This window comes from Hippopotamus amphibius, chromosome 4, assembly GCF_030028045.1.
Source record: "Hippopotamus amphibius kiboko isolate mHipAmp2 chromosome 4, mHipAmp2.hap2, whole genome shotgun sequence".
In the NCBI taxonomy this organism is placed as follows: Eukaryota; Metazoa; Chordata; class Mammalia; order Artiodactyla; family Hippopotamidae; genus Hippopotamus; species Hippopotamus amphibius.
Window position 1 is genome coordinate 24,422,550 of NC_080189.1, and position 70,640 is coordinate 24,493,189.

The 70,640-nt window shown below is 45.6% G+C and overlaps 2 protein-coding genes across 3 annotated transcripts; both read left to right on the forward strand.

The window, feature by feature from the left end:
- Window positions 1-7,643: 7,643 nt before the first annotated feature.
- On the forward strand, window positions 7,644-15,546 carry PRRT4 (proline rich transmembrane protein 4). The gene is made up of 4 exons (XM_057733698.1): window positions 7,644-8,295; window positions 8,381-8,485; window positions 8,812-8,931; window positions 13,721-15,546. Exons 1-4 carry the CDS (start codon window positions 7,644-7,646, stop codon window positions 15,544-15,546), a joined length of 2,703 nt encoding a protein of 900 aa, XP_057589681.1.
- Window positions 15,547-20,707: 5,161 nt separating this feature from the next.
- On the forward strand, window positions 20,708-52,639 carry RBM28 (RNA binding motif protein 28). 2 transcript variants are annotated; one of them, XM_057732731.1, is made up of 19 exons: window positions 20,708-20,914; window positions 23,428-23,586; window positions 23,881-23,975; window positions 24,401-24,476; window positions 27,759-27,851; window positions 28,614-28,685; window positions 29,326-29,506; window positions 29,676-29,818; window positions 33,807-33,873; window positions 36,114-36,223; window positions 39,427-39,500; window positions 40,232-40,367; window positions 41,326-41,390; window positions 43,852-44,010; window positions 45,896-46,045; window positions 46,366-46,440; window positions 49,123-49,379; window positions 49,956-50,055; window positions 52,147-52,639. In XM_057732731.1, the coding sequence occupies exons 1-19, from the start codon at window positions 20,797-20,799 to the stop codon at window positions 52,279-52,281; spliced, it is 2,265 nt and encodes a 754-aa protein (XP_057588714.1). In that variant the 5' UTR covers window positions 20,708-20,796; the 3' UTR covers window positions 52,282-52,639. The 2 variants fall into 2 exon arrangements, with proteins under 2 accessions (XP_057588714.1, XP_057588715.1); XM_057732732.1 differs by having other exon boundaries at window positions 20,729-20,874.
- The last annotated feature ends 18,001 nt before the right edge of the window (window positions 52,640-70,640 follow it).

A 70,640-nucleotide genomic window follows, 5' to 3' on the forward strand; every position in this document is an offset into this window, starting at 1 on the left:
AGGCAGGCGAGGTGTGTCTGGAGCCAAGAGGAGTGAGTGATGGAGGAGGAGTAAGCGATGGGGGATGTCTACTGTTTCAGGAAAGTCAAGGAAGAAGATTCAGGTCTACTGTACTTGGCAACCTAAAGGTCATCATGACGACACGTGGCCTGACGGGAGCTGTTTCAGTAGAGCAGTGGGGTGGAAGCCGGGCTGGAGTAGGAGGTAAGGAGTGGAGATGATGATGAGACAACTGGAGAAGTTCTGCCATGAGGAGCAGAGAAATGGACCAGTTGTTTGGTTACTGCTTCGTCCCACTGCTTTCCCCTTCATATTGATTCTTGTGCCAGAATCACAATTCTAAAAAATCACTGTGTATCACTTATGTGCTAAAGTGATCTAAAAAGTACAACAAACTAGTGTATAAAGCATAAAAGAAGCAGACTCTCAGATATAGAGAGCAAAGTAGTGGTTACGGGGGGGGCGGGGCAAGATGCAGGGGGACAGGGAGGTACAAATTATCGGGTGTAATATAGGCTTAAGGATGTATTGTACAACACAAGGGAGTACAGCCAATATTTTGTAGTAACTGTAAATGGAAAGTAAGCGTTTAAAACTGTATAAAAATAAAAAATCATTGCAGGTTTGTACTATAGCTTAATATTTGTGTAAATGAATACGCACTACCCAAGGAGCAAGCTTTTACCATACATCCCATTTGCCACTCTTCTTTCTCGGAAGTTCTTAAGTATTTTTGCCTGTTACTCTTACAGATGAGCTATGGAATAATTATTTCAATTTAAAAAAAACTCATTGTTAATTTAATTGGAATAGTACTCAACATATGAATCAAGTTGGAAAGAATTAATGATCTTATAAAATATTGAGAGGTTCTATCCAGAAACATGGTTTGTTTCTCCATGGATCAAGGCCTCTTATTTTTTCAGCTTTATTAAGGTAAAGTGATAAAATTGTAAGATATGTAAAGTATGCAGTGTGACGATTTGACACGTGTATACATTTTGGAAGGATTTATCAAAGTCTCTTTTATATCTCTCAGCAAAGTTCTTTATTTTTCTTCACATAGGTGCCTTTCATTTCTTAATAAATTTCTTTCTTTCTTTAATGCATTTTGCCTATATTTTATGGGGTATTTCTCCCAGTCCTTGTGTAGAAAACCTATTGAGGGGGATATTTAGCTTTAACCTAATCACATTTTTTTCTAGTGGCTTTCCAAATGTTTCACAAAATAATGATATTTTGGCTTTTTCTTTACTCTTTTCCGATATTTTATACTTATTATTTTTCCTCTTCCTCCTTCTATACTTCATCTTCCTCCTCCTTTTTCTTCTCATCTTTTGCATTGGCTACAACTTATAAAACAAAGTTGTGTCAAACAAAGCATTGACAGCAGAATCTCCGTTTCTTATCTTAGTGGGAATTCCTCCTGTATTTGCCTGTTAAGTATGGGGTTAGCTGTTCTTTTGAAATAAAATTTTTATCAGTTAAGGAGATATCTTTCTGTTATTAATTTTTTAAAATATCCTTTGAATGCCTATTAAAATAACATATTTTTCCTAGTGGGCCTATTGATATATTATTTAATGCATTTAAATTTTAATTGAAAATGTATCATACATTCAAAAGGGTACATAAGAGTGTATGTAAAAAAAAGAAAAAGTGCGTGTATTATTTTTAAAAAATAATAAAATGAACACTCGTATCCACCACATAGGGTAAGGAACAGAACATGACTAGCATCTTAGAAGCCCCCTAAGTTCCCTTCATCCAGTCATAACCACTCCCTCCTGGTCTCCCCTCCCCCAGGGAATGAGTCTCTTGATGTTTAGGTTAATCCTTCCCTTGCTTTTGTTTATGGTTTCACCACATCTGTGTATATTCCTAAACAGGGCTGAAAAGCAAGCATGCCCCTAACTGTGAAAGGAAAGGACAATTTTGCACTAGATGAAGATTTCCAGGAGAAGAGATGCTGAATAGAGCTTTTGGGTCTTGGTGTGGCTTTGGCTTCCCTGAGAGTTCACAAGAAACTTTTCTGGGAATAACTGTGGGTCAGGTCTTGAGGGAGTCCTGGAAACACAGAGCTTAGCACAGTGAGAGCTGTAGTGTCAACCAGACCTTGGCATCCGGATGGAATATGATTGGGGCAGTAGACTGCTCTGTGCTCTCTGCTTCAGAGCTCACCCTCATCTTCTCTCAGGAGCAGCTTACAGTGGGACCCTTCCTCAGCAGGTACGGAAGGGTGAACGGTACCCTCATTATACTTGGTCAAGACAAGGCAAGTACAAATAACGATTGGGGCAGGCTTACCCAGATATTCTGACCTAAGGCTCCAAAGATGGTACACCGGTATTGAGGATCTTGGTGACTACAACTGTCAATGTGTCCATCTCCTGAGTTAGCCACACTGTTGTAATCTGAACCTGTGTCCTCTACATGTGGTGTACAGCTGACATCCTGGGATCCCCCGTCACCATCTTCCAAGGAGCTCCTTTTGTCTCTTGCCTGTGGTGGATTTCCTGTGTCCTGCATCCCACGTTTTCTGCTTTCTTGGTTTACTCTCTGGTTTTGGTGGAGCCCTTTCTTTAGTAGCTTTTCCAGAAAATTTGCATGAAAGATAAACTTTTTGAAATCTTTATGTCTGAAAATCTATATATTCTATCTTTTTACTTGATTGATAGCTTGGATGAATACAAATTCTAGCTTGAAAGTAAATTTTCTTCAGAATTTTTAAAGCATTGCTTTTAATTTCTAATATTACTATTGAGAAATCCAAAGCTTTTTTTATATCTAATCCTTTGTACATTACTTTTTTTTTTTTTTTGTCTTTTTGGAAGTTTCTTGCCTCTTTTCTTTAAATTGCTTGGGTGTGGGTTTATTTTCATTCGGCCAACCCTTATGATCCAATAACTCATATCCTTCTTTTCTGGAAAAATTTCCTCAAATTAGTTCATTGATGATTTCCTCCCTTTAATTTTTCTCATTTTTCTTTATAGAACTTCTGTTACTTTGACATAGAACCTTTGAAATTGTCCTTTAATGTTCTTATCTTTCCTCTCCTATATTTTCTATCTCTTTATATATTAGCTTTACTTCCAGGGAGATTTAATCAACTTTATCTGCCTATCTTTCTGTGGATGTTTTGTTTCTGCTGTCATGATTTTATTTCTCAAGACATAATTGTTGCTTTTGCTATTCTCTGGATGTTCCTTTGTATAGCATCTTGTTCTTGTTTCATGGATGCAGTATCTTCTCTTATCTCTCTAAGGACATTAACCGTGGTCTTTTTGACACTTTCTTCTCCCTGTGTAACCTGTTTCCTCCAAGTTACATTTTCTGATTCTTTTTTTTCTCTCTCTCTCTTCTGCATTAGAAAATTTCCTGGATATCTGGTAATCCTTGGCCATGACTAAGGTTGTGGAGGTGGGAAGGAGGCTAGTCAGAAACTCTGAGCTCAGAGGTTGGGTTTGCCACTGTAGGGTGGGCTAGCTGGGCTGTTTCTTATGTCAGTATCTTTAGGTCTTTCCTCGTGGGCTGATGAAATACTCCCAGAGTAGCATCTTTCAGTTTCCTGCCTAGGTCCTGCTCCCAGCACTTGCGGAGGCTGATGGTGGCAGAAAGTTCAGCATCTCTGATTCAGTGTTCCATGTGGCATGGTCACTCAATGCCTTTGTTTTCAGTATTTTTCAGTATGGTGTCTCCATTCACAACTGTGCTCCAACCCAGACACCTTCTATCTCACCTTCTTTGGAGGAAAATCCCCCAGACTCTGGCTGAGATAGGAGAGGGACTGTTGCCCAGGGGCTTGAAGGTGGGTGAGAGATGGAGGGATCTAACTCCTTACCCTGGTCCTTATCTTAGCAACCTCTTCCACATTTTACCTCTGGGAATCCAGAACTACCTTGGGTTCCCAATTTCTGTGCCTCTGAGAACCTTGCAATATAGCTCACGTTGGCTCTCAGTTTTTGCCACTGCCAGTTGAGATGTCTTTTTCCTTGGGGCTGATAAGTCAATAAATAACCATATGGCTGGTCTGCCATCCTGCTTCAAAAATGTTGTGGCTGTTGTCTTTTTCCGTGTTCTCTCTATCCTTGTAGGTTTCTCTCTTGATTTAAAAATCTCTTTATTGAAGTTTTAGTGTGGTTTTGGGAGGGAGTGAAATTAGATGTACACATTCAATTACCATCTTAACCCAGAACCCTAACTGCCCTTTTCAATATATTAAAAAATATATAATTCCTGGAAATAACCTTACTTGGTCATGGAAGATTGTTATTTTAATGTACTGGGGTATGTTTATTTCTGTCTTTCCACTTAGAAATCTTTAAGTGAATGTGATTAGCAGGAAATGAGCCTTTCTACCAGGAGGATTCAAGGAAAATGTCTGTAGTGGGATAACTTTTATTAAGTATATGAGAGAAACCCAGAGGCTGGGTCCCGGTATGCAGCCTCCAGGCAACCCCTAAATGACTAGGAGGTGGGTTTCCCTACTAGAAAGTGAGGGTGCATCCGGGGAATGCCCTTGGCAGTATTTTGTTTAGAGACCCAGAATAAATCCCAGACTTTATCGTTGATGTTCCCTGGAGAGGGGCTTAGTTAGCGGCCTGATTTTACCCTCCATCAGTTGGGGGAATTCTTTGATAAGAAAGTGAGTCCTGGATGCCTTTCTGAAATGCAAACCCATTGCCCATTTGGGGTCTAGAATCATGCATTCATTTGCTATTCATTTGGCTAATATGCATTGAGCATTTGCCTCGGCCAAGTGCTATGCTAGCCATTCTTGAGACCGACCTGCCCTAGGTAACTCTTTAAGCATCCCCTCCCCAACCTTGCAGAGCAGCAAGATAGGAGGATCAGGATAACATCCAAGGCTGTAACCTGGTGACACTCATTTCTCTCTGTGTGTGGCTTATGATGAGGACTAAGTGAGGAGATGCCTAAGCATCCAGCATGGTGCTTGGCACACAGTAGGATGTCTGGATTTTTGTACACTGCAGGGAACCTCCTGTGTTTTATGTTCTCCTGATCCTTTCAAATACTAACATTTTGGGAGGGATTTAGAGATTCAAGTCAGCATAAGCGAGCCAGTACTGCTTAAATCAGTCACTGGGACAGCGCAACAGAGTGACTGCCCTGTTCCTTAGTCATCTTCAGCACTGACCTGGGCGCTCTTATATTCCTGGGCTGTGCACTCTTTGACTTCATTGTTCTCCTCTTGCCCCTTACCGGAAACAAGTTGTAAGCCACCTCTCACAAGGTGAGAGACATTTCTGAAACAAGTATTTTTGAGAGATCAGCTTTAGCAAAAGAGATGTTATGCACGGATTGACACTTGGTGATTCACCTATGAAGTGTTGGGGACACTTCCAACTGTTGAAAGCCCCCAGGCGATGGAGAAAACAGCAGAGGGACTGGGTTCAGGTTGCCCAGCTGTGAAATCTTGGGCAAATTCGTGAGTTCCCTCCCTCCAAGCCTTGATTCACCTATCTGTGAAATGGGGACATCCACAGGGTTGTGGTGAGAGAACTAATGAAATAAGGGGTGTAGACGTGCTAATTACACTTTCCACTCAGGGCTTAATAAACATAGTGGTTTTCTTGCGGGGGGTGCCATCCTGCGCAGGCTACGGTGTGTGTGTGCGCGCGTGCGTGTGTGCACACGAGTGTGCACGCGGTGCTCTGGCCCGCGGTGTTTCCCGAGCAGGGCGCGCGAGTGGATGCGTGTGATCGGCCGCCCTGGGAGCGTGCGGCTGCCGGCGCCAGGCTGAGAACACGGCGCCCGCGCCCGCCGCGGCCGGGCGGCAGCGCCGGGTGAATGAGCGCGCCTGGGGACGCGGGCACGGAGGAGGCGGCGGCGGCTCGCGGCTGCGGTGCGTGCCCGCCTGTCGGCCGGGTGGGGGGCGGACCGCGGGCCGCCGGCCGGGGGAGGAGGAGAGGAGAGGGCGGGCGGCAGGGGCGGGAGCGCGGGAGGCGGGGAGGGCGGGCGGTCGGAGCGCGGCTGCCGCGGAGCCCGGCGCGGGCGGCTCTGCCGGGGAGCGAGGCTCGCGGCCAGGAGGCGGCGCCGCTGGAGGGAGCGCGGAGCCCGAGCCGGGCCGGGCCGCCCGCCTGGGGCCAGCGCTGCGGGCCGGGGCCGGGCCGCGCCAGACCAGGGGCCGCGCGTCGGCGGAACCGCGGTGGCCGGGACGAGCCGAGGGGGCGTCGGGTGCGGAGGGGACCGGCCAGGCTCGGCGGAGCGTCGCCCGGCCGGGTGCCGGGGCCGCCACGACCGCCCCTTCTCGGGGGACTTGGAAGAGGAGACCCGCCTGCGGGAGGGAGCGAGAGGAGCAGGTTTGCCGTCAGGGCAGGGGGAGAGGGAGGGGGGTGTGTGTGTGTGCGCGCGCGCGCCTGCCTGGGGGGAGGTGGGTGTGTAGGAATGTGCATGTCGGGGGGATGAGGGTGTGTGATGTGTGTCTGTAAGCAGCTTGCGAGTGTGCGTGTAGGGGTGTGTGCGCCTCTGTGTCTGTATATTCCGTGTGTGTCTGTGAGGCAGGGGTGTGTGTGTGAGCGCGTGCGCGTGTGATACAGAGCTTGGGTCTGAACCCCTGTGGGAGGGAGGGGGCTCGGCAGGACCGAGTGTGTGTGTGTGGAGGGTCGGGGGAGCGGCGCTTATGTGCAGGGGTGTGTGAAGGGTGAGTAGGTGAGTGTGTCATGGGTGCTAGGTGTGGCCCTGTGTGTGATGTGAGGGTGCTGGGTGCACATGTGTCCCTGGCTCACCCTTCCCTTCCCCTCCCAGCTGTGTGTGCCTGGGGTGGGGGTGGGGGGATTAGGAATGCACTGCCGCAGCCCCTTGTCCAGTTTGCCTGTCTGGCCGTCTTGCCCGGGAAGCCAGAGATGGCCAAGCTGCTCCTCCCCCCAGTAATTCTAGGGTTAAGGGATGGGGAGCAGGCCAAGCTCCAGGAAAGAGGGAAAAGGCTGAAGGGACTGAGCTTCTGCCAGACCACGGCACACTCCTCTCATGGCCAGAGCTGCCTTCTCCATCTCTGCCAGATCACTCACCAAGTGCGCTATCCGTCCAGGACCCGGTGCTCCTGGGGTGTGAGTGAGAGGACAAACATCTCTCCAGTGGGGCTGGAGCTGGGGTGGGAATAAGTTGAGATTCATCTGTGAGGGGTAGCTTGTTCACAGTTGTGTTACCAGAAGGGTGCTGGGCACATGGTAGGCCTCAACAGATATGTGAGGGCAGAAGGGAGGATAGAGAGAAGAGAGGGAGGGAAGGGATCTGAGTCTGGGAGCCAAGTCCACTCGCTCTGCCATCAGTCAAGGGTGAGGGCAGCTGGATGCAGTCAGACCATGCCCAGGTTGAGCAGGTCAGGGAGACAGGGGCTTAGGGAGAAGGAGCCTTGGCTGAAAGAGAAGAGAAACTGCAGGGGAGAGATTTGTACTAGGGCCTGACTGTGCAGGGAGAAGCTGGCAACTTTCCTTGGGCAGAAGCCTTTGTGTCCTGCCCCCACTGCCTGCTTCTCTGGGATCAGAAGCCTCTCTCTGGGGCATCAGATCCCAGGAAGCCAGGCCTCATAGCGCCTCTCCTCTCTCCAGGACCTTCGTGCTGAACAGTGCTGAAGAGCTGAGTCCCCTGCCCGCCCAGGGCCCCAGAGGCCAGGAGGGGCCATGGCAGGGTATGGCTGTCTGGGGCTGGGGCTGTTCTGCTGGGTCCTACTTGCTGTTCCCGTGGGCCCGCAGCCTGCCTCCTCTGTCCCAGGTGCCCATCTCACCACTCTGGCCCCACTACCTCAGAGTGAGGCCTCTGTGCTGTCTCTCAACCTGGGACTTAACTTCAAATTCCACCTTCGGGGACCTGCTGCTGCCTGGGGGAGCCCTGTCACGGAGACCCAGGCACTTCCTCCTGGGCCGAGCCGGGAGACGGAGGAAGAGGTGGCCAGTGGGCTGAGGACTGACCCCCTTTGGGAGCTGCTAGTGGGCTCTCTTGGGAACTCCCCCCCAGAGTGGGGCTCTGCTGAAGGCAGTTCTACTCCCTGGGCCTCCTCCCGGCCTCTGGAGTCCACCTCCCTCCTCTCGGGGTCCACGGACCGGCCCACTGCTCCCTATCAGCCCAGGATGGGCACTGTGACCTGGGATACTGCTCTGACGGCTACAGCACCTCCATCCAGTGCTCCCCGGCTCCACCAGAGCGAGCTGGAACTGAAGTTTGACATGGCGCTGAGAGCAGGCGCAGCCCCCACACTCGGGCATCGAACACTGCCCCTGCTGCCCAGCCTGCGGGCCAGCCTGGCAGAAATTGCTGGGCGCCTGGGACCCTTTGGTGAGTACCCACCCCATCCTAAGGAGAGCCTCTGCCGGGCAGTCTGGCAGGTAGGAGGAAGCTTCAGCCCGGGCTCCTTTTGCAGGGTTCTTTGGCACTACTGTGTCCCCACTCCGAAATTTATCAGGCCCGAGCCCCCCAGGCCCAATTACATCCCCAAGCTCTGCCTCTGGAGTTTCGGATTCTCCAGGTGAGTGTTTATTTCACTGCAACAAACACTTACGGAACACCTCTAAATGCCAACACCTCCTCTCTTCCTTGACTCAAGGGCGGCTTGCATTGCTTCTCCCAGGCCCTGGGATGGTGTCCACTGCTCCCATGGGGAAACACCCTCTTTGCCATACTAAGTCTGGTTTGGTCCTTGTAGCTTAGCTCCTGGTATACGTGTGGCTACAATTCCTGGGACAGTGGCTCCCTTAGGTCAAGCTCTGAGAAAGGAGAGGATTTTCTCCAAAGCCCCGGAGGCCAATGCCAGCTGGTAGGATGGCAGTCTAGCTCTATGTGCTCCCTTTGCAGGGTTCTTTGGCACCACTCTGTCCCTGCCGCCATCCCCCCAGGAGAGAAAGCTCCCAAGTCCAAGGCCACTGGACCCAGCTGCTTCCTTAAGCTCTGCCTTGATTGCAACAGCAACACTAGGTAAGTACCCAATTCATTTGGACGTGGCAGTTTTTACTGAGCACTTACTGTATGCTAGCCACTCATCGATATTCTGGGACCCTTTTATTTCATTGTCATCACCATCCTCTTCCCCATCACTATGGAGATAGGTATTAATGGTCTGAGAACAAGTGTTGCTGAAGACGGTCCCAACACAGAGTTAAGAAATGGTCCTCTGGGAGTTTTGCAATCATAGACAGAGCAGGATGTAGACACATATCAGGGGCAGACAGACACAGGAACTCCTTCATGATTTCCACAGCCTTAGCATGTTAACCCCACCCTCCACTCCAGTCTGCCTGGCCTGCCTCCCCACCCTCCCACTCAGACCTTGGGGCTCTCTCCTTTGCTGTCTGATCTGACATGACATGCTGTCAGATATGGGCAAAGCTGGGCCCCTCATTGGGAAGACATTGAAGAGAAGACCTTGAGCAGACAGACGCCATCCTTGTTCAAGGGAGCCTTTCAGAACACGCACATAGACAGGCTGGTGGTGTAGAGGAAAGACCAGGGGCTCTGGAATCTTGACACTCGGCTTTGAATCCCAATCCACTTACGTTATAACTGGCTGGTGACCTTGGACAGGCTATTCAACTTCTCTGAGCCTAAATTTTCTCCTATATCTAGGGTTTAATAATAGTGCCTGTTTTGTTATCATAAAGCTTCCACATAATGTAATGGGCACAAAGTATTAGCTCATTAAACAGTATCTGTTAACCTTGCTTCTTTCCCCATTGTGTCCCAAATACACTTCCAGATCTACCTCTCAGACCCCGCAACCATGGCCCCTAAATGTGATGGGACAGCACATACCACAAAAGGCAGAGGGCACACTGCTTGGGGAGAGGTTCTGGTAGGTGAGGCCAAGGGAGCCATGCAAAGGGTTAACTGTGGCTGGGAATCCTCTCAGCCACCCACACTAGGAACTGGTGCAGCAGTGCAAACCGCTGGTCCCCAAGCTTCTTCCAGCTCCAGACTTAACACAGCACCTGACTGCCGCTTACTCCTGAGCGGTCACAGCACTCCCGGGCATGTGGGTGGGGAGGCTGCCGTCTCCCTCCCCATACAGCCCAGTGTGTGGCAGTGGCGGGATCTGCTGTGGAGTTGGGGGCAGGCTCTGTGGCCTCAGGGGAAGGATGCTGGCTGGCGGTCTGTCAGCCTTGGTGACAGCACTGGCCAGGCAGGTTTAATGAGTCTGGACAGTATCAGAGGCAGCCCAGCTGGCTGGTGGCCCCACCCTCCTTCCCCCTCTGCGCTCTGGCTGCAGGAACCCAGCCTCTTCCTGGCTGTTCCTCTCCGATCAACCCCGGAGGGCTGCAGGCCTCTTGGAGAGAAGGCCAAAGGGCCTTGTTCAGGCCAACACCTTTTGCAGGGAGTAGTGGGAAGCAGTTAGGGGATAAAGGGAGTCTTTCTGTGTCTTCTCTAGGAAATTTCTAACGTAGGCACAGTTAACCTTTCGCCCTAGGGCGTCTCTTCTCTCGCCCCTTCACCTCCAGCAGAGCTTGCAATCAGCTAGTTCGCACTGAACAGTTGTGCAGGTCGTTTACATATTGAAAGGTTTCCATACCAGTTGATAAGTACCCACTGCCCTTAGCCTCCTGAGTCCCCCTCCCCCACCCCCATGCCCACCTGGCTGGCAGCTGTTCTGATTCACCTGAGAAACAATGGTTAAATATTTCAAATGTCACCTTTACAGAGTACTCATCCTCTGTGATCCTGGAGGTGGGGGTGGTGGGCAGGGATGGGGCCAGGCCACTGATCTGGCTGCAGCTTCAGGCATCCAGAGCAGAGAGTGATTCCCCAGCCTTTTGATCTGGGCAGCGGGTGGACTTCTCTATAAATTGAGCCAGGCCCTCTTCCCGACTCCTCCCAACCAGTTCCGGCCTCACCAGTTACTCACATCGACATCCCATCTTCTCTCTTGCCCCTGAGGTCAAGAGGGGCCACAGGGCCAGAGTGGGACCACCTTGTAAGGAAGGCCTGCTGTGGAGAGGGATCCTAGGAAGGCACTATCTTCTGGGCTCTTCTGGGGGAAACTGAGGGCCCCTTCTGAGGAAGCCTCAAATGGGGAGACAGAGGATAAGGTCAAGCAGACCCACCAAAGGCAGAAGCTGGACCTTCTTCGCCTGCCCCCACTCATACCTGGCCTGCCCTGCCCTCTGGGAGCAGTGCTCCTAGGTCAGAGCTCGCTCCTCTGACACGTGAGCTGGGCCTGTACTCTGTCTATTTCCTGGTTTTCATTCTTCTTCTGGCTTTCTAGGAATGTTGAAGTTTGCTCTAGTTGCCATAATGCTTTGGGACAGAGGTGAAAGGTGGGGTTTCCTCTGGCCGTCAAATGAGAAGTGGAGCTGGAAGAGGGTGAGGTGGAGCAGCCCTCTGAGAGCTGGGCTTGTTTATACAGTGAGCGAGGAGGAGGCCTGAGGGGTAACAGGCTGGCGCAGGCTGTGGGCTCCTGGTCGGGGTCTGCCTGCCTCTCTGCAGAGCCCACTAGGACCAAGGAAAGACCAAGGAGGCTCATCCACTTTGCAGAAGTGGGTTGGGCAAGGGCATCTGAGGGGACCAGAGAATGGAGGTGAGGGAAAGTGTGTGTGTATTTGATCCCACTGATGTCAGACTGACCTCGCCCTCTACCGCTTCCATTCCCAGCTGAATGATTCCTCATTTAAGTCACGGCTGTGTCTTCAGTAGGTGTTTGGGGATGGTCAGTCCATCCAAATGGTGTTCTTTAAACAGGGTTCACAGAGTGAGACAATGTGTTGATGTTCACTCATTTGACTAATTGTTGACTTTCTAAGGGACAACAGCCTTTTGTTAGTTAAATGGAGAATTCGTTTCGGGCCAGAAATGATCACCCTTACACAAACACACGCCGGTGATTGATGGGTGATAAACATTAGCCCATAATGATAAGACCAACAACAGTTATATACCAAATGCTTGTTATGCACCAGGCTCTCCAAAGAGCTTTGCACACATCGGCCATTTATCCTCGTAACAGCCCTGTGCAGTAGGTACTCTTGCCCGTCTCAGACTTGAGGCATACGATGGGACAGGAACCAGGGAGGGTGCTGCCATTTGTGGTGGGCAGCCAGCCGTATACATGTAATGTTTTGGCAGCTCCCTCTCTGCCCTCCCCAGTTGCCCACCTCTACCTCCCCCCGCCCAGGGCTGCTTTCTGGCCCCCTCACTCCTTTTCCTTTTTGTCAGGACTGCTCCCTTTTCCATGTCCCCAGCACAAACTGGCACTGCCTGGGGTGGGGGTGGGTGTGCTCCTGGGGTCTTCCTGTGTTGTCCCGTTGAGGCATGGCTGGGTATGGCCAGGCAGTTGGGGCAAGAGTCTGCTTATCAGGAGATCCTCTCCGCCTCATTCTACCTCTGTCTCCCATGCATTTTCCCATCCCCAGCTGGCTCCCTCCATCCTTCACCATCTTTCTCTCTCCCTCCTTGCCTGCAGCTGTGGTACTGCTGAGCCTGCTAGGTGGGGGAGGGAGGTTCAGCCTGAAACATCTTCCCTTGCTGCCTGGCTATAGAAAATCCTTGGGTCTAACTCCTTCTTACTCCTCTTGTGCTCCAGGAGAGTAGAATTAGAGATCTTAGTCCTCACACTCTCTTACGTGACTTACCTTTCCTCAAGCGATGTGGGGAAGATGTCAGAGCATAGGATGGGGCTGGGAGCCTAAGTTAGCAAACCCCAGAGCACCTGAGGGGCTCACTCGCTAGAATGGCATTTTATCCCATTATGATCCCCCAAAATTTTCCTTCCTTGTTGTTTAGGGATAGTCTTGAGACCCAGGGGAGTCCATCTCAATGTCACCTTCTGTAAAAGGGGGTGAGAACCAAAGGGGCTATATTAAGAGCCTCAGACCAATGGCTTTGCAGCTGAGTTAGGATGGGGACCTCGGCCATGGGTAGGCGGAGGGTTGGAGGTGTAGCAGGCAGGAAGGCCAGTGAATAGGGAAGGTTGCATTTTCTCAGGGTGCTGAGGACAGGAGGGTCGTATCACTCCCCCTGCTGTGAGTGTGAGTGTGAGTGTGTGTGTGAGGTGGCTTTTCCTGAAGAGACAGGGAGAAGGCAGAAGCAGTTGAAAAAAAGCAGTGGAAGCTTCTAGCACCAAGGTGGGAGTTGGGAGTCAGGGGTGCAGAACAAGAAATAAGCAAACTAGTATTATGAAGCAGCTCTGAAATCAAGGAGAGGGGCTCAAACTGGTGCTCACATCTGGATTCTAGTTGCAGCTCTGCCAATTTGTAAGCTTGGACAAGTCACTTTGCCTCTTGGCAGAGCCTCAATGTCTTCACCTGGCAAATAAGAGGATTCATTTATTCAGCGAATATCTGCTCAGTGCCCACTCTGTGCCAGGCACCGTTTTAGGTATTCACGTGTGAGCAAAGCAAACAAAAATCCTTGTTCTCACGAAGCCTCCTTCTTGGAGGGAGGACTGAACTAGAGGGGGCATCTACAGCTCCTTCCACCTGTAAAATTCTGTGATTTCTTAAGAAAAATCCTTTTCAGGGAAATCACAGGGTAATGAACAAAGCAGAGAGCTGGCGGTGGATGGGGTGGGGGGAGGGGATGAGAGCTGAAACTGCTGCCAGAGGTGTTTGATGTGGGAGCGGAAGGTGAGGGGCTTAGAGGTCAGTGAGTCTCACATTTAAGACAAGTCCTTTCTGGATGCTATGAGGACTCTCTGACTGGCATGCAGGCTACTGGCTGTAGGGTGGGCAAGGGGAGGGCTGCACCAATGGCTCAGACAAAGCTTCTTTGCCCACAGACTCCACCACCCCCTCCTCTGGCCTGGATAACCCCTCTCCCGCCAGCCTCGGGAACCTTTCTGTGCAGCCAGAGTGTGGGCCAGGGTCCTGCAGTGTCAGAGAACTGCCAGAACGCGACGGGCAGCCTCCTGCGGCCGCGCTGCCGCTCTTCTTCCTGACCCTGGAGGCCGACTGGGCAGAGGCCAGGGCTCGCTGGGGTCTGGCCTGGGAGGCCCACGTGTACGGGCTAGGCGCGCTCTTCGGCCTCGTGGCGCTGCTGGCGCTGCTGGCTCTGGCCCTCCTGCCCTGGCGCTGCCCGCCCGGCGCCCCCTGCCTGGCGCTGCTGGACCTGCTCCTGCTCTCGGCCGGGACCACGCGGGCCTTCCCGCTCTTCTACGACGCCTACGGGCACCGCGACCGGCTGCCGGCGTTGGCCTGGCTGCTGCTGCAGGACCTCCCGCTGCCCTGCCTGGCCGCCGGCCTGGGCCTGGCCTGCCTGCTGCTGGCGCGGCCGCGCCCGCCGCGCTGTCCCGCCGCCCTGGCCGCGCTGCTGCTCCTGGGGCTGGGGCTGGCGGCCGCCGCCGCCCTCGGGAGCGCCGCCCACCGCCCGCTGCGGGCCCTGCGGCTCGCCGCCCGCGGGCTGCACGCCTTCCTCGCCGCCCTCCTTTCCGGGCTCCTGCTGGCGCTCTCCTGCTGGGGGGGTCGGCGGCGGCGGGCCGGAGCGCCCCTGGGAGGGTCCGGCTTCGAGGGCGCCACCCCCCTCCCGCAGGCGCGCAGCCCCTTCGGCCCGCGCGAGTCCTGGCGGCGCGCAGCGCGCACGGCCCCGGTGGCGGGCACCTTCGGGCTGCTGAGCGGAGCCCTGCAGGGCTACGAGGTGCTGCACGCCCTGGGCTACGGCGGCCAACCTGGCCTGGAGGGGCCCTGGCCCTGGTGGGCCTTCCAGCTCGGCCTGCGCCTGGGCGAGGTGGGCGTCGCGCTCCCGTTGGCGCTGCTGGGCCTCTACCCCGCGCTCTGCAGCCCCCGCGTGCCGCCGCGCTGCTGGGCCAAGCTCTTCCGCTTGTCCCCCGGCCACGCCGCCCCGCTGCTGCCGGGAGGCTGGGTCACCGGGCCCCCGGACAAGAAGCCCCTGGGGAGCGCCATCGCGCGTGGCGACGCGGAGCTGCTGCAGCTGTGCGCCCTGGCAGGGCCGGGCCCCGACCTCCTACTCCAGGGAGGAGGCTGCCGGGGCTTCGACGGTGCGGCCGCCAACCCGGCCCCTTCCCTGGCCTCCTCCCCCTGCAGCGATTACACCGTGGACTTCCGCCCGCCCTCCCCCATCAACCTGCGGCGCAGCATCGAGGAGGCCCTCTGCAGCGAAGCTCTGCTAGCGCCCGGCCTCTTCCAGGGCCCGGCCTTCGGGGAAGCCCTGCCTGGGCTCGGCCTCTACCGCACCGCCTCTCTGGGCGCGCAGACCGGGGCCGGGCCCGGTGGGAGATCTGGGGAGGCCCCCTGCTCCTCCGCGCCCCCCGAGCTCCCCTCTCCCGGGGCGTGGCCCGCGGGCAGCAGCGCCTCATCCGGCTCGCTGTGCGGACTGTCGCGGGACAGCTCGTCCATGCTGCTGTGCTCCAGCCCGGACAGACCCCCGCGCTGTCCGCTGGTCTGCGTCCTCAGTCCCCCGCGGCCCTCAGGAAGCAGCCCTAGCCTGCCGGCCTCAGGATCCTACCAGGCCCTGTCCCCACCCTCCCGCGACTCCCCAGAGCCTGCTCCTGAGCTGCGGGCCGAAGAGGCCTTGCTGCAGGAGCAATTCCTGGACGCCTGCCGACAGATTGACGAGCTGAGCATGGGCAGCGACACCATAGACCTGTGAAGAGGTGGCCCCCTCGCCGCCCCGACCGTACGCCCCCTTCTGGCGCCTGTTCTGCTCGAGACCTGCACACTGTAACCCTTCCCCAATCCTGCCTGGCTCAGATACCTCTCCCCGCTTCCTTTCCCATCCAGGGACCCTGGGTGGGTGGGTCAGCAGCCAGGCTCTGTTGATGGGGAACTAGTGCCACATTCTCTGGAGCCCTGGGCGCTGATGCCCTCAGCTGCAATTCTAGGCTGGCAGGGGTCCCACTTTCCTTGGCATTCACCAGCAATAAAGCTCCAAGGTGCTCCACTCCAGACCACCACTTCCCACTCTGGTGCTGAGTGAGAGGGGCTGTCTTCAGAAGACCTCAGGACAGCCTCAGTCCCCATACCCACCTCTGCCATGCCCAGGAATCCCATCCCTGCGTGAGTGAGACTCCCTGTCCTCTACATGATCCTTCCCCGTAGAAGGGTCCATGGCCCATGTAGGAGACTCTACAGCAGTTGGGTGGGAGGTGCGTGCTTTCAGAGTTAATTTATCAATAAAATATTTTCGGAGGAGAAAGGTCTGACCTTCTTGGAAAAGCTTAGATGAGGCAACAGCAGCCATGGTTCTGCCAGAACTTGAAGAGCAGTGTTTATGTGGGGTGGGCCTATCTCAGACCCTAGTGACCCTCACTTCTAACTGCAAGGGGTCTTGTCCTCCACATGACCGTTCCCCATAGAAGGGTCCATGGCCCATCTGGGCTGAGTGAGGGTCCTGGGAGTGGCCCCTTGAAGACCCTCTGACTCCCTAGCTTTCCAGAGATGGAATGCAGCCCTGAGAGATGAGGTGGAAATGTCTGTATTCCTAGGAACCTGGCTTCCTAGGAACCTGGCTTCAGGTCCTGGTGGACAGCTGGTTAGGGATTAGTTAGTGGCAAAGTCCTTCATGGAAATGTTGATCAATACACATCTCAAGGGCTTGGTTGCTATGAGCTGGGATTCCCAGCAATCTCCCTGCCACATACCAGGAGGAATTCACAGAGGAAACTACTCTCTCCACCTACCAACAGGACCTCTTCAAGTTGAGACTCACAACTCCCTTCCCCTGGAGAACATTCACCTCCCATAGGTGCAGATCCTCTCTGCAGAAATCCTGTCTTCCCCAAACCTAGCCCCATCCTAGTCACTAAGGCAAAACTCACAGTGAAGAGACCCATGAATACATCTGGCTACCAGGCACTCTGTAATCCCTCCGTTGTCCAGAGCATTTGACTCTGAGCTCTGTAATGTGCATTTGTCATTTGGTTAAAATGCAGTAAGTTTGGAATGGCACTAAACAGAGTCGTAGATTTGAAAACGAAACTCTGGCAGTGTTTTGGCAGATGTCCTGCACATCACAGGGAGGCCTACAGGGGCACACATATGAGGCTCAAAGTGGAAAAACAGGAAGAGGAATGGTTTTTCTTCCAGCTCTGCCCATCAGCATGTGGGGATTTGAAAAGGGAAGCAAGGGAGCCAAGAGGGAAGCAGGCAGGGAGGCTGGGAGAGGGTGGGGCCCTCACCAGACCAGGTCCAATTAAAGCACCACTCTCCTTGCCCATGAAGCACTGTCTCGGCTGAAAGAAGCGTCCAGGACCTGGAACCTCAGAAGGAGGAGGGGAGCCAGTGATGCTTGGGGCAAGTGAGCGTCACAGCAGGGAAGAAAATGAGAGGAGGGTGGGGCAGGCACAGGGGTGGGACTGGAGTGGTTCTGACTGTGTTTCCTCCATCACCTGGCTCAGCTTGGCTCAGAAATTCTTGCTGCATCGTCACTCTGGGCTGAGGCCCAGAGAACTGCCATCCTCCTAATTACAGGCATTTCTCACTGGTGTTGTAGTGGCTGTAGTGGCCCCAGCGTCAGAGCTGCTTTGTGTCATGGAAGGAGTGCTTGCTGCTCCGAGAAATTGTTTCCTTTCTTCCCACTTACCCCTTCCATCTGCTTCTGCTCACACTCAACTCCTCTCTGCCGTCTTTTCCTCATCCTAGTCCTTGCCGGCTGCTCTCACTCACTCACTCTCCCCATCAAGAGGCCTTGGATTCAGGCACGTATCTCTTGGCAAAGCAGTCCAATCCCCACATACCCCCAGTCAGTCTCTCTGTATGTTTGTCTGTCTGCCTCTCTCTCTCTCTCTAACAGAAACACACACACACACACACACACACACACACCCTCCTTTTCTGTCTGGAAGCCCCGAATTGGGCTGGTGAGATGGGGGTGGGGAGTGGGGGCGGGGGAATACAGTTTGGTGCACACCAGCTCCAACACTTCTATGATTTTTCTCAGCAAGAATCGCCTAAGCCCTTTGACTTGATCAAGTGGCTGAGACTTTGGTGAGACAACCCTTCCTTTTTGTCTTGTGCCTCAGCCCTTCCTTACCCAAAGCAGTTTCCCAGAAGAGCCCAGGTAGACCAGGGTGTGATATACACACCCTCAGTTCCAATTCTTAATACTGTAGGAGACTGAGAGACAAAATCATCTTCATTCATTCAATCTCTTTAAAACATTTTATTGGATACTTACAACGTGCTAGGTGCTGGGGGTAGAGAGGTGAACTAGGTAGACAACAACACTGAACTTAAGCACTTGAAGGTCTTTTGGGGAAGGCAGACATTAAAGAGCTAATCATATAAGTAATTACAATAACACAGATAATTAATTACATTTGTAAGAAGTGCTAAGAACAATAAGTATACAGTAACATAAGAAGGTTTGGCTTGCATCAGGAATGGAGACAGAGGGATGCGGCTTGGGAGAGGCTGGCTAAGCACAGCTCAGGCTTCTCTTATTTTCTTTCCAGGCTCCTGCAAGTGATGGATGAGAGAGAGGCCAACAGTTTATTTCCCCTGGAAGCCACGTTGCTGATGTGGTGCAGGGTACCACAACTCCTGCTATTTAATAAAGAACCCCGCATGGGTCCTGGTTAGATGGATGAGCAAATATTCCTGATTGAAGAACCACATGGTCTCCCTGATATGAATGGATAGGAGGGGATGGGGCTGAGGCTGAGGCCGGGAGACTGAGATGGGAAGCCAGGTCTGAAAGTTGGAAAGAGTACAAAGGGTCAGCTGTGTGTTATCCTCCCCTAGGGGCACAGAACTCCTCTGCACTGCGGGTGGCTGCTGCCCTCTGATGGGCACAGGGACACAGTTCTCTTTTGTTCTTTAGGGAAGGTTTGGGTCCAAAGTATTTCCAACTTAGCATTGTAGGGGGTGTCCCAAAGGGATGTTAGAGCAGCCCTCTCAGGATTCTTTCCCCGGGGCACACTGCAGCCAGGACTGGGAAGGCTTCCCCATAGCTAGGGCCCTGAAGCTTGCCATTTAGACTTTGGGAATGAAATTTTGATTTCTAAGTTAGTGGGGGGGGGGGGGGGTGTTGGGAGAGGAGGAGAAAAAAGAGAGGAATGTGGAATTCCAAACCAACTCTATTCAAATGACCCATCCCATTTCTTTTGTCTATTTGTCTCTCTTTATCCTGGATGGAATTAACCCACGGCCTTAAAAATCTGTTTTGTATTTCAGTACTTCCTCTGCTGAGTTATGTATTTAAAAATAACTGTGGCAGGCTTCCCTGGTGGTGCAGTGGTTAACAATCTGCCTGCCAATGCAAAGGACACGGGTTCGAGTCCTGGTCCTGGTCCAGAAGACCCCACATGCCTCAGAGCAACTAAGCCAGTGTGCCACAACTACTGAGCCTGCACTCTAGAGCCCACAAGCCACAACTATTGAGCCCATGTGCCACAGTTACTGAAGCCCACGCGCCTAGAGCCCAGGCTCTGCAACAAGAGAAGCCACAGCAATGAGAAGCTCGCACACCACACCAGAGAGCAGCCTGCACACCACACCGAAGAGTAGCCCCCACTCTCTGCAACTAGAGAAAGCCCGCACACAGCAACGAAGACCCAATGCAGCCAATAAATAAATAAATAAATAAATAAATTAAAAGAAATTCACACACACACAAAAAATCTGTGGCATTTTCTTTTAAGCATATAATACTTGGAGCTGGGTTTCCATAAATCTGATGTTAAGCATTCTCCTTTTCCCGCCATCACTATCAACCAGTCATCAATCCATCCCAAATGTGTTGAAAGTAGATGGGGGTTTGAGGAGAAAGGGAAACACTTTTCACTGTACCTTTTGTACTTTTTGAATTTTCTACCTACCCTGTGTTCAGGTTACACTATTTAAAAGTAATTATTTAAAAAATGCACTGAGTACTTTTGTTCTGTACAAACGTTCTTCAGGGTGCTGCAGTCTTGCACACAGGTCAGTTCCTGGGCCCAATGGAATGGTAAACACTGTCTGTGTTCCAGGATCCAGGAGCACCCAGATCTCCTGGCCATGAGATTCCTCAGCCTTGGGTCTATCTGATAAGCTGACCTAAGGAAAGATCCCCTGTCTCTGGTAGGACCTGAGTTAGGTCTGTGTGTGCAAGCTGGGTGTCATGTTTGTTCTGGATGTGTTCTCACGTGATCTTGCATGGTGCAGGCTATGATTTACTTGTAAGTTTTTTTTTTAATTAATGTCTATCTACCCCCACAAAACTGTATGCTCCATGAGGGTAGAGGCCCTGTCTTTTTTTAGCTTATCAATTTTATCTTTAGTGCCTGGCATACAGTAGGAGCTCAATAAATGTTTTTTAAAAGAATGATTGTGTGTGATCTGTGCCTATTCGTACCTTGGTAGCTATAATTTGCGAAGTGTTAAAGGCACGGTTGTAGTTATCTGTTATAGTGTAACAGATGTCTCATATTCTCTGAGAATACGAGAATTGTCTGAATGATGTATGTGACGTACTTGTGTCGGTGTGCATGCTGGCTGTGTTTCATGCACGTAATCTGGGAGTCTGTGGTGGCACTTCAGAAACATTCATTAAACATTCATTATATGTTAGATCCTGGGTTAGGCCCAGAGCGAAAACAGTTTCTCTGGCCTGCCCCGCTAAGTCTGGTATCCATCTCCAGGAGGTTAGACTGTAAGCAGGGCAGAAACCAGCGAAGCCAAATTTCCCTACAGAGGCGGGGACGGTACTTGGATTAGGGGTGGAGCCCCGCTCAAGAAGCTCCGTCCCCGTGCGTCACGATTTTTTCCTTCCGGAATGTTTTTTTCCCCTTCTACCAAGTTTTCCTCCGGACTCTTTTGAGTGACGAGCACTTCCGGAGTCTCCCGGCAACTTGGCGTGGTCGGTTTACTAAAGCCAGTTGGCTCGCGTGCGCGACCTCGCGCGCTGCTGTCTCTCGGCCTCATGGCCGGGCTGACCCTGTTTGTGGGCCGTCTCCCGCCCTCGGCCCGCAGCGAGCAGCTGGAGGAGCTGTTCAGTCAGGTGGGGCCGGTGAAGCAGTGCTTCGTGGTGACCGAGAAAGGTAGGGGGCGGGGCGGTCGAGGACAGACTTGGGGTTCCTGGGAGCCGGATGGGGGCGAGGAGACCCTCCCAAACTTAAGCGATCCGTATCATTCTTTACTTGCCCCTACATGAAAGGACTTGGAAGTTGAATTTCTTTTCCAAACGGGCTCTGCTCTAGCTGAATTCATAGAGGCCGTTTCTGAAAGTCAAATAAGTCCTTTAAGTTTATGTAGAGCTTTCCATTTATTATGCCCGCTCACAGGTAAGATCGTATTTGGTAGCAAATAACAAACACCAGTAGGCTTATTGAGAATCAGCTGATTGCCGGGTGCGGTGTTTGAGTTCCGTGTTATCTCATTTAATTTCCCCATCAGTCTTCTTGGGTGGAGAGTTAACCTCGTTTTACAGATGAGAAATCTGGGGCTTAGGGAAATTTAGTAACTTCAGCTTAAGTTCGTACAGCTAGTAAGTAGTGGATTCAGAATTTGATCACCAGACCCAGAGTTCTTAACCAGTATGTTATTCATTCACCCAGTTACTTATTCCATAAATATTAATTGATGCCTGTTATGTGCCAGGTGACTATTGTAGGTCCTGGGAATACAGCAGTGCACAGAACCAAACCAAAAATCTTGCTCTTGTGTTCAAGATGGGGAAGACAGCCAATAAGCAAATAAGCAAAATATGTAGTGATAATGGTGATAAATGTTGAGGAGAAAAATAAGTCAGGGAGGAAGGCTAGGGAGTCTCAGTAGATATGTGTGTGGTTGGGGGGGTGGGGGTGGGGAGGAGCTGTAGAGGAGTGAGGAGTAGCCAGGGAAAGCCTTACTGATGTGCGAAAGTGAACATGGGTTTCTCAGTAGGAGGAGCAGCCCAGGCAGAGGAAGCTCAAGGATACCGAAGAGGAGTGTGTGTAGTATATTGGAGGAATAGTGAGGAGATCAGGGTGACTGGAGTGCAGTGAATGAGGGACGAGAATTAGCAGATGAGGTCTGGTCCTACCAGATCCTGTAGGACCTTATAGGTCATTGCAAGGACTTTGGCTTTTACTCTGAGATGGGAAATCACTGGTTTTGGGCAGGGAGCAGTAAATATGATCTGGCTTGCATTTTAGAAGGTTCTCTCAGGCTGCCTTGTTGAGAATAGGCTGTTAAGAATACGACAGAAGCAGAGAGACCAGTTATTAGGCTCTTGTGGTAATCCAGGTGAGAGAGAGGTCATGGTGTTGGACCAGGTGTTGTAGCAGTGAAGGTGTTAAAGGTGATTGGAATACGGATAGTTTTGAGAGTAGAGCGGAAAGAATTTGCTGATGGATCAGATGTGGGATATGAGAAAAAAAAAAGTGTCAAGGAGTCAAGTCTGACTCCCAAGGGTTTTGGCTTGAGCCACTGGAGATATTTACCGACTTGTGGAATACCACCATATGCTTCACTTTCTGTCTGATGCTCATGGCATCACTGTGAAGGAGGGTTAGCATGTATCAGACTGAGAAAGAATTGTAAGGGTTTTAATTGTAGAAGCATTTCTTCTTCTTACCTAGACTGTGTCAAGAGGCACTTGATGTTGCCCAGAACATAAATTTAGCTTCCTTCCAAGTCATCAGTCTGTCTCTGTAGGTGGCTGCCTCCTTGTTTTTCAGGAGAGCAACTGGTGGGAAGTAACATCTTGTATACCCCTCTTTTCTCCCATGGTATCCAAGTATGTGAGTAGGCAGGGTAACAGTGCACTAATCACTCCATTCTTATCTTCTGTTTTGTTAGTAACAGAAATTAGAATTAGGATTGTCGACCTGGCTCTGATTGCTATACAAACCACAGCAGCTGCCTGGTTCTTTGTCATTTTAAGTACAGATATGGGCAAATGAGAGAATGAGTGCTGTACAGCAGTGTTTCTTAAACTTCAGATCATTGTCCATTAGTGGGTCTTGAGTGGGTCGTGACTAGAGATTTATTTTTGTTTTTAGTGAAATAGGAGTATATCTATATATGGTAAAGGAGAAGTTTTCATAACACTTTTTTTTCAGTTTTATTAAAAACTGTCCTGGGTCCACTATAAGTTACGTTTGTTACGGTGGGTTATCAAAACAATTTGAGAAACGCTGCTCTACGGTGGTTGGTTGTGTTCCAGGGAAGAGCAGGCCTTTGAATGGGAATTCTCCTTTGGGTCCTTGGAATATAGACTATGTGTAACCTTACCTATAGCTTGTGTACGTAGTCTACATCTTTAACAGAAGCTGCTCTTCCCTTTTTTAAAAAAACTGTGCTTTCCTGTCCAGACAGCCAGATGTATTGAGAGCTCTACTTAGTGGGATGGGAAGGAGGGGGTGTGGGTGAGGTCTTACCAGTAGAGGTGACTTGGATATGCCACTTAACCTCTTTAAGATGGGAATAATTTCTTTTCCTCTTGAGAATTTTGGCAAACTCATTGGCTAGCCTGGCTGTATATCTGCCTGTTTAGGGCTGTGAGAATTTACTGGTTTAGGGATCTTGGCTTACTGTTAATCCCCTCTCCTCCCTCTCCATACTTTTCCAGGGAGTAAGGCATGTCGAGGCTTCGGCTATGTCACTTTTTCTATGCTGGAAGATGTTCAGAGGGCCCTCAAAGAGATTACCACCTTCGAAGGCTGCAAGATCAACGTGACTGTTGCCAAGAAAAAACTGAGAAATAAGTCCAAGGAAAAGGAGAAAACTGGTGAGTTTCTAGTAGGGAGTTATCCCCCCAGGATTGAGGAGACAGTGGATTGGCACTGGGGGTAGCATCTAGGCTTGAAAGTTTCCTGAATTTCCTTTTGATGTCCAAAATCATCCAGCATATTTTGTTACTCATTTAAGTCCATTGTTTACTTCTGTGTCTGGGAAATCTAGTGTTCCTGGGCATTGCCGTACTTAACCCTGTGATAAATGCCATCTGCGCCAGCAGCTTCATTCGTGTGATGTCCTGGGCTGAGAGGATCACAGACTTACTTAATTGTCTGTTATTTTTTAGAAAATTCAGAATCCCCAAAGAAGGAGCTGAAGCCTAAAAAAGCCAAAGTGGCAGATAAGAAAGCCAGGTTAATTATTCGGAACTTGAGCTTTAAGGTAAGAGAGAGAAAACTAACGAGTGTCCTGAAGGCTGTTGGAGCCTAGGCATGCTTATTGGTTGAACTGCTCACCAGGCTGGTGTGATTGGGCTTAATTCCTTCTGGGAATGAACTTTAGCCTTGTTGAATTCATCAAATGGGCCTGTATAAACAAGAACTTATTAAGGACAGAAAGTGTTTTCCTTTTGGGGAAACTACTGCTGAGAAAGGGAGGAGAGGAAAAGCTCCCTGATGTCTGTCCTTTTTGCCTTTTAGGTACAAAGCAAGGTATCCTCTATTTTGAAATGTTTGGTGTCCTAGTCTCAAAATTTTTAAAGGAGTAAAAATATTCAAGCTCTTCCTAGTGAACTAATTTAATAGTTGATGTTTCATGTTTATTTGCTGTGATAATATCTGTTTTTCTTTCTTCACTTTTGGCTTCAGTGTTCAGAAGATGACTTGAAGACAATATTTGCTCAGTTTGGGGCTGTCCTGGAAGTAAACATCCCTAGGAAACCAGGTATTAGCAAACCTTTATTTTGTGTGGATTTAGATTAAGATTATTTTACATAATGGTCTTTTTCCATATCACTTTTTTTTTCTTTAGCTCTTTATTGGAATATAATTGCTTTACATTCTTGTACCAGCTTTTGAGGTACACCAAAGTGAATCAGCTGTATTTATACATATATCCCCATATTCCCTCTCTCCCGTGACTTCCTCCCATCCTCCCTGTCCTGGCCCTCTAAGGCATCACCCATCATAGAGTTGACCTCCCTTTGTTATACAGCAACTTCCCACTAGCTATCTGTTTTACTGTTGGTAGTGTATATATGTCTATGCTACTCTCTCCCTTCCTCCCAGCTTCCCCTTCACCCCCTGCCCCCCCAACCCCGTGTCCTCCAGTCCATTCTCTGCATCTGCATTCTTATTCTTGCCCTGTCACTGGGTTCATCAGTACCATTTTTTTTAGATTCCATATATATGAGTTAGCATACGGTATTTGTTTTTCTTTTTCTGGCTTACTTTGCTCTGTATGACAGTCTCTAGGTCTGTCCACCTCATTACATGTAGCCCCATTTCATTCCTTTTTATGGCTGAGTAATATTCCATTGTGTTTATGTGCCACATCTTCTTTGTCCATTCATCTGTTGATGGGCATTTAGGTTGCTTCCATGTCCTGGCGATTGTAAATAGTGCTGCAATGAACATTATGGTACATGTTTCTTTTTGGATTATGGTTTTCTCTGGGTATATGCCCAGTAGTAGGATTACTGGATCATATGGTAGTTCCATTTTTAGTTTTTTAAGGAACTGCCAAACTGTTTTCCATAGTGGCTGTAGCAACTTACATTCCTACCAACAGTACAGGAGAGTTCGCTTTTCTCCACACCCTCTCCAACATTTATTGTTTCTAGATTTTTTGATGATGGCCAGTTTGACTGGTGTGAGGTGGAGATTATCATATGGTTTCTATCCTTTAATTTGTTGATATGATGTATCACATTGATTGATTTGTGTATTTTGAAGAATCCTTGCATTCCAGGGATAAACCCCAGTTGATCATGGTGTATGATCTTTTTAATGTGCTGTTGGATTCTGTTAGCTAGTATTTTGTTGAGGATTTTTGCATCTGTATTCATCAGTGGTATTGGCCTGTAATTGTCTTTTTTTGTGACATCTTTGCCTGGTATTGGTATTAGGGTGATGGTGGCCTCGTAGAATGAGTTTGGGAGTGTTCCTCCTTTGGCTATATTTTGGAAAAGTTTGAGAAGGCTAGGTGTTAGGTCTTTTCGAAATGTTTGATGGAACTTGCCTGTGAATCCATCTGGCCGTGGGCTTCTGTTTGTTGGGAGATTCTTAATCACAGTCTCAATTACTGTACTTGTGATTGGTCTGTTCATATTTTCTATTTCTTCCTGGTTCAGTCTTGGAAGATTGTACTTTTCTAAGAATTTATCCATTTCTTCCAGGTTATCCAATTTATTGGCATATAGTTGCTTATAGTAGTCTCTCATGATCTTTTGTATTTCTGCAGTGTCTGTTGTTATTTCTCCTTTTCCATTTCTAATTCTGTTGATTTGCCTCTTCTCCCTTTGTTTCCTGATAAGTTTGGCTAATGGTTTATCAATTTTGTTTATCTTCTCAGAGAACCAGCTTTTATTGATCTTTGCTGTTGTTTCCTTCCTTTCTTTTTCATTTATTTCTGATCTGATCTTTATGATTTCTTTCCTTCTGCTCACTTTGGGTTTTTTTTATTCTTCTTTCTCTAATTGTTTTAGATATAAGGTTAGGTTGTTTATTCGATGTTTTTCTTGTTTCTTGAGGTAAGACTGTACTGCTATAAACCTCCCTCTTAGAACTGCTCTTGCTGCATCCCATAGATTTTGGGTTGTTGTGTTTTCATTGTCATTTGTTTCTAGATATTTTTTGGTTTCCTCTTTGATTTCTTCAGTGATTTCTTGGTTGTTAAATAACATATTGTTTAGTCTCCATGTGGTTGTATTTTTTACACTGTTTTTAAGGTATTTGATATCTAGTCTCATGGTATTGTGGTCAGAGGAGATGCTTGATATAATTTCAGTTTTCTTGAATTTACTGAGGCTAGATTTGTGACCCAAGATGTGATCTATCCTGGAAAATGTTCTGTGTGCACTTGAGAAGAAAGTGTATTCTGTCGTTTTTGGATGGAATGTCCTATAAATATCAATTAAATCAGGATGGTCTAATGTGTCATTTAAAGGTTGTGTGTCCTTATTTATTTTCTGTTTGGATGATCTGTCCGTTGATGTAAATGGGGTGTTCAAGTCTCCCACTATTATTGTGTTCCTGTCGATTTCCCCTTTTATGGCTGTTAGCATTTGCCTTATGTATTGGGGTGCTCCTATGTTGAGGGCATAGATATTTACAATTGTTGTATGTTCTTCTTGGATGGATCCCTTGATCATTATGTACTGTCCTTCCTTGTCTCTTGTAACAGTCTTTACTTTAAAGTCTAATTTGTCTGATATGAGTATTGCTACTCCAGCTTTCTTTTGACTTCCATTTGCATGGAATCTGTATCACTTTTTTTTTAATATAAATTTATTTATTTATTTTATTGGCTGTGTTGGGTCTTTTTTGCTGTGCATGGGCTTTCTTTTTAGTTGCGGTGAGTGGGGGCTACTCTTCGCCGTGGTGCATGGGCTCCTCATTGCTGCGGCTTCTCTTGTTGCAGAGCACAGGCTCCAGGCGCATGGGCTTCAGCAGTTGCAGCACATGGGCTCAATAGCTGTGGCTCGCGGGCTCTAAAGCGCAGGCTCAGTAGTTGTGTCGCACAGGCTTAGTTGCTCCATGGCATGTGGGATCTTCCTGGAGCAGGGATTGAACCCATGTTCCCTGCATTGGCAGGCGGATTCTCAACCACTGTGCCACCTAGGAAGCCCCTGTATCACTTTTGAACTAAGCACCATTTGCAATAGAAATACAAGGTTCGGGTCATACTCTGTGTGCCCCAGATGATATGATATATATAAAGTATCAGGCACAGTGCTTGACAAATAACCGTGTTTAGCCCCTTGTGGTATTTTTAGTTAGATCAGAGCTACTTTTGGAGTAAGAGTTACAGTTTGAGAAAATGCATTGCTCTCCCCAGGCCTGTGTCAGGGTAACCTCAGCAGGATATAGGCTTTTGCTTTGGGCAGGGGGCTGGCTGGCTGACAGGACTTGGGCCTTCTTGCCAGTCCAGATTGCTGTAACATCCTTCTTAGGGTTTGTTGGCTCCCTGCCTGCTGCCTCTAACTTCTCTGTTGTTTGCACACAGATGGAAAGATGCGTGGTTTTGCTTTTGTTCAGTTCAAAAACCTCCTAGAAGCAGGAAAGGCTCTCAAAAGCATGAACATGAAAGACATAAAAGGTAAGTTTTCTGTGCCCATACCATTGACTCAGATATTTCTGGTCTTTAGGCAAATTAGCACAGTAACCCACTTTCTACATTTTCAAAAGCTGTTTGCCTTGTTGAGTGTGTCACTGCTAATATGAAGCTGTTTTGGTGAAATATTCCTAGGGTTAAACTTGAAAAGACCCACGCCATCCTTGTCTTTTCTTTTTTTGGTGATGAGTGTCCCTTTAAATCCCTAATGAAGAACTGTCCCTGAAATAATCACTGATAGAGGCAGGTTGCTGTCTAGGGGATGTGGGATTAACAGGCTCCTCCTCCTTGGTTGTGATCACTATTCAGCATCCATGTGAGGTTACTCTGGGTATTGATTTACCAGGTACTGTGCCTAAAGAAGGGATTGGCTTGGAGACTTCCTAACTTCTGAGTAACATGCAGATTATTCCAGAATGTTTGTTTTCCCTCTTGCCTAGTATAGCTGAAATCTTGGTCTAACTGGAAGCACTGTTCTAATTCATTTTTTTTTTTTTTTACTCTGTCTTATCCTAGCTGTAGCGGCTGTGTAGAGAGGCAAAACTTCTGTTCATTGATAAAAAGTTTAAGGGTTAAAAGAATAGACACCTACCAGAAGTTTTATTTTAGGACCAACACTCTCTGAATCTGCAGTTTCTTTGTCTCCTTTGGTTCCATTACTGTCTTTGATGGATAGGAAGTCATTTATAGGAAATAGGAATGTTGAAGGGAAGAAGACCTTTCTGATGCTACTTTCCTGTCTGACAGGGCGGACCGTGGCTGTGGATTGGGCTGTGGCAAAGGATAAATATAAAAATACACAGTCTGCCTCTGTCCCAGGTAAGATGCAGTGGTGTTGGGTAGGAGGGGTCCTGTGTCCTATTTGTCAGTCTGTATTGTACCATCTGGTGATCTGGTCCCAGAACAGGATCTTTTGACTCTAAGCCCACTCCTTGATGTGGATGTGAGGAATGGGGCCCAAGTTCATTGTCCCTACTACTTGCTGTCCTTTCCCAGCTTTCATAATAGGGATTGGTGGAACACTAAAAATAGGGAAACTTAAAACTTGAGTTTTATTTAGAAAACAATTGGCTTTTAAGCCACCAGGAGCTCAGAGAACGGAACTCAACAGAAATTAAAGTTCATGGCTGGGCTCCAGGGCACGCATTGTGCTGGCCGTGGTGCATGATGGTAGGCTCTTTGTGGAGGCTCAGTTGCTGAGCCAGTTTAACCTTAAGGCTTCTCATGAGTGGGACAGCCTCTGAGGGAATCTCAGTGATGATGGCTTTTTGTTGTATGGTTTGTTTTTTTTTTTTTGCGTTTTTTCCCTCATACTTTCTCCTATTATGTACAGTAAGAGAAATATATGAGCGTCTGTAAAACCAAAGGAACCAGGAATTTGGGGTATTAGTTACTCTTGTGTAAATAACCTTGTTTTGGATACTAAAAGAATTCCTAACTTTCTTTACCAACTATGTAGGTGAGGAGAAGAGGCCTGAACCTAAATATCAGGAATTAGGTCAAGAGAATGGTAGGGAAGAAGAGGATATGGAGGAGGAGGAGGAGGTGAATGATGGTGATTATGATGATGAAGAGGATGAAGAAGATGAGGAGGAGAATAAAGAATTAAAGCTGACCAAGCCTGTGCAAATTCAGAAGAGGTAGGTGCCTCAGTGTGTTCCGAGACAACAGAGTAATATTTAGGATTGTCCCTGAGAGGAAAATGATTCCTTTCCCTGCCCCCATCATCGCAGAATGGACATGTTCAGTGAAGTTGGATAGCCCCCCCGACCCAGCCCAGAACCTTAGTTCCGACCTGTGCCATTGCAGAGCAGTCAAGAGGGCAGCAGCTGCAGAAAGCAGTGAGGAGGAGCCTTCTGATGACGACAGCGACCTGGAGGAAAGAGATAGTACTGATGGTGGAGAGGACCTGGCTCAGAGTGATACCAGCCTTGAAGAGCAAGAGGAGGAAGGTTTGCTTGGGCTCTTTGTAGACACCTTTAAAGTTAAAATGTTACTGGGAAATGTGCATCAGTTCAGCTCAGGCATAGGACCCTAAAGTGTCCTGTCAAATTTATGTTTAAATGGTGAAATTGAAACTGTTATATTCCTTTCTTCTAAAGGTGTTTTTTTTTTGTTTTGTTTTATTTTTTTTAATTTTTTTTAAAGGTGGAGGCTGGTTCCTTTTTTTTTTTTTTTTAAAGATTTATTTATTATTTTATTTAGTTATTTATTTTTGACTGTGTTGGGTCTTTGTTGCTGCATGTGGGCTTTCTCTAGTTGTGGTGAGCATGGACTTCTCTTGTTGCTGAGCACAGGCTCTAGGCGCTTGGGCTTCAGTAGTTGCAGTGCATGGGCTCAGTAGTTATGGCTCTGGGCTTAGTTTCTCCATGGCATGAGGGATCTTCCCGGACCAGGGCTTGAACCTGTGTGCCCTGCATTGGCAGGCAGATTCCTAACCACTGCATCACCAGGGAAACCCCAGCTATTTTTGTTTTTTAAGTGAGTTTGGAGTAGTGTTTGAGGTTTAAGATTCTTAAGGAATTTAAAACCTAGCCTAATACTGAGGCACTGCCTCCCTATCTGTGAATTATCCAAACTGAATGAGTAACTGGATAAACAGGATATTGCATCCTACCACCAAAGTGGGTTCTATTTAATTAATTTAATTTATTTATTTCTGTACTAAAATTACATTTTATTAAATGTAACTAACTCAGGAAGAGAAACACCTGTAGTTTTTCCATCCATGCTGTTGTCTGTAAACAACAAATTGTATGGACTAGATTTGAAAGCCCAAAGATGGTGTTTTTTTTCCCCTCAATGACTAGAGGTATTATGTTAGCAAACCCCAGAACATCTGCGTAGTGTATTGTACTCAGAATCAGGGGGACTTGTATCACTGGCACCTTCCACGACAGAGGCTGGCAACAGCAATAAAATAATCCATTATTATAGCAACAAACTGCTGAACTCAGAATTTCTTATCTGCAAAAGCTCAATTCTTTTAAGCAGTCTTTTCTGCCTTTTATTGCCTGGGCTTAGGAGTCAAATCACGTGGGTTCAAGTCCTGGCTTTTCCATTTCTAGCTGTCTGGTTCTGGTCAAGTCCTTGCTTCTGGTTTGCACATTACTTCATCTGTGATCGGATGTTAGAGATCCCCATCTCCTGACATTTAGGAGAGTACCTTCCCAAAGTAAGCACTCAATGGTATTAGTTGCCTTTGTCGCTACTATTCTTATTTTTATGCCTCCCCTGCTCCAACAATCTTCTAAAAAATGTGTCTCATCAAGTTAGTTGTAAGATGGCTGCTGATAAAATCTGCCTTTAGTGGTCACTGGAATGGAGGTGGAGGCAGTCTGAGTTCTGCTGACTAGAATGTAATCTTGGCATTCCACTACTCCATTCAGTTCAACAAAACAAGCCTTCTCTCCTCATCATTCACTTAAAAGAAACATTTATTGAACACCTACTGGTGTTAAACTTTGGGCTGAACTGAAAAAAAAACCCTAGGAGCTTCTGATCTGGTTCCACAATCTTCATTCACAGAGAATTGGCAAGAAAACAAGCAAAGACCAACAAAAACACTTTTGCACTATCAGAGTTTTTTAAAAATGTAAATGAACCAGTTTAGAACTGATGAATGAACACTTTTCTGTGCACACCCTTCCCACGTTGTATGTAAATGCCCATGTGTTTGCTTTTTGGAAAGGTTGGAATAGATGCCTCATGTGACAGTGATTTTTGAACCTGTCATGAGAGAAAAATGTGCTTTTTTTTTTTTTTTCTGCCTGCATTGTTAGATACTGATGAACAGGAGTGAATTAAGAGAAAACCCCCACATTTGCTAGAGATCACAAGTGTAGCTTATTTGGCAAAGGGTTTCAAATCCTGTCTCTGCTCCTTTCTTGAGGTATGACTTTGGGGCAGGTTACTTAACCTCTTTATACCTCAGTTTCTTCATCTGTAAGATGGACCTAATAACCACATAGGGTTGTTGTGAAGATTAAATTATTTGTACAACTGATGACTTGTACTACTAATATTATCATCGTTACTGCTCTATGACAGTGGTGGAGTATAAACAACAATTTTGAATTGAAATGGGGATAAAGGACCTCCTGGGGCATTTTGTAAAACTGTAACCAAACCATATTGCTACTTTTATCAAGAATGTTGGGTTTAGGGCTTCCTAGGTGGCGCAGTGGTTGAGAATCCACCTGCCAATGCAGTGGACACGGGTTCAATCCCTGCTCAAGGAAGATCCCACATGCCATGGAGCAACTAAGCCCGTGCGCCACAACTGTTGAGCCTGCGCTCTAGAGCCCGTGAGCCACAACTATTGAGCTTGTGCTTTAGAGCCCGTGAGCCACAGTTATTGAGCCCACATGCTGCAACTATTGAAGCCCATGCTCCTAGAGCCCATGCTTCGCAACAAGAGAAGCCATGGCAATGAGGAGCCCACGCACCACAATGAAGAGTAGCCCCCACTCACCGCAACTAAAAGAAAGCCCGCACACAGCAACAAAGACCCAACACAGCCAATAAAATAAATAAATAAGTAAATAAATAAATAAAAAAGAATGTTGGGTTTAAACTCAACTCATTTATTGAGGAAGGCAGGTCATTACAGAATGAAGAGTGGTCAATAAGTGGTCCTTTAGTTTGTCTGGATAGAGGTTTCTTTCACTTATCAGGTCTCCCTTCTCCCTTTTCTGTAAGTCTGGCACATTGATTTGACCATATGAGAAATCTGAGGAAATAAGATTTTTCTATGAGGAGAGAAAGTTAGACACCTTAGAAGCAAAGAAGCTTTTATTATGAAGGAACTCAGAGACCTGTATTCTACAACCAGATTCAGCTGTCTCTTACTATTCTTTCACTTGAAACAATTATAAAACTGATAGATTATAATGAGAGAAAATTAAAAATGTAGTGCAGGGACTTCCCTGGTGGCACAGCAGTTAAGAATCCACCTGCCAATGCGGAGGACACGGGTTCAGTCCCTGGTCCGGGAACATTCTCACATGCCGTGGAGCGACTAAGCCCACGCGCCACAACTACTGAAGCCCATGTGCCTAGAGCCCATGCTCTGCAACAAGAGAAGCCACCGCAATGAGAAGCCCACGCACCACAACGAAGAGTAGCCCCTACTCACGGCAGCTAGAGAAGGCCCGCATACAGCAACAAAGATGCAACACAACCAATAAATAAATACATAAGTAAATTTATTTTAAAAATGTAGTGCAAAAATACACACAGTGCAGAAGGGTGTAATACAGAAATTTATGTAAGATCTTAATTTATGTAAGGTCTTTAAAAGTTTCTCACTAATCCTCCCGGTAGTCCCCCCAAATAACCACTGTTAATCCTTTTGTATCCTTCCAGAAATTTTCTATGTATATATAAGCATATATATCTGTTCTTAAAATCAGTGAGTCTCCCTTAAACCCAAATCTGCAGCCACTTATGGCCCCTCCCCAGAGACAACCAGTGTTTCTTGTGTATCTAAAGGTAGTTAATACCTTTATAGGCAAGAACATGAATGTATATTCACTCATGTAGAATATAATGTATGTTTATGTATGTAAATATAGATGTATTTTTTTTTTCCTTAAGTGTTCCACATTTTATATTTCCAGAAAGTTTACACTGTCAAAACAGTGTATGGGAATCTCTTTTTCCCACACCCTCACCACAGTAGATTTCATCTATCTTTTTTGTTTTTTGCCAATCTGTTGGTGAAAATAGTACCTCATTTCTTGCGCTGTGTTTTTCTTTAATTATGAGTGAGTTTGAGCATCTTCGTGTGTTTAGTTGCATATCCTTTGTTCATTTTTAATTGGAGTTCTTCTTAATTTATGTAAGATCTTTATGTATTTAAAAAGTTAGCCCTTTGTCTTAAGGCTTGCACTAGTCTTTTTCAGTTTGTTGTTTTTCTTTTTACTTTGGCTATACAAGTCTCGAAGAAGAAGAAGAGGAGGAAATTACCCTCTGATGTGAATGAAGGGAAAACTGTCTTTATCAGGTATGGCTTTCTGTCTTGAGAACTGCTGTTTGTGTTGCCTTCATAGGTTTCTCTTTTCTTCCCTTCTTCCTCCCTCCCTCCCTTCCTTCCTTCCTTTGTCTTCGTCTTCTTTTTGCACTAATTCTTTCAGCTAGGCCAAAAAGTTAGATGCATCTCAGACCATTAGCCCATCTACCTAGGAACATCCCACACAATGAGAAATGTATAGGAGAATCAGAACTACACACAGAAGCTAAATATCAGGGGTCTTTATATCTTGTCCTCATTTAGATTTCATTCTTTGTAATTGGGGTGGCATCATTTGGAACAAATCAGTTCTTCAACTATTAGGAACGTCTTGCTTCTGGCCTTTGTTTTAAGATGAATGCTGGGGAGGGGTGATGCCACTTGTCCCAAACAAATTTTTCTCTTCATGCCTAACTTATCTTCTAAAGTCATATCCAGAGTAAAGTGAAGCATCCCATCTGTTTCCTGGAAAACTGAAGGCGGGAGATAGGTGTTATATCATGTTGCCATTGCTATTTTATTTTAGTCCTACTGACTGCAATAGGTTGGCGTTTCCAGGAGGTCGGAATGTCTTAGGCGTACCTCAAGCGTGCCTTCTCATCCTTTCTTAAGTACCATTGTGCTAGGGCCATTTGAGTCTTATTTTAGAGATGTCTGTTTTATTCTCTTGTACAGTCTTCTAAGATTGTTTTCAATATACAAGTAATTTATGTTCATTGTGGGAAATGTAGGAAATGAATAAGCAAAAACACAGACAAAAAATTAACCTTAATCACTACTTGGGGAACACCCACACACATGTTCATATCGTACATGTTTACAAAGATGATTTTAGCCTATCCGTGCTGTGCGGGAGCCCATTTTCTTCCTTTATAGCGTGTCTCTCCATATTTTTTTTAACTGTGTTATTTGGAATTTCCATATAAATAATTTTGTATTTGTTGAGGATTTTGTGTAACAGGAAGGAAGGAATGTCACACTTAGAAGCCTGTGACCTCAATACCAAGCATACCATTCCTTATACATCTTTTAATTAAAAAAGAACTTAGGAAAGTAAAGGAATGGAAGAGAGAAAGCTATGTATACGATGAAGCAAATTAGAAGAAATAATGTAGCTAGGATATATCTTATTGTCTTATTGCAGAACATTGTTTCTATCTTGTTACTCCATAAGATAGGACTGTTTAAGGGGGCTGTTAACTGAGCATAGAAGAAGTAAAATTGTAGATATTTATTTGGGACTGTTTTTCTTACCCCTGGAAGGCTGTGCATAGCTGGGAAAAGAGGAATCTTTACACTGTGTTGAAATTTAGTAGAACAAAATCTCCTTCCAACATTTTTTAATCCCATTGAGAGAAATAGTAGGGGGTTTTTCGTTCTTGTTGTTGTTTTTTGTTTTTTGTTTTTTTGTTTTTTTGCATTTAGCTAGTAAACTTTACCATGTTTGGTTTTGAGTTATTATTTTGAAGGATTTTCTGACTTTTGTAAAATTTTAACCAAAACCTGGATTTCATAGGAGTACAGAGGAGCCTTTGAGAGACATTTCACTTCTCATTAGCTGTCTGTGAATCTTTTGGTTGTAGTAAGGGAAACTAATTTTGGCCAATTTAAGTGGAAAAGCTGGTTTGTCAAAGAGCAGACCTCAAGAAGGGGGTGAAGATCTGGACGGTTCTGGGACCCTTGCTGCAGAAGGCTGTGTGTGTGGTCTTTTCTCTGAAGACACCCATCCTTTTTTTTACCCCTTGTTAAGGTACAGCATGTATTCTGTGAAGTGTATTAATGTAAATGTACAATTCAGTGACATTTTTCATATGTATAACCATCTACATACATATACCTTTATACATGGAGATATATATATATCCGTGTAACGATCACCCAGATCAAGATACAAAATGTTTTCAGCTCTCCATAAGTTTCCCTCAGGTGGGACACTGCTGTTTTGAAGTGAATCTGTATCTACAACTTCTGGTCTTTGAATATGTCTGTTCAAGTTTTATATTCCTGGCAAGAGAACCTGATTAACAGAGGAAGGTCAGTCTGTTATGGCTGATGGGCAGAGTCATATGTTGGAGGCCTGGCTAGTGGGGGCCACCCCCTGGTGCTATCCTTGGGGAGGGTGGTTATGAGCAAGGGAACCACTCTAGTTGATGTCTAACTCACTCACTTTGTATTGGAACACAGGATCTCACTTTAGTAATTGACTTTTCTTGTGACCTGATTGTCCTCCATAGAAACCTGTCCTTTGACTCAGAGGAAGAAGACCTTGGAGAGCTCCTCCAGCAGTTTGGAGACCTTAAATATGTTCGCATTGTCTTGCATCCAGACACAGAGCATTCTAAAGGTATTTGCTGTCAACTGGTCAGACCCAGAAGGGTTGAGACCACTGCCATGGGCACTGACTAGGTTAAACGAGAGCATAGTGTGTGCCACGCTGAGGGATCCACCATCATCCAGGTTTCTGTGATCCATAGACACACCAAGGACATTCTGAGGTTGTCTTCTGTGATGTCAAACTCAGCATCTGTCATGGTGCTGCCAGCCATAATTTTGTCTAAGCTTTTTAAGCTCTTGCTTATTTACTTTAGGGTAATGAATTCCATTTGTTGTTCTTTGAATTTCAAATGTGATAGCATCTCATGGGTATCAATCAGTCCACATTGCTTGAAATTACTGGGATATTTTTCAGTTTCTTTTGTTAGAGATGGAAGCTGACAGAAACTTTGTTGCAGTGGCAACAGTCAGAAGGAAAACTATGTAGCGGGAGTGCTGCCTTAGTTTTTTTTTTCCCTCTAAAGCTATTTCTTTTGAGCTTAAAGGTTGACCTCTCCTCATTCTAATATACTGTTGTTAGGTAAGCATCTTTTCAACCCGCTCATAATCTTTGATTTTATCAACTGCAGTTGTTCTACTAAAGCAGTGAGTTCTTAATGGATTCTGGTTCTTGATTCCTTTGAAAACTAGCAAAAACTCTGAACCCTATCCTCAGAAAAATGCCATTTCTGAGTGTTTGGGGCTCTCTGGAGCCTATCCATGGGTTAATTACCTCCATTCTGATTACCTCCATTTTCCAGTTTGATGAAACCTGATCATTTTTGGTTTTTACTCAGCTACAAAAGATGTAAATGAGGTAGTATAATGGAAAGAAAACTGAACTGCTTCCTGGAGATTGGGGATCTAATCCCAGCCAAACCGTAGACCAGCTGGGTGATTTTTGGCACTCGTTTAACCATCATGGGCTTCAGCTTCTTATCTGTAAAATGAGTGGGTTCAACTAATCACTTAAGGTGCCTTCAGCTTTGATATTCAGTATTTCTTGGACCTTCTCATTTCTAGTATATTTTTCTGAAAATGAGCAACTAGAATTGCATAAAAGGTGCATTCAGCTTTAATATTCAATTATACTTCTTGGACCTTCTCCACTTCTAGTATATTTTCTGAAAATGGGCAACTAGAATTGCATAAAAATCCTACAAGTACTGTAGGATATTGCTTGACTTTGATGACCTCTTTTGTCTCTTTCAGGGTGCAGTAGTGTATTGGGTTGACATTTTCAGAATGGCGTCTGCAGTTGACTTGCTCAGTCTCTTTCTTGGTCTGTTAATGTTAGCTGAGGGTTAATGGTCTTAATAAGCATAGTTTTCTTTTTTTCATAATGTATTGTCTTTCCCTAGCTCATATTAAATTTTTCTGGCACTTTTTCTGCCTACTTGCACAGCCTTGGCCTGCTCCTACACCCCATCCCTGTCAGCATGCTATTTCACTGCCTGGAAGGGCTAAGTATTATCTGAAGACTTTTAGGAAAGTGTTAAGATTGAACTCAGTAGTTACCCTGGAAATTCCAATGATAAAATTCTTACCCATTCAGAGAGAAGAGCCCATCCCATTTTCTTCATATTAGACAAACAGGCTAATCTGCCTGTTAGAAACATTCCCCAATCCCCCATATTTCTTTCTGTATTACTCGTGTCTTCTGAGTATCTACTAATGCAGAACATTATGATAAGTGATACAGATGTAGAAACAGCCAAGAAACATAGCCCTTCTTCCTGAGGCACTCAGGTCTTTTGGGGAGGATGCCACCTGACCAGTGCTGTAATAGAGATGGGAGTGAAGGACCGGTGGGGGGTGGGGCACTTGGCTCTGCCTGGAGGAGGCAGGGAAGACCTCACTAGATGGTGACTCTTGGGTTGGCCTGCCACAGGTGTCCTTTCAGTTAGTGTGCTGCCATTCATTCTTAGAGGGACAAAAGATCAGTGCTCCGGTAGCTCTAGGAAATGTGGTATTGTTTTCCTATATGCGGGAATAATTAAAGTTTAAAGCAATACTAACAAAATATTTTGAAACTTAATTTTTTTTTTTCGAGTTTACCTTAAGGTGAACCTTTTTTCTTTTTTTTTTTTTTTAAGAATCTTTATTGAGATACAATTGACATACAATAAACTGCATTTTTTTTTTCTTTATTATTTTTGGGGGGTACACCAAGTTCAGTCATCTGTTTTTATATGCATATCCCCATATTCCCTCCCTCCCTTGACTCCCCCCCCCACCCTCCCCGTCCCGGTCCTCTAAGGCATCTTCCATCCTCGAGTTGAACTCCCTTTGTTATACAACAACTTCCCACTGGCTATCTATTTTACAGTTGGTAGTATATATGTGTCTGTGCTACTCTCTCGCTTCGTCTCAGCTTCCCCTTCACCCCCCGCCCCCTCCCAAACCTTGAGTTCTCCAGTCCATTCTCTGCACCTGCGTCCTTGTTCTTGTCACTGAGTTCATCAGTACCGTTTTTAGATTCCGTATATGTGAGTTAGCATACAATATTTGTCTTTCTCTTTCTGACTTACTTCACTCTGTATGACAGACTGTGAACCTTTTTTCTTATAAAAGCTACTTTTTATTAAGAGTAGAAAATTAGGTTGGATTGATTGGCCCTGCCTCTAACCAGTGAAAGGTGTGCCTGTGGAAATTCTACAGCATGAGTCAAGAGTTGAGTTTCATGGAAAAAAAAAAAAAAAAGAGTTGAGCTCACAGCTTTCTGGTTCACCACTATATTCATGGGATAGAGGCCAGGGACTTTTACTCCAGGAGTTAAATCTGTCCTTATCTGATGCCTCCCAAGTGACTGTGATGATAGTGAGATCTGTAATTTAATTTCAGGCTTAAGTGATTGCTGCCTCATTTTTTTAGTCCTCTAATAGGCATGCAGAGAATGATGCTGAATTAAACGTTAGGCTGGAATTTCTCTAGATTTCTTGTGGATATTTCTTACTAAGGAGTGAGATGGTGAGACTGAAGTTTCTAAGAAGCATTTGAAAAGATGAAGGAAGTAATAGTAAAATTTCATTGTGAGCAGGTGTGCTGTCTTACCTGTCTTTGAACCTTCAGTGCCTGACACAGTGCTTTTTAGCTAAGTCTCATAGTACTTAACAAAAGGATGCTACTACGGCTTCCACTTTGTGTCAGGCTGCCACCATTTGTAGTGCTGTCTTTGGCTTCCTGGTGGGCCATGGGAGTATGGGATCTACTTAGTTTTGTCTCTCTGTGCAGGTTGTGCATTTGCCCAGTTCATGACTCAAGAAGCGGCTCAGAAATGCCTTGAAGCTGCTTCTCCAGAGACCGAGGTAAGGAAGACATTTCTTTTACTCTGTAACTTAGGTGATAGTGGCTCCCAGGGGCAACATCTGATGTTTACACAAAGCTTTATTGTTATTATTGTCAATGATAATAATAAAGCTAACATTTATAGAGCACGTCATGTGTGTTAGGCACTGAGCATTACCTTATTTAATCCTCCCATCAGCCCTGTAGGTGTATGTATGTAAGGTAAGTACAGTCATTATCCCTACTATATAGGTGAGGAAATTGGTGTAATAATTTACTTTTGGATCACTCTCTGTATGTCAGTCTCTATCCTGGGCTGATGACATGAAAGACTGGGACAAGAAGGGATTAAGGCCATCCATGAAGTGGAATAAATATTTGAGAGAGAAAGTGTGTGGATGATGGAGAATTTTCCTGTGAATTCTATAACCAAGTATAAATTGTTTTGAGATAAGTTATTCTGTATTGCCATTGTCTCTTAAATTCTCCTAAGTTGAGTTAACATTACCATTTCATTAGCTTTCTTTAGAATACTAAAAATTTGCCTGTTTATAGATCCTTTTCCTTAATTTGGGCCTACTTTGGGACTGATCAACTCCCTTAAAACAAATGAACATATGACCTTTGCACAGCTTTGCTAAATATTGTTGGGCTCAGTGATCCACTTGCAGCCAGCTGGGCATCCTGGGGGTTAGGTTCCACAGTTTCTACTCATCATGAATTTTAAGAGAGAGGTTGCAATCTGTTACAGGGTGCTGGACTTAAACTGGATGGCCGGCAGCTTAAGGTTGACTTGGCAGTGACCCGTGATGAGGCTGCAAAGCTCCGGACAAAGAAGGTGAAGAAGCCGACTGGGACCCGGAACCTCTATCTGGCCCGAGAAGGCTGTGAGTAGTGGCAGGGAGACGGGAACCAGGCTTCTGAGTAGTTGGCCCCTTGCTGTGACAGTGACCTGACAATAGTATGTTCGGGGCATATTTCGAGTTAAAAACCCCGTGTCTTCTTTAACAGCGGTATATTATTATTCCACTTTAGCAGATGTGGCTTTCTGTTAGGAAGCCTTCACCCCGTTCGTGGGTTAACCAGTCCTGTTCTTTCTGACTGCTTGCCTTTAGACCTTTTCGGCAGAGGATTAGCAAGGCAAAGAGGGAGGAAAAACCCAAATTACCTTTGCCTCTTGTCATCATTTCTGATAGGTTTTCTGAAGGAGTTGAAAATTATGACTAAAATTACTCTTTTGGATTACTCATGGATTTTAAATATGCACTGAGTACCTTTCTCTCAATGTCAGAAAGATAATCAGGAATTAGCTTTAATTAAAACAAAAGAGACTCCCTTCCTCTAGGTCACCTGCTGCACAGCCCGAACTAGCAAATGGGAGGCCACTAGCCTTTGAGACTCGGCGCTGTGTTACAATGTGGCTGTTTTCTAAGTTGGCTTATCTCACTGCTTAATAATGGCTCCCAAACACATGAGCAGTGAAATTCCAAGGGCAGGTTATAGGTAGAGCATTTTTGCATTCCAGATGCCTAAAATGTACTTATTTCCAGAACTTCCTCTAGGCCTTTCCATCTGACTTTGGGCATGTACATGAAATTTTTTGAGGTAAAGGAAGAAGAGGAACAAAATCACAAAATGTTTAGAGTTTTAGTTCTTGAGAGCAGCTGATAGACAAGAACTTAGCCCTGTAGCCTATTTCTGGACCTACCCAGATGCCACTATGTCCTGGCCAGCATAGTCCTCTGGGTCCTGTGCAGAGAGCTTGCATCATTCAAATCACATTCCTTTTATTGCTCAGTGAAAATTCCCTTGCTGATGTCTTGGCCTTTTTCCCTCTTTCTGCAGTGATTCGTGCTGGGACGAAGGCTGCAGAGGGTGTCAGTGCTGCTGATATGGCCAAAAGAGAACGAGTGAGTAGATGAGGCAGCAACCTTCAGGTTCTGCATGGCTTAATATAAATCGATAAATAATAATAATTGAATGCTAGAGATGCTCATCAAAGAGCCAAGCAAGTATCCGTCACAGGTGCTGCTTACACTATTGTTAGAAAACAAGCACACAGGTGAAACAGCAACTAACGCAGCTTTATACATAATATCGTGTCAGCATTATATGCCGTTATAAGAACTGGGTCTTCTTATTTTCCTAATGCTCAGCAGTAAATGTTTGCCAGATAGTATGCTTCTAGATCATGGAGTAGACACTGAGAGGCTCAGGCTGTATATAACTAGGTGTCAGTATAAATGCAGAATAACATAAGAAAGGAAGGTCAGAGTGGGCTAGAGTTAGTAAGAAAGGAGATGTAGATGTGGGTCTTGGAAGGGAGAGGTAAGAGGTCTGTTTTGTCAGGGGGAAGGTGGTGTCTCCAGATTATAAAATCATTTTAGGAAAACTCCATCATATTATGTGATTTTCACTGATAATTGATACTATTGAATTCCTTTGCTGTTCGGCAATTTTTGTTCCGTAATTTTTACTTTTGCCCCATAGAGCTTACTTTCCAAAAGCTAAGCCAGCCCAGAATGGTAACAATGCATGATCAGTAACAGAATTAGATACAGAACCTGACAGTACAGAAGATGATGGACAGAGATGAGGATATAGTGATAGCAAGAGGCAGCGTGTACAGTCTCTAGACTAGTGTTCTCAGCTTTTTAGGTAGTGAGCATCTGGAAATCATGGTATTTGGGGGGGCACTGTATGCCCTTTTCTGATCACAATGCAATAGTGGCACATTTAATTAATCCCTTAGAGTGAATTTTTATAGCAAAAAGCTCGCTAGATTATATGCATCATAATTCACAGCAAGCACAGCTTTTCCTGGGAGAAAAATCAGACTTGAATTTAGGCATGATAACCTCTTCAAATATCCCTTTTAATATTCATTTCCAGGGTATTTGTTTATTTTGTGATTTGTTAGTACCTTTACCAAACAAGAAGCAGCAAGAATGAGACCTGATAAAAGAAAAAATTTAATTTAAAACTGCTTTTGGCCTTCCCTGGTGGCACGGTGGTTAAGAATCCGCCTGCCAATTCAGGGAACACAGGTTCGATCCCTGGGCCGGGAAGATCCCACATGCCTTGGAGCAAGTAAGTCTGTGTGCCACAACTACTGAGCCTGTGCTCTAGAGCCCTTGAGCCACAACTGCTGACGCCCGTGTGCCTAGAGCCCACGCTCTTCAACAAGAGAAGGCACTGCAACGAGAAGCCCGCGCACCACAACGAAGAGTAGCCCCCGCTCACGCAACTAGAGAAAGCCTGTGCGCAGCAACGAAGACCCAACGCAGCCAATAAATACATAAGTAAATAAATAAATAAATAAATAAATTTTAAAAACAAAAAATTCCTTCTACTGAACTGCTTTTAGCAAACTAATCAGGAGAAGAATGTCATCTTTTAACTTTAGAGACAGGTTGCCCTGGGACCAGTGCTTTGTGCAGCATAGTTGAAGCTCTAGAAAGTTTGAGGCCGTTGACATTTCTTTGCCTCAAGGTGGCAGAGTTGAGATGACACAATATTCTATCAAGTATTCTTTAAATAAATTCCATTTCCTTTTGGAAAGACTAAATAGTTTGAGCTGATGGGTAGGTAAGGACTTGGCATAGATGTTAACTACAGTATTTATTATTTGCTTGGGGCCAGGTTTGAGCTTGGGATTTTATGCATATTACCTCATTTCAGCCTCACATCAGTACTGAAAGATTGGTATTGTATTTTGATCCACAGTTCTACTCTGTAGGTGAAATCACTGAGGCTTAAAAAGTTTTATGGGTGGATTTTTAGGGATGGATTTCTAATTCATTCTGACTCCAGAGCCCATGATCTTATCACCTTCCCACCATCTTGCCTCCTTGAACCTTTCTTTCTTGTGCTGGGTATTATTATAAGGATGCAACGTAGGTGATTTCCCTCCTTTTTTGTAGGTGTGTGATTATTGGATAGGGGTCACGTTTCTTTCCTGTTGGAGAATTATGAGCCTGCTTTTTTTTTTTGTTAAATATTGATTTATTTTTATTTTTGGCTGTGTTGGGTCTTCTTTGCAGCACTTGGGATCTTCGTTGCGGCATGGGGGATCTTTCGTTGCAGTGCATGGGCTTCTCTCTAGTTGTGGCCTGCTGGTTTTCTCTTCTGTGGTTGTGGGCGTGGGCTACACGGTGTGTGGGCTCTCCAGTTGAGGCACATGGGCTCACTAGTTGTGGCGCGAGGGCCTAATTGCCCCACGGCATATGGGATCTTAGTTCCCCAACCGGGGATTGAACCCGCATCCCCTGCATTGCAGGACGGATTCTTTACCACTGGACCACCAGGGAAGTCCTGAGCCTGTGTTTTTAAAGGGTGGATTGTATTGTTAACAATTTGTTGTTCTTTCAGTTCGAGCTGCTGAAGCATCAGAAACTCAAGGACCAGAATATCTTTGTCTCCCGGACGAGGCTGTGCCTGCACAATCTCCCAAAGGCTGTGGATGACAAACAGCTCAGAAAGCTGCTGCTGAGTGCCACTAGAGGGGAGAAGGGGGTGCGCATCAAGGAGGTGAGAGTTAGCTCTGCCCACTCAGAACTGTGGTACTCATCCTGAGTCACATTAAGTGTTTAGTACAGGCTGTGGTGCTGACAGATTGACAGATTTTCTTTTGGATGCATTGTCAGCAGACAAGGCTGAGTTTGGTGGTTTTCATGGTTGGGGCGTCGGGGTGGGGGGGTGGTTAATTTTTTTTCCTCTTCTAAGAACTGCCTTTCACATCTGACCAAGTTGCAGCAGAATGTGAGAACGTCTCTGCCCTCATGAAATAATTTAGCAAGCACTTACTGAATACTTGCTGTGTTCTCAGCATTGTACCAGGTGCTGTAATGTTAATTTTGTTGTAGAGAAAATAATCTGTGTGCTTTGCTCTTTAGAAGAGCATTTCACTACCATTTAGGCTCTCACCTTATATATAGTAAGTCCTCAGCCCCCTGTGGTGAGCATAGGGAGCCACCTGGGTCTTCAATAGTGTGTCAGACAAATTCTGGACTCACACTAAGACTCAGTTAGGCTGTGTGAGTACAGAAACCTGTGCTGTACCCCCACAGCACCCCTGCATTCCTCTGTCGTAGCACTGACTACTCCACTGTCCTGTGATTGTCTGTCAGTCATTTCTCCCAACCGGACTGAGCTCTTTGAGAGCAGGTGTTACCTCATTGTTCCCAGTTCTTGGCATAGTACCTGGCACATAGTCCTCTCTTGATGAGTGTTTACTGAATGAGTAACACGGCCAGTGTTATGAATCTGCTTTGCTCTGATTCATCACCATAAACTATTTTCCAACTCCTGGAAATCCTCTTCAAAACGTATGATATTGGTATTTGGGGCATTCCAGGAGAGAATGTGAACAGATCAGCACATAGCTGACACCACTCTTGGTAAAACTGTTCACAGTAAGTGTTACTGGCATAGAGGTCAGTGGTGTAATTCCTCATTAACACCTACAGTACTTAGTAAGAGTCTGCACGTTTAACACCTGTCACCATTTAGAGAAATGTGTGTGTGTGTTACAATATTTGCATTATATTGAATTTCCTCTTTCTTTCATATGTGTAAGTATAGTGTCTGAATAAGATAGTAAGCCTCTTGAGGACAGAAGCCTCATTTTATGCGTTTCTTGATTTCCCTACAGTACATGGCACATTTTTAGGCACAGAGTAGATACTGGACATACACCAAATGCAGCGTCCAAGTGTCCCCAATACCTAGACTTCTCCGTTACATGACAACTACAGCTTCCAGGAGTGAAAGCATGTAAACGATCAGTTTCCCCAAAATAGCCTACTGTTCTTTGGTGCCCCAGGCTGTCTATGACAACTTAAGGATATAGGGAAAAATCATGCCAGAGAGGATCTGAGCTCTGAGCAAAGACAGCTGAAGCTTCTTTCTGTGTTTCTCAGGCTACATGTTGGGCAGGATCTTCCCCATGCCTGAATTTTCTTTCTTACTTAAAGCCATCAGGCTGTCATCCTTCCCTTCTTCAGTAATTTCCTTTCTGAGTGATTTGTTCAGTGAGGAGATCCACAGATGGCACTTCAGCCTCAGTGCTAACATATACAACCCCAAGTACCATGTACCTTTCAGTTTGAATGTATTGTCGTGTCAACAGTTAACTATTATATTTTTTCCTTGGGAAGTTTATTTTATTTACATGCTTATTTGTAGGTCTATGTTGATGTCTGTAAACTCTTGGAAAGCAAGAAAATATCTATTTAATTTGTTTTGTGCTCTCAGTAGGTGTATTCTAATAAAACAACATTCATAAGTGCTATTCCAGTAAAACTCTTGTCATGGTGATATAGATGAAGACTGTTCCAATAACTTGATTTCTTGTTGAAGCTGTTAAGGATTTTCATCCTTTAATTATTGATTCTTTTTCTCGTCCTACTCATAGTGTCGGGTGATGCGAGACCTTAAAGGTGCTCATGGGAAAATTAAGGGTCAGTCCTTGGGCTACGCCTTTGCAGAGTTCCAAGAGCATGGGCATGCACTGGCAGCCCTACGCCACATCAACAACAACCCGGAAGTCTTTGGGCCTCAAAAGGTGAGCCTCATCCTGTGGGGGGAGGGGGGGGGGACATGTCCCTCTGAGGGCCATTTGCGGAAAATTCTCTGACGTTTGTGTGGTGGGTAAGAGTGGCAAGGCGATGGAGGAGTGAGCAGTGATTCAGCTGGTGAGATGATTAGAGGGAGCTCTGAGTTGGATAGCCTGCTTGCGGAACTGGCCCCTTGCCTGTAGGTAGAGTGAAGTGAGCAGCACCCTCTGACTTGCAAGAAAGAGGGTGGGGGGGTGGGGGGCAAGAGCTCATTGCACGCAGAGAGTGAGGAATCTGATGAATGACATTCTGTCCCCTTCTGCCACAGAGACCAATAGTGGAGTTCTCTTTGGAAGATCGAAGGAAACTGAAAATAAAGGAACTGAGGATGCATCGCAGCCTGGTACAGAGCTGAAATGTCTTTTCTGTCTTTGTTTTTTAAATTGTAGTTATATACACATCACATAAACTTTACTATTTTTAAGTGTACAGTTCAGTTAAAACAATTTTTTTTTCAGGCCATATTTAAACTGCTGTTTTGTTCAGTTTATGGTCCTGCCCCATTAGGTTCTTTGTTACCCTTTGCTTTTAGTTCCCTAGAACTCTGAAGGCCATCTCTCCTCTGCTGGGCTGGCTTGTGATAGAAGGGGGAAGAAAGAGAGGGGAGAATCAGACTGCTGTTGTTACCAGTCAGCAGTGCTTGTACTGCCGTGTTTGGTGATGGTTCGTGTCAAAATTAACAGCCAAGGTTAAGTTTTACATTACCTGTAGATTTCAGCTCTCTCTCATAATTCTTTTTTCTTCTTAGATGGCTCCAGAAGTGTGATGCCTGATAGTTTTAATACTGTTTTTAATCTAGTGTAGTATAGAGGAAAGAACAGGGACTTTGGCAACAGGAATACTCATGTTCAAATTCAGGCTCTGCCCCTTTCTGTGTTCCTTGGCAAGTTATTACCTCTCTCAGCTTCAGTTTCTAGTTTGTAAAAATAGGATTAACATCATCTACATTACACGGTTGTTGAGGATTAAATGAGCTCACAGTACTCATTCTCTTATCCATTTTGCCGCAGGACATAGAAGGCCAGGTTATTCTTGATACCATAACTCTTACAGAGCTCATTGATATTATACGTTAACTTGCGTGTATACCAAATATTTGCAGTGTTTTGGTGTCTTTATGTTGTATATCATGAGCATGACCTATAGAGGAGCAGTTTCCGTAGTTAATACAATGGCCCTGGGTTGGAAAAATCTGGGTTCTGGTTATTATTCAAGGCAGCTTTGTTATTGTAGTTGTAAGAATTATTTACTGCCTGAGTCAGAGGTGATCCTGTAGCTGCTGGCTTAGGAAATTCAGGTTGCCTGATTTGTTGCCTGTACTTAGGAACATACTGATCTTTCTGTGTAGGAGTGTCCCTCTCCCCTGACTCAGGGATACTTCTACTCAGTTTCCATACTCATGTTCCTCAAGTAGCATTTCCCCACCTCTTAAAAGAGATGACTTTATTACTTGTACTTTTATGAGCTTCCTTAAACTTTTTTTTTTAGTTTTTTACTTTGTTTATGTTTCTTTTCTCCACTGGGCTGTGAGTCCTAAAAGGTAGACACTTCATTCTTTCCATCTGTGCCCTTAGCACTTAGAGACTGGCACATGAGAGGCATGTACTAGATCTTTGCTGTGTCAGTGTGCCTATCTAGATTTCTGAGGTGAAAAGGACAAAATAACATTATTATTACTATATTAATTTCACATGAGTCTTCTTTTCCTACTCTCACTTCAGTGTGACATAAATCTGTAACATTATGTCTCCTTTCTCAGGTCATCTTTTCCTTATCTTCATTTCATTCATCTTTTCTCTAATGTTCCTCCTTTCTTTATGTGGATTCGAGTTTCTGACCTGTCATTTTTTCCTCTTAATAAATTCATTTAGTATTTCTTGCAAGGCAGGTCTACCAGTGATACATTTCTTTAAATATATATATATTCTTTTTTTTTATTTATTTATTTATTTATTTATTTTTATTTTATTTTTTGGCACACGGGCTTAGTTGCTCCGTGGCATGTGGGATCTTCCTGGAGCAGGGATCGAACTCATGTCCTCCGCATTGGCAGGCAGACTCCCAACCACTGCGCCACCTAGGAAGCCCTATATATATTCTTTAAATATATGTGTGTGTGTGTGTGTGTGTGTATACTTTTTTTTTTTTCCTTTTTCTCCTCACTGTGTGTATTGTGGAATCCCAGTTCCCTGGTCAGAGCTCAAACCCAGGTCCCTGGCAGTGTGAGCACCAAGTCTTAACCACTGGACCTCCAGGGAAGCCCCAAATTTCTTTAACTTTTGTTTGAGAAAGTTTTTGTTTTTCCTTCACTTTTGAAGGATAATTGCATGGGTAAATAATTCTAGGTTGGTGATTTTTTTCCCCCAAACTTTAAATATTTCATTGTATTCTATCCTTGCTTACCTGGTTTCCGAAGGGAAATCCAATGTAATCTTTTTCTTTTTTTTTTAAATCCAGTGTAATCTTAACTTTGTTCCTCTGTAGGTAATATATTTTCTCCACCTCTGGCTTCTTTCAAGATTTTCTTTTTGATTTTCTGCAGTTTGATATGATATGCCTCGGTGTACTTTTTTTTTTTTTTTTAATGTTCTGTTTGGTTTTTGGCTGAGCTTGCTGGATCTGTGGTTTAGTGTCTATCCTTAAGTTTGGAAATCCTCAACTCTTATTACTTCAAATATTTTTTTTTCTTCTCATTTCCATTACACATTTGTTACACCTTTGGTAATTGTCCCATGCTACTGGCCTTTTCTTGTCTGTCGTTTACTGGATTTTGAGTTTGGGCGTACGTGTACTTTGCCCCTATTTCTGCGTGTGGAAAGGGAAATGATTGTTTTGTGTCCCCCACCCAGTAACCATCTGTTACTATGTCAGGGCCTGTGAACTACTTGCATTCACTTTCCTACAGTCTCTCATTATTTGGGGGAAGAATTCCCCTTCTCTCACTAAGCTCGTTCCTCTTCTGCTGAGTATTTCCAGCAAATAAACCTCACCCAGTAACCAAATGGCATTCTGTTTTCTTATACAGCAAAAAGTGAAATCCAACTCTGCAACTGGTGAGCCCCAGCAAGAAAAACCAGAGCTTGGAAAAAAACAGCAACAGAAAGCAGCTAAGAGCCACACGCAGGAACAAAGCAAGGCCTCCGTGGAGCAGAAGGAGACGGCAGGATCTGTCTCATGGACAGGGTTCCAGACCAAGGCTGAAGTGGAGCACGTGGAACTGTCTGATGGGAAGAAGAGAAGAAAGGTCCTTGTGCTCCCCTCACACCGAGGCCCCAAAATTAGGTGAGATGCAGGATGGTGTCTGAGAGGGTTTGTTTTGCTTCACCCTTTTTCCTCTTTGTGGCTTTTGTTTGGATGAAAGGGCTGCTTAATGTGTGCCAGTCCCACATGAAGTATCTCTACACCAGCAGTCACTCTTGGACCAAATGGAAGCTGGAACAGGACTGGCAGAGGGCACCTCAGAGGAGCCTTTCAGGGCAGGCTTTCATGCGGTTTTTCTCCTCTTCTGAAGAGCTTCCTCCTGTCCTGATGGTGGTCTCTGTGAGCTGATGCCCACCTACTTGAGGTTTCTGTTTGGGACAACAGATTAGTGCTGTCAACAAGTCGATCTTTACAGAACTTTTGTTAAGTAAATGAAGTTTTTGAGATTCCCTTGAGGTTTTAAGCCAAAACAAAAAGACACGTATACAGATGTTGAGCCATAGGACATTCTGTTGCAGTATCCCTTTATAGCATGATTTCTCATGGGCTTAGAAAGAGCCAGTGTAAGAAAAGGCATTTTATCTTTTGGGCTGAGAGAAGCTCAGGGGTGCGAATTAGAGGAAGAACTCAGGGTGACACTTGACCATATTGTTTCAGGGTGCGGGACAAAGGCAAAATGAAGCCTTTCCCTCCCAAGAAGCCAAAGCCCCAGGTAAACCACCAGAAGCAAGAGGAACAGAAGTTATCTTCCAAGCAGGTAAGTTCTGTAGTCCCCAAGGCTTTGGTATAGCACAGCTCTGCCGGGGTCGGCAGCCACATGTGCCTTGACTAGTTGAGCAAAAGGAAAGGGCTTCTAGATTGCAGTTACATACAAGATGGCAACTTTTTAGAGGATGTGGAGGTACATGGTCCTAAAAGTGGGGAGAATAATAAAATGAACCCCATGTATTGGTTACTCTGCTTCAACAATTATCTTGTTTTACCTACCTCCCACCCCATCCACCCTGTGAGTATATTAAAATGAATTCTGCTTCGCTTGTAAATGTGCCTCATGTGGAAATGAGGTATATTGCTCAGAAAAATATCTCAGAATTCATCTCCAGCTAATGAGGCCTTATACACACATATACACAAACACATATTATACCATTATCACATCTAATGAAATTAATAAGCCCTTAATAGTGTATATGTAGCCCACATTAAAGTGTTCCCAGTTGCCAAAAATATATTTTCTAAGTTGGTTAGTATGAATGAGGTTCCAAACAAAGTCCATATGTTATACTTAGGTTTGTTTTTGTTTTTGTTTTTGTTTTCCCCTGCCGCGCCTTGAAGCTTGTGGGATCTTTGTTCCATGATCAGAGATTGAACCTGGGCCACCGCAGTGGAAGTGCTTAGTCCTAACCACTGGACAACCAGGGAATTCCCTATACTTGGTTTTTAAATTTCTTAAATCTTTTTTCCCCCTGTAATATCCAGTCTTCCTTACCACCCCCCACCCCCCATGCTGTTAATTTGTTGGATAAGATGGGTCCTTAGCCTTGGAATGTATTGCATTTTGAATTTAGTTGCCTTCTTCCTTGTGCTGTCATTTAACTTGTTCCTCTAACACCCCGTCTTGCCTACAGACTGGTCGTTAGATCTAGAGCCTTGTTTAGATTCAAGTTCAGTTTTCTTGGCGAGAGTATTTCACAGGTGGTGCTGTGTGCTTTGTGTTGCGTTGCACCATAAGGTGCATGGTGCCTGGTTGCCCCATTTTTAGTGATGCTCTGATTCATCAGTAGGTTTAGGATTGTCTGCCTTACTCCTCCATTCGTGAAGTCCCCCGTCAGCCTCCCATCTCATGGTCTTAGCACCCATTGATGATTGCTATCTAGATCTGTAGGAGGTGCAGAATGGTGATTTTCTAATCTTGTCAAACCTTTTGCATTTCTTAAGAAGAATTCTGGAAAAAAGAACCTTACCTTGTCAACTATTTAGTTACCATGAAATACCATTTGTGTAGGAAAGGCAGGGTCAGTGCTTGATTTTTTTTTTTTTTCTTTTATCAGTTTCCAGAGTAATGAGTTGTTTCCCTACCAGCCTCCTCTGATGACCAGTGAAATTTTTTTTAGTGTTGTGAATTCCTGAGTTTTTATGTACTTGATGTGTTTTAGTCATGCAGTCATTTTTCTTGTCCCATCTGAGGCCAGCAGAAGCCCCTTCAGGTTGACTCCTGAGTCCTTCTGACATGACCCTGTCTTTGAGAGTGTCCTTACATTCTAGTGCTGCCGGATGTCCCAACTTCTCTTATTTCTTCGTCAGTCCTGGCATTAGCTTCCAAGGAGCCCTAGTTCTTTTCAGTAGAAAGTGGTGGTCCTGCATTCTTGATCATTTGAGGTCAAATTTTTTTTTTCCTTGCCTGGTTCCTTTCTTTTAAGGGTACAAGAGGTAGTAGCTTCTCACCCTACTCAAGAAATCTCTGTCTCTCGAAAGCCCCTGACCCATCAGACTATCCTGTAGAGCTCTATTTGAAACTCCGTCATTCTTGGTGTGGAAAAGGGCAAGCAAGACCAGCCAGACTCGAGACTGACTCATCTTTGAGGAGATTCGTGTGAACATTTGGGAGCTGGAGTGGGAGAGGCCTCGGAAACACCTGGATGGTGTTTTAGTGGGGCCCTTCTCTGAGGCATTCCTGGTCTGATTTCTTAGCAATGGATGATTCTCACACGGTCACTCCTTGAAAGTCCCTCTTTTGGTGGACAGGATCTCTGAACTTACTTACTTTCTCCCTTGGCTGGTCTGAGGGTAAGGTAATACTTAATGCTTGAAACTGATTATCTTATGTGTCCTTACCTTTCATTTGTAGGTACCTAGGAAGAAAGCTAAGGGAAATAAGACAGAAATACGCTTCAACCAGCTGGTCGAACAATATAAGCAGAAATTATTGGGACCGTCTAAAGGAGCTCCTCTTGCAAAGAGGAGCAAATGGTTTGACAGTTGATGATGCTAGCAGACTGGGTAAGAAGCTGGATTGTGTGCTCCTGGTAGAGCCTTCTCGCCTCCGCTGTGTCACTTGGTGAGAGAAAGAAGCCCCCTGAGTGCACTGCCACTTTGGGCTGTGCACATCTGAACTTCGGTCCTTCAGTGAGTGGTGTGTGACTAGATCACCATAAAGGGGAATCTCAGAAAAACATCGTGATGCTTCTTGCATATTTTGTGTGAAGTCTTGCCTATAATTCTTATCTATTTTCATTCTTTGTTTCTCAAATGGAAACAATTATAAAAAGCACTCTTGACTGCTGAATTTTTAAGATGTATATTTTGTTAAGTGTCTTCTCTAAATGAGATATTTTGTGGCTTTTTGAATAACAGACTCTCATTTCTAATATATGTGAATCCTTTATTATTTATAAACATTTTGATACTCCTAACTCGAATTCAGTCATGTAGTCCTACATACTGCAGGCATTGATTAAGAAAGAGCAGAGAAAAATGATTTCCAACCTAATCTTTGAGGGTGGGAGAAACTTGGAAAGTAACTGAGGGCATGGGGCCTCACCAGGAGCAAGCCTGATAATTATCAATATATTATCAATATCTGATAATATAACAGTTATCAAACCTGATAATTGTTTGCCGAATGAGTAATTGTTGGTAGTTAACTAGAAATCAGTTTGCAGTGGCCCACAGACATTAGCCTGGCTGGTGCTAACCTACGTTTCCTCTCTTCCAGTGCCTCCTCCTGAGGACTCAGAGAGGTAGTGGGTGGTGGGGAGAGCAGTGAGCGTGGGGCCAGAGAAAGAGTGGGAAGTACAGCACAAAGTTCTTAATTCCTCAGCCCAGCCTGGTGCTGTCATAAGTGGTGCTTTCTTCAGAACCATTGCTGACCTAGGGATATGACCTAGGGGTATGCTGACCTAGGCTATTTCATTGCAGTATCTTGGGAAACCAGTGAATGCTCATAAATGCCCTTAATTGGTTTAAAGATGGGTAAAAGAGAGACCATGAGAACACTGAAAGCTTTTGGAGAGAACTGAAGGACAGGGGCTATACCTCCAGAGTTACCTTGAGACAGTGTAACTTGGAGAGTTTGAAATGTTCTGGCCGCATCTTGGCAACCTATCAGCCCTAGGATGGCCTGTACTCTGTGGAGGGAGTCAGGTATTTTACTAAGCGTGTAAATAGAATATCCACAGCCTTCCTGCCTCTAATCTGTTTTCCCTTGGCCAACTATCTGCTCACCAGACACTTCCCCCTAGTGTACAAATATCTATAAATTAGCGTTTAAAAATAATCTTAACATTTAGGATAGATAAAAATTGGTGTTCATTCAGATGGCTTTGCCAGATTTTCTTAGATCCGGATATTTCTTCTGAGAGGTTTAGCAACCCGGTATGTTTAAAACATCATTCAACTGTTCAAAAAGTTATTGCACAGTTCTTTAAAAAAGTAATAGGATGAATCATCCACTTTCCCAATAACCAGATTCCTTGTATGGTGTCCTCCTCTGGGATGCCTCACCATGGGTTATCTGGGCAGCTTCTTACGCCTGCCTCAAGAGTATTAATGCAACAAGAATTGTGCCCACTTCTTCACTTCAGAGCCTCATGTTTCATGAAATGGAGTTTTCTGAATTAAACATGAAGGTGGAGTTATAGACTGCTTGGTTAAAAAACAACAATAACAAACATTTCATTAACATCCAAGACTGAAGGCCATCGGTCAAAACTGTCAAGGTTCCCTAGAGTTTTCTGCTCGGTTTTACAGCGGCTTGACTCAGAGATAATCCTTTTAAATAAAGAGTCTTAATTGTATGATGGCTGTTTCTTTGCTTTTTTTGGTGGGGGAAGGAGGGTAGGTGGGAGATTTGGTAGTTTTGAAAACTCTGCTTTGATCCAGGGTGTGTAGTCCCTTCCTCTAGACTTCGCCTGTGGCAAGGATTACGCTTCAGCTGTCCTGACGTGAGATCTATAGCTTCCTCTGTTACAAAATTAGCGCATGTGAACTCGTTCTTCGATATACTTCCAAATGTCCTTTGGTATGTTTTTGCCTTGTAAAGGGGTTTTCCAACTAAAAATTCAGAGAGCAGAACCTCAAGGTTCCAGAGATCCCCTTCGCACCATGTATTTGACCTTCAGGCATCTGAGGAAGCAGGAGGTCAAATCTGCCTCTCTGAGTGTTGACCACCCAGAATCTTCAGTTCTAGGCCCTCTGGCTGATCCACGTAGCTAGTTCTTTCCTTAATATTCCTGATACTCACTTTTTGTGAAGTGACTGACAGGCATCTGCCAATTCTGTCATGTAAGTGGCAACTCTGCCCACCTAACTTGGAAAGTTCCTGAAACGTCCCCATGGGCTGCTCCATCATGGCAGTAGCTGCCTCCTCAGACTGAGGATGCCCAAGGTGAGTTTGTGTTTCAGTGTGTCCCAGATGATGCTCAACTGTGCCTTCTCTCACTCAGTCCTAACTGGCGCTTAAAGGGCCAGGATGAGGTTGCTTTGTTTCTCTCAGGCAGAGTGAAAATTTCCAGACCTCCCTTCGCCCAAGGTTGACCGATTTAGAAGTTACATGCACGCATTGTCTTATTTTGGTTCTTTTGTTCTTGTCCTGATGCCTCTTCCTTTCCAGGATTCATTGCAGAGTCTGAGGCTGCTCATTGATTGGGGTGTTATTCAGTGGCCCAGCCATAGATGAGTTATAGGTACCTCTGCAGTTACTTTGGCTTTTGATTCTGGACGGGTGTTTGGCTGCAGACCGGCTTCTGTGCTTATGAAGTAATACGGTGGGAAGAATGCGAAGGACACAGACTGACTCAGCCTGGTAACCAAGTCTGGGACGGAAACTGCAGAGTCACCAGAATACCTTTTGGACCACCCCCAAATGGGGCATCTTGATAAATGGCAAATCCAGTTTTCCTTAGGCTTGTCCACACAGCCCAGAGCCTGCTGCCTTTTGTCAGATGAAGACTTCTCTGCTGCAGAGTCATCCCGGAATCTCCTTCCCTGGCCGTTTGACAGAAAGAAGATCCTTTTTGTCCTTGAGGGCAGGGACTATATTTTACACTTTTCTATGTACCCTGCAATACTTAACAATGATTTACACGTAGTAGGAGTTCGTTTAATTCCATTGAACTCACTGGAACAGAAGGCCATCTGTTCCAGGGCTTAGCTGGGTTTGTGAAGGACAACAGAGTCATTTCCTGAGGTGATGTATGTGAAAGGGTCCCAAAATACAAAGTGATAGAAAAAGAATAATAAACTGCTGGTCACAATCCCTTGAGCACACCACCTGTGTTCTTTTTGCTGTGCCTTGTCCATGCCAATTTGTCCCTCTCCTCTCACGCTATCCAGCATTTCTCCCTGGGAACCTCATCCAACCCAGGGCATCGCAGGCCCTCCCTTGGTCCCTGACACTTTCTGGTTGGTGTCCACTCACTCTACAGCATATGCGACTGTGGCTTACTTGTCATTTCTTTAGGTCTTACCTCCCCGAGTAGATGGAGCCCTGTGATGGCAATCCCAGTCCCAGGTCGTGGCCTATGGTGTCCTCAGTGATTGGATGATGAAGATGAGGGGTATAGCAGACAGTCACCTGCTGCACTGAACTCTCCCCAGCCTATCATTTAATGTATTTTCTTTTTCTCTTTTCTTTCTAGTTCAGCCTCATTCCTCATAGGAAGTGCTCAATAAATGTCAGTTCGTGTCACTCCTTTTCTTTTCGTCTTCCCTGCACTACTGTCTGGGCCTCAGTCCACCAGCAACTCCCCTCAGATATTGCTTAATCTGCCTTGTGGCCAGAACCCATCCCATTCCTGTCCCCCTCTGCCCAAGGGACTCCCACGTTAAAGGTTGTATGTGCAAAAAACCCAGTATGCAGCTGATTCTCAAGTGTTGCCTTCTCATTCAACCTCTCCATGTTTCCCTCTCTCTCCTCTCTCCTGGGTCTGACACTTTATTGTCTGCATGCACTTTTCAACCAAAAGATATTCAAATGCTGGGCTTTTGATGAGGTTTTCCCTGTGGAAGCTACTACAGGAAAGTTGCTTTGTATTCTAGCCCACACTGGGGAAGACCCTGTCACGGCAGCTGGCACCTCAGATGCAGGAAGAAATTCCAGAACATTGTTCACATACTACTGGTAATAAAAGGACGGGATTTAGGTGCACCCTTCTTATAAGATAATATAATACTGTGATTTATAATAAGAAATATATATAGCTGGTCTTTGTCCCTGTTCCTGGAACAGAGCTCCTAAAACCCTTGGAATTTCCTGTGCAGAGAACAATAGTGGTCTCTTTTGTTACGTTAAATAAGGTGACTTTTGGAAAGCCCCTAAGGATGCCAGTGGAGCCAACCGAGTGATTAGAGGGTTGGAATTTTCGGCCCCCCCCCCCCCCATCTCCCATGCAGGGACAGGGGCTAGAGATTGAGTTTAGTCACCAGTGGCCAGTGATTTAATCAATCACAGCTATTTGAGGAAAAGCCATAAAAACCTGAAAGCTTCCGCGTTTGGTGAGCATGTGGAGGGAGATTTGTGGAGAGTGGCTCACTTAGAGAGGGCATGGGAGCTCCCTGCTGTTTCTCCATACTTTGCCCTGTGCAACTCTTCCACCTGGCTGTTCCTGAGTTATATCCTTTTATAGTCAACTGGTAATCTAGTGAGTAAAATGTTTCTCTGGATGTTGTGAGCTGCTATAGCAAATTAGGAGGGGTCACTGAAACCTCTAATTGGTCAGAAGCACAGGTAACAACCTGAACTTGTGATTGGCTTCCAAATTTGGGGGATGGGCAGGGTTGGGGGGCCAAGCCCTTAGCCTGTGGAATCTGATGCTATCTCTAAGTAGATAGTGTCAGAATTGAGTTGAATGTGGGACTCCCAGCTCATGTTGGAGAATTGCTTAGTGTGGGGAAAAACACACATCCGAGTTGGATGCAAAATTGTAGCTGGTGTCAGAATTATAGACAATATTTTTTTTGAATGTTTTTATTTATTTATTTATTTATTTATTTATTTATTTATTTATTTATTATTTTTTGGGGGGAGTACACCAACTTCAATCATCACTCCAACAAACATCCTTTCCTTCTGACCAACAGTGGCCATCAGGTGCCAGGGTATGTGAATTTGTCCAGCCCTCATGGCACTGCCACCAGCTCTGCCGCAGGGACCTAGGGAGCAAAGCAGGCCTGCATTACTTCAGAGGTGGGTAACGGCATGAATGAAAGGAAGAACAACTTAGAGGCAGAGTTCTGGAGCTCCTTCCAAGCCAGTGGGGTCCACTGGACGTCTGAAAGCAACCGCCTTGGTCAGATCAGACCCCAGACCCACCTTACATGTTGGGCAGATCAGAGACCACAATCTCTATTTCAGAGACACAGCAAATGGAGGCCCAGACAGGGAGGATGGTGTGGGATGAGGCTGGGACACAAGCCCAGGTTTTCTGACACCTGGGCCAGTGCTCTGTCCTCATCTGATCTCTGCTGCCACCCGGCCTGCCCCCCTCAGGGCCTCTGTTTCCCCTTTTGCACAAAAGAAAGTTTCCTGAAGGAGCGTGGGCCTCCCTTACTCCGCCTGTCACCAACTCCGCAATGATGTGGCCCAGAAGAGCCTGTGGCTGAAGAGAGGGGCAGGGCCACAGCCACGGCCTCGGGACCAATATGACAGCGTGTAGGTGAAGGCGGGGCTGAGGGGCTGCCAGTCAATTTCAGCCTGGGACGCCAGGCCTCCCTGGGGCTGTCCACCCCGTGGGAGCGGGCAGCCAAGACCCGGGGGCGCTGAGTGGAGGCAGGGATGGCGGCCCCCGCCATCCCCTCCTGGCTTGAAGCCTTTCTCAGGTTGGGAGAGACCGTATGAAGAACACCATCTCTCCCCTTCTCATTTCCCTTCCTGACCCTTCCCAGGCAGGGTGGGGACAGCCTGGTCGTTTGAGTAGTAGGTGCAGCTCGCCTCAGGGAAGGTGGCCTGGTGGGATGTGTTCAACCCAGTTGTGCAGCGATGTGATCATGGCACCCCCTTGGTGGCCCCTGGGTTTGGACATTGCTCCTTTCTCATGAAAACTAGCTGGGCAGGGCTTTCCTGTCGCTCATCTCAGGTGATCTTCACAATCCTGGCTTAGATTATTGAGGGGCTAGTGTTCCCATCCCCCCGTCTCACGGCTGTTGGAAACAGGATGACACTGTCTTAGGATCCCTTGGCCGCTGAAGCTGAACTAGGACAAGAGCAGGGCTCTGACCTGGCCTAGGGCTCTGTCTCTGGGGCCTCTTTAAGGAACTTTTATTTGAAAACTTCTTGCCAGTTGCACCAAGTGTTTTTAGGGTGCAAAATGGTTTCTCGTGTTCAAATTACATGATAAGAAAAGGAAGGACATTTTCATCCTCACATGTTCTTTGGATGGCAGTGAAACATTTTAAACCTTCTTGTAATCAATAATGCCAAGCTTTTATGATAAATTATTAACTTAAAAAATTAAGTCTTTTCCTTGACCAGCTCCTTTCTCCCCTACTCCAGGGCAAAGACACCAGTCTTCACATATTTTCATAGTTTTTTTTTTTTTTATTGGCTGCATTGGGTCTTCGTTGCTGCGTGCTTTCTCTAGTTGCGGCGAGTGGGGGCTACTCTTCATGGCTGTGCACAAGCTTCTCATTGCAGTGGTTTCTCTTGTTCCAGAGCATGAGCTCTAGGTGCTCAGGCTTCAGTAGTTGCAGCACGTGGGCTCAGTAGTTGTGGCTCACGAGCTCTAGAGTGCAGGCTCAGCAGCTGTGGCACAAGGGCTTAATTGCTCTGTGGCATGTGGGATCTTCCCAGACCAGGGCTCGAACGTCCCCTGCGTTGGCAGGAGGATTCTTAACCACTGCACCACCAGGGAAGTCCCTGTGGTTGTTGTTTCTCTCTCTCTCTCTTTCCTTGGCTACCAGAAGCCAGATGTACTCATGTACATCAAAATAGGTGAAGGCAGAGTTTGAGCAGTGACTGCATTTATCTTGTGATTTCTCTGGCAGTAGCCAGGGCTCCATACCTTAGCCTTGCATTGGGGTTTGCAAATACCGAGAGGGTGGCTTGGCTCTACTCGGTTTTATAACAGCCTTTCCTGGAATTCTGCAGACATCTCCATTCCCCTGGAGGTCAGATAATGGCTATTTATTTTCCATAGTCATGAAAACTTCTGGGAGAGCCATGGCAATTTGACAAGGACTATTAAAGGGACATTAGGATTGAAGTGGCTGCTCAGGAAATCACATACCCTTGCTCCCGTCTGTGGGGACAGCTGCCAGCCGGGCTCACCTGCCCACAGCCAGCTGTGCGCGGGTGCAGCTGGTGAAGGGGAAGAACCCTTTGCCTCCCTTTCTCTGTGCAAGAGGATGGGTGCACTAAACTCAAATAGAATAGCTCATAACAGCAGCTGACAATTGCCGAGCACTCCCTCTGTGTCAGGCATGCGCTAAGGATTATCCCACTGAGTAAAATGCATAGCCCATCCCTATCCACACGGCCAGAGGCCAGATAAAGAGGACCGAAGGGATGTAAGTCTCTGTGTAGGAAGGCCAGAGGTCCCTTTCCCTCTGCTTGCAGACCTCCTGGGATGGGAAGCTCACCGCCTGCCCCAAGTACCCCATGCGTTTCCACACAGCTCGAAACACATGTCCACACTTGGCTAATTAACTGAGCACCCAGAGCGCTTATGAATCCCTCAGCAGTACCCTTGAAAGTCTGTTACTGGGTCTGCCCTCCCTTCTAGGGTGTGAGCTGCAGCAGGGTGGGTGGGACAGTGTGTCTCTCCTTCTGTCTGCCCAGACCCAAGCCATGCTTGGTAGCAAGAAAATGCTTAAGAGAATGCATTGAGGGTGATCTCCAGAGGTGGTCCCCAGCAGTCCCAACAGGCTCCCAGTCTTTCCAGGAAGCATGAATGTTCTGGGGCTGGGGTGGGGGGTGGGGGGAGGGTCCACATAGCTCCCAGGGACCTGCCACTGGGCCTCTGGGTTTTGCGTTCCTTGGTGAGATTTAGGCAATTTAGGGTCTTAACAAGGGACCCATGTTCTTCTTTCCCAAGGAAGCAGTGAAGGATCTGAGCTGCTCCAGGTGGGCGAGGGACAAAAGGGGAAAAGCAATAGGCCAGGGATCCTCCCAAGAGATTCTAAGTTCTGGAAGACAGGAAGCATGAGGAAACTCGCGCTCTGGCCACCTTCACAGCCCATCTCCCCAGGATAAAGGCCAAGGGACAAGGGGGTGACCTTGGACAAATCACTCAGCCCCTCCAGTCTTCTCTTTGCTCATTTGTAAAGTAGAGGCAATAAAGCCACTTTGCAGAGTTGCTAGTACTAAATGAAAGAGCTGTTGGAGGGGAGTGTGGCAGTCGATTGTGGGGGCCACAGCATCTGGGGCATAGGGGAAGCAAGGTCTGTGGGATACCTTTTGTCCTCAATGACCTGAGTGAACTCACAGGAAAGAGGAGAAAGGATGATTGTCCTAGAAGGGTTTTGCCTAGATGACTGGCCCACCCTGTCCTCAAGGGAGTAGTGGCCCCACCTCCGTCTCTGCAGGGAGACCAGGGCATGCGGGCGAGGCTCTGCTCCCAGGGCAACCTGCCCTCCTCTGAGACTCATGTCCCCCCAAAACTGCAGGGAGAACAAGGAAGTCTTAGCTTGACCTCTTACATCTGTGAGGAGCTGGCTATGCCATGTGAGCAGGTCCTTGGGGTGGAGTGCTCTGAGGAGATGGCAGAGAAGGGGCACTCAGGCCACCCTACTTGCTAACTCATCACATCACTCTTGCCATCCAGCCCAGCCTTGATCTCAGCATCCTTTTCAACAAAAACATCCAGGCAACCATATCAGAGTTGGCATGTGAGGTGAAACCTACTTGCCAATTTTGTTGTAAGGGAGCATCCTTCTTTGCCAGAACGTAATCCAGTATTAATAACTGCCTCTTATTGAGCTGTTTCGTTCCAGGCATCATGTCAAGGGTTTCATGAGCATGAGTATCTTCAGTCCTCACAGGGTCAGGAGGTGGATGCTGTTAGCACGCCTATTTATTGATCTAATAAGGCACGTGAGAGGTCATACCTTCATTCACTCAGCAGGTATTAATTGATCACCTCTAGGAGTGGCAGAAGGCACCGAACAGAACTGAGTTCCTGCCACCTTGGAGCTCACATTCTATCAATCAAGCCCCAATTTAAAAGATACTGTTCCTCTGTCCCTCCTAACCTAGGTCCTCAGCCACTGAGTTCCCTTCCCTGGAGGCACCATGGTAGAGTTTTGTTTTTTGTTTTTTTTTTGTTTGGCTGCACCACACGGCTTGCACCCCGACTAGGAATTGAACCTGGGCCCTCGGCAGTGAAAGTGCCACTTCCTAACCAATGGACCTCCAGGGATGTCCCATGTTAATGTTTCTTGTGGGTCCTTCTAGAGAGACTCTGCACTTATAGGCACCTAGGTATGTAGAGTGGAGAATATTGCACTTGGTGTTTTGCACCAGGCTTCTTCCTTTTTATGACATCTCTTGAAGATATTCCATTCTTTTTCATGGCTGCATAGCATTTGATTATATTATTGTACCAACACTTATTTACCTGGCACTTTATTTGGTGGAAATTCTGTTGGTTTCCAATCTTTGCTATTATAAACTGCTGAAAAGAGAGACCTTGCACATACATCATTGTATTAATCATGTTTTAGTTTTCTGTACTTTATGATGCTTTGATATCTCGGGGCCTTGATGATCCTAGAGAGACTGCCCTCTCAGGGTTAGCTGATCCTAGAGACAGTAAACAGCTCATCGGGTAGCACACCTTTCATATGGGGACCCATCCAAACCGACCCCCTCCTTGGTCTAACTCTCACACACCAAGTCAATATTCCCCCTGCCCTAAATCACCCCAGGGCCAGGTACCCAACAACTAGGGGCCACCCTTTTAGCCCACAGCCTGCTGAAATTTTTTTTTTTAAGATTTATTTTATTGTTTATTTTATTTTTGGCTGCATTGGGTCTTCATTGCTGTGCACGGGCTTTCTCTAGTTGTGGCAAGCAGGGGCTACTCTTCATTGGGGTGCATGAGCTTCTCATTGCAGTGGCTTCTCTCGTTGCAGAGCATGGGCTCTAGGCACATGGGCTTCAGGAGTTGTGGCACAAGGGCTCAGTAGTTGTAGCTCACAGGCTCCAGAGTGCAGGCTCAGTAGCTGTGGCGTGTGGGCTTCATTGCTCTGTGGCATGTGGGATCTTCCCGGCCCAGTGCTCAAACCCGTGCTCCCTGCACTGGCAGGAGAATTCTTTTTTTTTCTTCATAAATTTATTTATTTATTTAATGTATTGGCTGCATTGGGTCTTCGTTGCTGCACATGGGCTTTCTCTAGTTGCTGCAAGTGGGGGCTACGCTTCATTGTGCTACGTGGGCTCCTCACTGTAGTGGCTTCTCTTTTAGCAGATCATGGGCTCTAGGCGCGTGGGCTTCAATAGTTGTGGCTCACGGGCTGTAGAGCACAGGCTCAATAGTTGTGGCACATGGGCTTCGTTGCTCCGTGGCATGTGGAATCTTCCCAGAGCAGGGCTCAAACCTGTGTCCCTTGCATGGGCAGGCGGATTCTTAACCACTGCGCCACCAGGGAAGCCCAGAGCCTGCTGAAATTATTCAAACGAGCCAATCCTAAATCTGCCTACTCCGGCTTGCCTTGCCTTTACCGTAGAAACCACAATAAAAGCTTGTGTTCATACTTCCCCCTCGCTCTTGCCTCCTGACTGCCCCGGGGCTTCCTGCGTGGCCCTGCCTGGTGTGCCCTGCATGCCTCCTCCTCTTGAGAACTGTAAGTAACAAACTCTGCTTTTAAAGACAGTTGTCGTGGTAACTATGTGACGTGACAGATATGTTAACTAATCTTATCATGTTAATCATTTTGCAATATAGATGTATATCAAATCATCATGTATACCTTAAGCTTACACAGTGTTATATGTCAAATACATTTCACTAACTGGACATTAAAAAGTGGAAGAAAAAAAGGCAGTTGTCTCCATGTCTATCACTTTACCATGTCCAATTAAAACAAATCCCAGGTACATTTTTATTTTATTTATGTTTTTGGCCGCATCAAGAGGCATGCAGGATCTTAGTTCCCCGACCAGGGATTGAACCCGTGCCCTCCTCTCTACTCCACCCGCCCCCAGAGTGGAAACATGGAGTCCTAACCACTGGACCACCAGGGAATTCCCCCAGGTACATTTTAAAACAGTCATTTTGTGCATGTGCAGCCTTTGCTGTCAGTTAAAGGGAAATTTGAGCAATTGTGTTTGACTCCAAGGGAGCAGTGCTTTATGTGTAGGGAAAAGAAAAAAAAGCAAGGAGAGGCATTTGAAAATAAATATGTTCCTTTTTTATGGTAAAAATAATACATGCTCAACAGAAAAAAGTCTGAAAAATGCAGAAGAAAATTTAAAAAACAAACATTAAAACCAACCATTCCTCAAAAAGTTAAACATTGAATTATCATATAATCCAGCAATTCGACTCCTAGGTATATACCCCCCCAAAAAATTGAAAGCCGAGACTCAAACAGTTACTTGTACACTAATGTTAACAGCAGCATCATTCATAATAGCAAATAGGGGAAAACAATTCAAGTGTCCATCAATGGATAAATGGATAAACAAAAATGGTATGTAAATTACATATAATGGAATATCGGCTATAAAAAGGAATGATATTCTGACACATGCTGTAACATGAATGAATCTTGAAAACATTATTCCAAGTGTCTTAGTCCATTCAGGCTGCTGTAACAAAATACCATTGAATGGGTAGCTTATAAACAACAGAAAATTATTTCTTACAGTTCTGGAGGCTGGAAGTCCAAGATCATGGCACCTGCAGATTCTGTGTCTGGTGGGAGCCCGCTCTCTTATTGATGGCCATCTTCTCACTGGAACTTCATATGGCTGAAGGGCAGAGGAAGATCTCTGGGGTCTCTCGTATAACAGCACTAATGTCCATCATGAGGGCTCAATCTAGTCACCTTCCAAAGTCCCCATCTCCAAATGTCATCACACTGGGGATTAGGACTTCAACATATGCATCACTTAGCCTTTTGGCTAAGATCAAGGATTTCAATATATGAATTTTGGGGGGACATAAGCATTCAGTCCACTGCTGTAAGTGAAAATAAGCCACAAAAGGAAAATACTATTTGACTCCACTATATAAAGTACCTTGAAGAGGCAAACTCATAGGGACGGAAAATAAAATTGGGGTTACCAAGGGCTATGGGGAGGGGGGAAGGGGGTGTCATTGTTTGATGGGTATAAGAGTTTCAGTAAGGGGTAATGAAAAAGTTCTGGAAATAATAGTGGTGATGATTACACAGCATTGTGAATGTACTTAATGCCACAAAGTTATATACTTAAAGATGATTAATAATGGTAAATCTTACGCTATATATATTTTACCACAATAAAAAAATTAAAACCATCCCAAAATCATGCTGTCCAGAAGAAAACATAAATATTCTGGCTTATTTTAACCCCTTTTTTTCTCCTGCAGGTGTGTGTTTTATAAAATTTTGTTTATAATATGCTGTAAGATGTTACGGCAAAACCTGAACGAACTTTTTGGCCAATCCGATACACGTAATAATGAGATTTTTGAACTTACCTTTTTATTGTGAATATTTCCCATGTCATTAAATAAGTTGAAATCACCACCTTTAATGATTGCATATGTTAACATTTCACAGTTGTGCAAGATCCCCCTATTGTAGGACAGTGAGGCTATTTCTAATTTGTCATTATTATAAATTATGCAGTGATGAACATCTTTGTAGGTAAACATTTGCCTAAATTTTAATTGTTTCCTTAAGACAGATTTTTAGAAGTTCTTTGTCAAGGTGTGGATTTTTTAAAATCTCTTTATACCTAGCACCAGAATCCATTCTAAAAAATGTAGAAATTTGGACTTTGAACGGTATTACTGGGGGCATACAATTTTTACTGTACCCTTATCAGTATAAGAGTATAAGTCGTATCATATATCCGTATAAAGTAGATACTGGTATATACTTATATATATAGTATATACTTCTACATATATAAGTGTATACTGACACACATATCAGTATAAGTAGTATCATATAAAATGTTAATTTGAAAAGCAAAAATTATCACCTTTTAATTTATATGGATTAGATTGCTAATAGGTTTAAATATTTTTTATGTCTGCAGTCATGTGCATTCTGTGAATTGTCACCTAATCTTCTCCTGGGGTTTTAGACTTCTTATATACTAAGAATAATGGCTACTTGTTATTGTGTAGCAATGATATCGCCCAGTTTGCTGTTTACGTTTTAGTTTTGGTAAAGCTATTTTTTAATGTTAGTTTAAGTTTTTTAATGTATAAAAATTATTGATTTTCCCTTTGGACTTTTCCCATCACTTTTATGCTTATAGAGTCCTTATTACTTTTGAAAGCACATATATTTTTCACCTATATTTTCTTTAAAAATTTTAAATGGTTCTAATTTATATATTGTGTTACTTTCTTTTGGCTGCTGTAACGAAGTGCCACAAAGTGGGGGGTTTAAAACAACAGAAATGTATTGTCTCACAGTTCTGGAGGCTAGAAGTCTGGTGATGGCAGGGCCATGCCCCCTCTGAAGCCTCCAGTGGAGAATCCTTCCTTGCCTCTTCCAGCTTCTGGCAGCCCCAGACGTTCCGTGGCTTGCAGTTTTGCATGACTCCCATCTCGGCTCTGTCTTGTGTGCCATCTTCTCATAAGCATATCAGTCATACTGGAGTTGGGACCCACCCTACTCCAGGATGACCTTAACTTAATTACATATGCAATGACCCTATTTCCAAACAAGCTCACATTCCAAGGTGCTGGGGGTTAGGATATATATGTTCAACCTATAACATTTAACTCTTTCATCATCTGGAATTTATTTATTTGGATACGTGGTGTGAAAGAAGGTATAACTTCCCCCCAGTAGTTAACCAATTGTCTCTAAACCATTTATCAAATGATGCTGTCTCGTCTGACAGGATTGCGATGCCGCCTTCATTGGCCACTAGATTCTTGCACACTAACTGATGTGTCTGCCAATTCTTGCATTATTTTAGCTTCATTGTGTATTTCATATCTGGTGGGGCAAAATTCCTTTTCATTCCTCTCCAAGTTTTTCTTAGCTACTCTTGCCTATGTATTTCTTCTGAATAAACTTTAGAACAACTGTGGCACGTGTAACAAGAAAACGTCCGACCTCTCTGGGCTTTTAATTGGACAGTGTTTAATCTGTAGGCTAGCCCTACAGTGCATTCACTCTTCCCACTTAGGAACATGCCATGCTTTTCCATCTGATTAACTATTTCATGTGTGTTAGAAAAGTTTATAAATGTTTAAGATCCAGTTTTTCTGTTTCCCACCCTTGCTGGTAATAGTCAATCCTGGGTATTTTCGTTACTGTCATTGTTTTTGACTGTTCCCTGCACCCCCATCCACCCACCCTTATTGTATTTTCTAATTGGTTATTGCTAGTTGATGAGGAAGCTATTGAATTTTGCATGCAGCCACTTTATTAAATTTGCCTGTTAGTTCTAATAGCTTTTCAATTTATTCTTGTAGGCTCTCTGGAGCCTTTTGCACAAACCAATGCAGATGAATAATTAACTCTCCAGCGGAATCAATGACCTTCCCTACATCAGGTCTCTTGTAAATTTAGGCGTTTGGCTGAAGGAGAATGCTGGGTAAATGCAGTGTGACTAGGGGTCTTGGAAAGTTCTGGTAGTCTCCAGAAAACTTATATTCTTTCGTTCATAATTTCGTCGTTCAAAATCTGTCTAAAAAAGTGATCAGAACTGTGAACAAAAGAACCTAGGAATCAAGGCATGTATTGCAATGCTTTTTATTATTTGTAACAGTGAACACTGGAGACAACCTAAATGATGAGCATTAGCGGATTGGTTAGGTCAAGTTTACTTTGTTTTCACCTGTCTTCTGATCCTTTCATTCTACCCACTCCATCCAGGCCTCGACCTCTCCCTCAAACTGCAGCCTCACAAATCCCGCTGCCTGCAGAAGGCTCTGATTATATTTCAGAGTCTGTCTACGCGGCTACTTGCCCCAGTCAGAGCTCAAACTCTCCCTCCTCCGACCAGGTCAGGCTGGTGGGAAACACTCTGCGACAGAGATCTGTGCCTTGTTATTGGGGAGGACTTTGAGAGCAGCACCCATCAGGGAGTGAGGGAAGAGGACTGGGCAGGAGGAGAACTGAACTGTGATATAATTACACCGGAGTCACCAGCTGACCCCATGGGGAGATCTATAGCTGGGATGGCCCTTCAGAATTGTCCCACATAGAGGTAAGGTGACCGAGCTCTGGAATCCCCCACATCCACCAGTCATTGGGACTGTGCTTTGAGGGGGGTGTAACGTTGGGGGAGGACAGTTCCTGGGGAGACACCCAGCTGTGAGCAGCCAACACTGCCAGCAGGGAAACAAATGCCTTCTTCTGGAAGGAGGCACTGGATGGCTGCGACGCTTCATTTTATGTGTTAACTTGACTCAGTTGAGGGGTGCCCAGATATTTATTTGGCTAAATATTGTTCTGGGTGTGTCTGTGAGGGTGTTTCTGGATGAGATTAACATCTGAATTCAAGTAGACTGAGTAAAGCAGATTTCCCTCCCCCGTGTGGGTGGACCTCATCCAATTTGTTGAAAGTGGGAATAAAATAAAAGGCTGAGTAATAAAGGATTCTTTCTCTTTGCCTGACTGTCTTTGAGCTGGGGCATCCGACTTCTCCTGCTTTCGGACTCAGACCAAGATTGGAATTTACACCAAGCTGGATCTCCAGCTTGATAACTTCAGATCTTGAACTTCAGCCTCCATAATTGTATGAGCCAATTCCTTACAGTAATTGTAAATGACATAGATACTGATACTATAACTGTATTTGTATCTATACCTGTATCTATATCTCCTTTTGTTTCTGTTTCTCTGGTGAACCCAGAGGGTCACATAGCATTCACACACCTGCTGTGGGGGGTTAAAGATGGCTGCAGATTCTTTGCTACTCCATCCATTGAGAGGTGGAATGTATTTCTCCGTTCTCATATATAAGGTGGTTCAGTGACAGCTTTTGTATTAGTCAGAGTTCTCCAGAGGAGAGAAGGATCTATATCTATCTATATCTATCTATCATCTACCTATCTATCATCTATCTATCTATCTATCTATCTATCTATCTATCTATCTATCTGCCTACCTACCTACCTATCTATCATCATCTATCTAACTATCATCTATCATCATCTATCATCTATCTACCTATCATCTATCATCTATGTAACATCTATCATCTATCTATTATCTATATCTATCTACCTATCATCTATCTATCTATCTATCTATCTATCTATCTATGTATCTATCTATCTATCTATCATCTATCTATCACCAAGAAATATTATGGAGAATTGGCTCATGTGATTACAGAGGCTAAGAAGTCCCACAGTTCACAGTCTGCAAGGTGGAGACTCAGGAAAGCCAGTGGTGTAATTTAGTCTGAGTCCAAAGGCCTGAGAACCAGGGGAGCCAATGGATACTATAACTCTATTTGTATCTATATCTTTACAACAATGGTGTAAATCCCAGTCCGAGGGCAGGAGAAGATGAAATGAGATGCTCCAGCTCAAGCAGTAAGGCAGAAAAAAGGGTCAAATTCCTCTTTCTTCCACTTTGTGTTCTATTCAGGTCCTTTACTGAGTCCACTGATTCAAATGCTAATCTCATCCAGAAACACCCTCACAGACACACCCAGACGTAATGTTTAATCTTGGCACCCATGGCCAGTCAAGCTGACACATAAAAGTAAATTAATCATCACAGACAGCCTTTACAATAACATTATGAAACATTTAATATCATAGAGAATGACATCACCTACTATTAAGAGAAACAAGCACTGCACAGAATTAAGAGTACAGCATGAGCTCAACCATGTGAAGGAAAAGAAACAGTGGAGACAATTGGAAGACAATATGCTGAAGTTTTACTAGTGCTTGCTTCCAAGGTAATGGACCCTTAGTAATCGTTTTTCAACATCTGTATATGTTTCTGCAGTTTTCCTATTTTCTGCAATGGGCATGTATCATTGTGATAAGGAAAAGACTTGAGAAAGCAAACTATGAGGGCTCAGACAGTACTGGACTCTCTCTCCTCCCCGGAAATGTCCGTGTAGGGGGCGCCTGGGAGCCTCCAGCCATAACCACCTGCAAGACCCTCAGCTGGCCCAGTGGCCGCCTGCCCCACCTCAGTGTGGAGTGGCCCCCTCAAAGGAGAGAATCGAGCTGCTGCGGGGCCAGACTGGGGTGTTGGGAACTCCTATGGGGTCCCCTTCCGTAGAAGCGCTGGGTGAGGAAAAAAGGAGGCAATGGGGGAAAAGGCAGGCACAGGAGAACTGGGCCTTGGCTCCCCCTGCACCACCTCCCCTTGGCCCTCTGTCAAGGGGGGTGCCAGGTCCCCTCTGTGAATGCACCTGGGGACACAGCCCCATCCCGAGCTGCTGTGCAGGCTGAAGGAGAAGCAGAGAGACGCATGGAGGATGGTATATGTGGAGGATGCTGACTCTGCAGGGGAACCCGTGCAGCTGGGGAGGTCCTTGCCTGTGGTGAGTTCCTGTGGCCGCCACATCAAGGCCCAGGCTTCCTCTGCCTCCTGCAGTCTCTCTGATGGCCAAGGGGAGCTGCCAGGGAAGACCACAGGTCACAGGACTCCCTGGCTGCCCAGGAGCAAGGCCACAGATAAAATCCAAATGAATAGAACCCCATACCCCGTCCTTTCTAAATCCCCAAGCAGAGTTAGAAACCAGACACTTCCTGGTCACAAACATCCACCTTCACAAAAATAATGCATGGGAAACTTTAGAGGTAGCTGGTCCCCAGTCCCAGATGAGTGAGTAAGCGTAGAGATGGCTTGTGTGCCAAAGGGGCAGCCACATGGGAAGGAAATGTCACTTCCCCCCAGGAAAGAGAGGGAGGCTTCTGGACTCATGTGCAAATGAATGAATACCTTTCCCCCGTCCCCTCTCTCCAGTCTGGAACCGCCATCGGGCGGGCTGTTGTCATTCTACCCTGGGTCCACAGACAATAGGGCCAACAGGTGAATTCAGGAGCCCTGTTATTCTTTTTTTCTTTTTTAATTAATTAATTAATTAACTTATTGGCTGCGTTGGGTCTTCGATGCTGCATTTGGGCTTTCTCTAGTTGCGGCGAGGGGACTTCTCTTCATTGTAGTGCGCGGGCTCCTTTTTGCGGTGGCTTCTCTTGTTTGCAGAGCACAGGCTCTAGGCACATGGGCTTCAGTAGCTGAGGCACACAGGCT

Bases quoted from the DNA above. Each gene is read 5' to 3' on its own strand.
- PRRT4 (XM_057733698.1), top strand. From the start codon at position 7,644: ATGGCAGGGTATGGCTGTCTGGGGCTGGGGCTGTTCTGCTGGGTCCTA. The intron at 8,486-8,811 runs GTGAGTGTTTAT...CTCCCTTTGCAG, and splicing joins TGGAGTTTCGGATTCTCCAG to GGTTCTTTGGCACCACTCTG. The intron at 8,932-13,720 runs GTAAGTACCCAA...CTTTGCCCACAG, and splicing joins GATTGCAACAGCAACACTAG to ACTCCACCACCCCCTCCTCT.
- RBM28 (XM_057732731.1), top strand. From the start codon at position 20,797: ATGGCCGGGCTGACCCTGTTTGTGGGCCGTCTCCCGCCCTCGGCCCGC. The intron at 36,224-39,426 runs GTATTTGCTGTC...CTCTCTGTGCAG, and splicing joins AGACACAGAGCATTCTAAAG to GTTGTGCATTTGCCCAGTTC. The intron at 50,056-52,146 runs GTAAGTTCTGTA...TTTCATTTGTAG, and splicing joins AGAAGTTATCTTCCAAGCAG to GTACCTAGGAAGAAAGCTAA.